Source organism: Leucoraja erinacea, chromosome 2 (genome assembly GCF_028641065.1).
Source record: "Leucoraja erinacea ecotype New England chromosome 2, Leri_hhj_1, whole genome shotgun sequence".
Lineage (NCBI taxonomy): Eukaryota > Metazoa > Chordata > Chondrichthyes > Rajiformes > Rajidae > Leucoraja > Leucoraja erinaceus.
In genome coordinates, this window is record NC_073378.1 from 82,350,587 (window position 1) to 82,411,534 (window position 60,948).

Sequence of the window (60,948 nt, forward strand, 5' to 3'; positions counted from 1 at the left end):
GAACTGACAAATGTCCTCTATTTTCAGATGTTCATCATACTTATGAAGTCTTGATTATATTTAAGCTTCCTTATAAAATGTAGGACTGAACTTTATTATAACAAAAGATTTTCCGCAATAACACTTGTCATCGTGCGGTCTGGCTGCATTTAGATTCTCAATCTACATGAGTATACCGATGTTCAGATTGGTCCTTGTAGTCTTGTCATACTTATGGCATGCTTAGTTTAGACAGAAGGACATTAAATTGTGGTACCAAATGAAATATTGAATTAAAACTGGTGGATGACATCATCTAAATTGTATTCACAAAGAAGAATGGTTTACTGAGGAATAAATTACACCCATGATGTGACTGAGTTTGTGCAATCCATTTGAAATGATCAATAATAGTTTTGCCTAAATACTTAGCCTATTAAAGTACATCAATCAATAGCCAGCTTCTTGATGGATATATGCTCCTTACAGTCTGCTCTTGTAAATCCATTTCTCCATCACATGTGAGGCATTCAGCAAAGAGTCGTGATATTTCTTAATTTTTGTAGGCAAGGAGAACCATAAGAAATAACCACCCCTGCAATAAATTAATCTGCTATCTCATTAAACATTTCTCTATGGTCCAGAGGAATGATGCCTTTGAATGTTGTCTTTAATTAAACTGGGATAGTCTGCCAGAGGCAGCTATAAAGTTGAATAGACAGGTGTTTACATTATTTTGATCTGCACCTTTGAAAGAATTTACAATATAATTTATTCCGAGTAAGGGATGAAAATGTAAAACTGCTCTGTATCTCTGCATCAATTCAGTGACTGTTACACTAACCCAGCCTTTAAAATGATTACACTGACCATTACAAACCACGTGCATCTGTAGTCACAGGTTATTTCACACACCAGTGATAAATAGATGCATGCATCATACAGTGAATTGAAGATCAAAGTTTTTTATATGAATGAATCATGTTCTAGCTACGAATTTCACTTCGCCTTGCAAACAGCTACAAAGAAAATGTGAGAATGGTCTAAAAATTGAAAGAAACATTAAAATAAAATTGAGAGGGTAATACTGCAGATCATCTGAGAGGAAAGAACCAGCAGACACATACTGGCTCCTCAGAGGTATCATTACTTAGATAAATAAATATATATTTGTTTTTGTTTGATTAAATTCTCTGCTGAAAGGCAGGATGACTGAAATGAGCATTTGATCCTTTTCGCTCGTGATGCCTTGAAGGTCTCCAATAGAGGTGCAGCAAAGAAGGTGTGCATTTTGATAACATAAACCTGCATTCATGAAAAATAATGGCCTTGCTGACTTGGTTCAGGAGGCTAAAGCATTAAGTTGGCTTATTCTTTAAATGCCAGAAATAACCACACCATGCGTTGCTTTAGCACAGGGATGGCCCAGTCATGTCGCTTATAGCAAGAGGCTCTTCCACATAATTGTGAATGGCAACTGTGCAGCAATCCCTGTTCTTGGCACATCTTCTAACTCTTGTACATTTGATAATGAAGAAGAGATTTTCAAATATTAAATTAATCCTAAATTATTACTGTAGTGCATTTGTTATAAATCACTTCAGGAGACCCTAAAGTCATTTCAGGTCCGTCATCCATTACTTTATTTTATGAATAGTACAAATCAAATGGCGAGTTGTGGCAGCATAATATAGAGTGGTCATTATATTTAATGCACATTTCTTAATTGTGGGAAAGCAGTAGGACTATTTTACTGTGAAAGACACAAGTACATTTCACTGCTGTATTAAAATGGTAACCGGAAAGAGTTGTTACCAGAACTGTGGCACTTTTGTGGATGGAATCAGTGACATTGAGGTGAAGTTACTGCCTTACAGCACCAGAGACCCTGGTTCGAACCTGACCATAGGTGCTGTCTGTACAGTGTTTGCAGTTCTCCCTGTGACTGCGTGGGTTTTCACAGGGTGCTCCGGTTTCCTCCCACACAACAAAGATGTACAGGTTTGTAGGTTAATTGGCTTCCATACATTGTAAATTGTCCCTAGTGTGTAGAATAGTGTTATATATGGAGCAATTGCTCATCGGCGCAGATGCGGTGGACCGAGGGGCCTGTTGCCACACTGGATCTCGAAGGTTTAAAGTCTAAACTAACTTTTGGGATTATTTTCAATACTGCAATGTCCTCACATTAAAGATCTAAATTGGGGCAACTTTGATAGTATTAGACAGAAGCTAGCGAGAGTTGATTGTTTGCCAGCAAGGGAGCATCTGGATGCCATTAAACAGGAAAGAGTTCAAAGAAGATTAATGAGGGTTGTTGAGAGGGTTTGAGGGCCTGACCTACAGTGAGAAGTTGTGCAGACTAGGACTTTATTCCTTGGCACGCAGGGGGTTAGAAACATAGAAACATAGAAAATAGGTGCAGGATTAGGCCATTCAGCCCTTCAAGCCTGCACCGCCATTCAATATGTTCGTGGCTGATCATCCAACTCAGTATCCTGTACCTGTCTTCTCTCCATATCCCCTGATCCCTTTAGCCACAAGGGCCACATCTAACTCCCTCTTAAACTTAGCCAATGAACTGGCCTCAACTACTTTCTGTGGCAGAGAATTCCACAGATTCACCACTTTCTGTGTGAACAAAAATGTTCTCATCTCGGTCATAAAAGACTTCCCCCTTACCCTTAAACTGTGACCCCTTGTTCTGGACTTCCTCAACATCGGGAATAATCTTCCTGCATCTAGCCTTTCCAACCCCTTAAAAATTTTGTAAGTTTCTATAAGATTCCCCCCTCAATCTTCTAAATTCTAGTGAATACAAGCCGAGTCTATCCAGTCTTTCTTTATATGAAAGTCCTGCCATCCCAGGAATCAGTCTGGTGAACCTTCTCTGTACTCCCTCTATGGCAAGAATGTCTTTCCTCAGATTAGGAGACCAAAACTGTATGCATTACTCCAGGTGTGGTCTCACCAAGGCCCTATACAACTGCAGTAGAACCTCCCTGCTCCTATACTCAAATCCTTTTGCTATGAATGCTAACATACCATTTGCTTTCTTCACTGCCTGCTGGACCTGCATGCCTACTTTCAATGACTGGTCTACCATGACACCCAGGTCTCGTTGCATCTCCCTTTTTCCTAATCGGCCACCATTCAGATAATAGTCTACTTTCCTGTTCTTGCCACCAGAGTGGATAACCTCACATTTATCCACATTATACTGCATCTGCCATGCATTTGCCCACACCCAATCTATCCAAGTCACCTTGCAGCCTCCTAACATCCTCCTCATAGCTAACACTTCCCCCCAGCTTCGTGTCATCCGCAAACTTGGAGATGTTGCATTCAATTCCCTCGTCCAAATTATTAATTAAAATTGTAAATAGCTGGGGTCCCAACACTGAGCCTTGCGGTAACCCCACTAGTCACTGCCTGCCATTCTGAAAAGGACCCATTTACTCCTACTCTTTGCTTCGTGTCTGCCTGCCAGTTCTCTATCCACATCAATGCCGTGTGTTATAAGTTTGCATACTAATCTCTTATGTGGGACCTTGTCGAAAGCCTTCTGAAAGTTCAGATATAACACATCCACTGGTTCTCCCCTATCCACTCTACTAGTTACATCCTCAAAAAATTATATAAGATTCGTCAGACATGATTTACCTTTCATAAATCCATGCTGACTTTGTCCAATGATTTCTCTACTTTCCAAATGTGCTGCTATCCCATCTTTAATAACTGACTCTAGCATTTTCCCCACTATCGATGTTAGACTAACTGATCTGTAATTCCCCATTTTTCTCTCTCCCTCCCTTTTTAAAAAGTGGGGTTACATTAGCTACCATCCAATCCTCAGGAACTACTCCAGAATCTAAAGAGTTTTGAAACATTATCACAACTGCATCCATTATTTCTGGGGCTACTTCCTTAAGAACTCTGGGATGCAGCCTATCTGGCCCTGGGGATTTATTGGCCTTTAATCCATTCAATTTACCTAACACGTCTTCCCGACTAACCTGCATTTCACTCAGTTCCTCCATCTCATTTGACCCTTGGTCCCCTGCTATTTCCGGCAGATTATTTATGTCTTCCTTAGTGAAGACAGAACCAAAGTAGTGATTCAATTGGTCTGCCATGTCCTTGTTCCCCATGATCAATTCACCCGTTTCTGACTGCAAGGGACCTACATTTGTTTTAACTAATCTTTTTCTCTTCACATATCTATAAAAGCTTTTGCAGCCAGTTTTTATGTTCCCTGCCAGTTTTCTTTCATACTCTATTTTCCCTTTCCTAATTAAGCCCTTTGTCCTCCTCTGCTGGACTCTGAATTTCTCCCAGTCCTCTGGTAGGCTGCTTTTTCTGGCTAATTTTTATGATTCATCTTTTGTTTTGATACTATCCCTGATTTCCCTTGTTATCCATGGATGCACTACCTTCCATGATTTATTATTTTGCCAAACTGGGATGAACAATTGTTGTAGTTCATCCATGCGGTCTTTCAATGCCTTCCATTGCATATCCACCATCAACCAATTAAGAATCAATTGCCAGTCTATCTTGGCCAATTCACGTCTCATAGCCTCAAAGTTACCTTTCTTTAAGTTCAGAACCCTTGTTTCTGAATTGACGATGTCACTCTCCATCCTAATGAAGAACTCAACCATATTATGGTCATTCTTGCCCAAGGGGCCATGCACAACAAGACTGCTAACTAACCCTTCCTCATTACTCAATACCTAGTCTAGAATAGCCTGCTCTCTCGTTGGTTCCACTACATGTTGGTTTAGAAAACTATCCTGCATACATTCCAAGAAATCCTCTTCCTCAACACCCCTGCCAATTTGATTCACCCAATCTATATGTAGATTGAAGTTGGTTGTGGAGATCTTATAGCAGTACAGACAATCATGAAGGGAAATAATATAATTAATGCATCATCTTTTCCCCAGAATAGGGGAATCAAGAACTAGAGGATATAGGTTAAAGGTAAGAAGGGAAAGATTTAAAATAAACATTTTCACATTGAGGATGGTGGGTATCTGAAATGATAAGAGGAAGTAGTTGAGGTAGGTACAATAACACCATTTAAAAGTTATTTGGATATGTACATGGATAGGAAGGGTTTAGCGAGATAAGGTGGGGGCTAATGGGACTATCGTAGATGGGGTTCTTGGTTGGCATGGACAAGTTGGGCCAAAGGGCTGTGTCCATGCTATATGAATCCTTGAGTATGACCCATGCACAATAAATGATCCGAGTTGCTACATCTGTTGCAATGTTAGGAAGCAGTATGAATGGAGAAGAGATGTTTATTTCTTTAGTCTCATTGTTATTCTTACTTCTATTAACTAACATAGAAGAAAGCAAGATATTGTAACATCACAATTCTACATCAGCTACAGAACACTCCAAATCACCATGGATTTTTTTTTCCAACTATGCATCTTTACACTATTGTTTTTTTTGCACATTATTTTTCTTTTGCACTGTCTTGTAGAGCTCAGGTATAATTACTGTGTGAATTATCTTTTTATATAGTGTCTAAGTTTTGTACCCATAATGCAAGCAAGATACCTACACCTCAACATACTTGAGCATATGACAAAAAAACACAACTTGACTTAGCTATAAAACGTGGAGGGGTGAATATTAACGGTAGTGACTGGGTTGAGCAAATTTTAATCTTTGGCAACTTATTGCAGTTCATTTGTAGCAGGAACCAGATGAACTTCTAAAATAATTGTAACAATATGTGTCACAGCAGGAAAAGATAATGAATAGGCATAAATGCCACTTAGATCATAATAGAAAAATACAGAAACCCCAAATCAATTTTTGCATTTATGTTGTAGTCTTAAGAATCAAATTTTCCCATATTTTCACAGATGATTTATCAAGGAGACATTGTATTTTGATGTGGGAAAAATTGTCAGTCATCGATCAGTGGAGCATGAAATTTGCCCGATGCCTCATTTACATTAAAATAATAGGTGCAGTGGTTTATTTCTTGGCTGTACCCAGAGACACGTGCACCATTTGATAAGGATGCCTGTGATAAAAACAGAAAAAATTGGATGGTCTCGGTATGTCTGGAAGCACATCCAGAGACACGTCTCGTAATATTGAGATTTATCACCTTGTGGATCATGAATCAAACTTGTATTCATTTTAGCTGAGGACAGAATGAGGGACGAATTTATTTCCAAAGATTACTGGTCAATAGTCAAATGTGTCACTTCGTTGGCTTGCAACCATGACAAGTAATTCTAATCCCTGCAGATAAAGATAATTGTCAAGCAAACAAGGCCAAGAAGCAAGTATTTATATGTGTGGCACCAGTTTTGGCCCGGAAGCCTGTGGCTAGTGTTAGAAATATAGAAAATATGTGCAGGAGTAGGCCATTCGGCCCTTCGAGCCAGCACCGCCAATCAATATGATCATGGCTGATCATCCAAAATCCGTACCCCATTCCAGCTTTCTCCCCATATCCCTTTATTCCGTTAGCCCTAGGAGTTATATCTAACTCTCTCTTGAAAAGATCGAGTGAATTGGCCTCCACTGCATCCTGTGGCAGAGAATTCCACAGATTCACAACTCTGGGTGAAAAAGTTGTTCCTCATTTCAGTCTTAAATGGCCTACCCCATTTATATCATACACTATGACCCCTGATTCTGGACTCCCCCAACATCGGGAACATTTTTCCAGCATCTAGCCTGTCCAATCCCTTAAGAATTTTATATGTTTCTATAAGATCTGTGCCTTATGGATCGGTGCTGGGTCCATTGCTGTTTGTGGTTTATATTGCATAAGAATGTAGAAGACATGACAAATTTGCTGATGACATTAAAAAGTGGGTGGTATTGTAGTTATGAAGATAGTTATCAAATATTACAGCAGGATCTTGATCAGTTGGGCATGTGAGCTGAGGAATGGTTCATGGAGTTTAATGCAGATAAATGTAAGATGTGCATTTCTGGAAGTCAAACCAGGGCAGGACCTTCACAGTGAATGGCAGGGTTCTGTTGTAGAGCAGAGGGATCTAGAAGTGCAGATTCATAGTTCCTTTAAAGTAGCATCATAGGTAGATAGAGGGGTGAAGAAGGTTTTCAATTATTGGCCTTTATCAATTAGAGTACTGAGTATAGATGTTGAGATGTTAAGTTACAGTTGCACAAGATTTTGGTGAGGCTGCATTTGAAGTATTGTATTCAGTTGTGGTCACCCTGCCATAGGAAGGATGTTGTTAAGCTAGAAAGAATGCAGAGAAGATTTACAAGAATGATGCCAGAACTTCAGAGCCTGAACAGCAGGGAGAGGTTGGACAGGTTAGGACTTTTTTCCTCAGAGTGCAGAAGGATGACAAGGATGAGAGGTATAAGATCGTGAAGGGAATTTTCAGGGTGAATGCACAGAGTCTTTAACCAGAGTAGGGAAACCAAGAACCAGAGGACATAACTTTAAGGGCCTGTCTCACTTAGGCGACTTTTTAGGCGAGTGCAAGAGACTCTGCGCTCACCTCATGATCGCCACATGTTCGCTGGTGGTCTCTGCTGAGTCTCCTTCATGGTCGCCAGGAGTTCCTGCATTCTGGGAACTAGTCACGGCCTCAGTATGGTCGCCGCAAATTTTTCAACATGTTGAACATTTTTCTGTGACCAAAAATTGGACGCAATGGGGAAAATCGATAATCCTGTAGTCGTAGGTGCAGTTGGGTCGTGTAGTGGGGTCGCCATGTAGTTATGGGTAGTTGATGTAGTCGTAGGTAGTTTTAGTTAATCGCCTTTGCTGACTGGTCATTTTCATTGGCTCATTGGGGAAAAATAAACGTAAGCACGAGTTTTCAGAACCAAGGAAAACCGACCGGTAATGTTAAATGCCCGCCAAACTTTGCAGCTGTGTATCTCTGGCTTATTAAAAGTTGTCTGTCTTCTTAAAAGTGTCTCCACTCCTTCTCCACTCCTTCTCCCCCCTTCTCCCCTCCCCCCCTCTTTTAAAGGACTCTGCTAGCCGTCTTAACCTTCCTGGTCATCGCGGTGTGTGTCTGTATCACTTTGGGTTTGCACCATGTGAATTTCAGACAATGCTCCCCCCGATTTCCCTGGCGCCATCTTTGCGATGTGTTTGTTTGCGTGTGTGTGTGTTCCACTCTGACAGTCGCCATTCCAGTTCCCGTTTTTTCAGGCGAGTGCTGGCGAATTGACAGTTGCCGGCAGTCCACTGAAAAATTGCCTAAGTGGGACAGGCCCTTTAAGGTGAGGAGGGATAGATTTAATATCGGAACTGAGGGGCAAATTTTTCACACAGGGTATATGGTGGGTATATGGAAAGAGTTACCAGAGGCAGGAGTTGATGCAGGTACTACAATAACATTTAAGACATTTGAATAGGTACATGTGGAGCAAATGTTTGGAGGAATATGGGCCAAACACGACAGGTGGGACTAGCGTAGATGGGGCATCTTGGTTGGTTTGGGTAGGTTGGACCTAGGATGGGCATGTTTCCATGCTGTATGACTATGACTAAATGTATATTGGAGAATTCCTAAACATATTTTTAAGCATACCTAGATAGCTAAATCTGGGCGATCTCAGAATTGTGCCATACTTGTGCAAATGTGACTAATTTACCTCCTGCAGCTTTGCAAGTTACTTTGGCAAGAAACCTGATATCTTAAATAATGACTTAGTAAAGCCTGGCAATAAGAAGGTGCCTCAGATGACCCTTCACCTAAATCCACACTGATTTGGGGTGATCACCCAGTGAGAACCTGTCCCAGTTCTCATTGGTTGGCTGAAGAAGGTTCTCGACCAGAAACTTTGCCAATTCCTTCTCTCCATAGATGCTGCCTCAATCGCTGAGTTTCTCCAGTATTTTTTGTCTACCTTCAAGTTCTCATTGACCTTCTCCTGGAGAGCACAATGAATGATGCTTGTAAAAGCCAATACTGTGCGGCCTGAATTTTGCTCACAGAAATGCTGAAATTAAATCTGCCATCAGACTAATCCATGCACTGGCTTAGCCCCCTGCCAAAGAGCTCTGAATGATTGTGATTCACAGTCAAAGATAATTAACAATTCATCAATCTTTATAAGAATAAAGATGATTATTTATTGTTAAAACAAATTCTGAAGAAGGCTTGGAAACATATAACAATTCTCACTATATAAAATGAATTCCAATCAATGTTCGTCTGCCAGGTCCCATCTAACACAAGTTCTGTGAGCTAATAACTCAGCCTCAATACTGGAAACTGCGAGAAACTGGAGTTCTGCCATTGGACTCCATGAGTGGTACACAATTCCATTGTTGGCTACCCTCAGGAAAATCTAGGCCATTGAAACCAAATGGAAATGACTGACATAAAAATGAAGCTAAGAAAAGGGAAAACAAGAACAAACGCTCAATGGTGAGAAAGAAAATTTAAAGCATTATGAATAAAAAAATCAAAGCTATATTAGAACAAAGTAACACGTGAGGATGAGTGAAAAAGTAAAAATGTATAACTGGCAATGGAAGGAATGTAGAGAATGTCCAAAGTGTTAGCAAAACAAAGCGAATGGATTTATAATAGAAGAAAGGTTTTGGCAACTGCGATACAATAAAAAGTTGTTAATGTAATACATGCAGTGTCACATATAATTGATTACACCATCAATAATTCTCAAAAAAATATATACTGGATATTATCCACTAATTGTAGTAGATATGGATGTAACATTGACGGTTTTCACTGTTTATTTAGAATTGTTTATTGTCATATACACCAGGGTGCAATTAAATTCCTTGTTTGCATGAAGCTCAGTGTACAAAAATGACAGATACAACAATAAATACACCAGATGCAAAGCAGCCAAAACATGCAAAAATTGTAGTGCAGTCTGAAGTAGTGCAAATAAAGTGCTAAAGTGCAATAACAGAATAGGTAGTGAGGTAGAGGTATGAGTAAGAGTACGTGGCAGCAGTTCTGTGAAGTGAAACAGATGATTATTGCTCCCAGTGTTAATAGATAAATCTTGCACAAATTAATAATCAAGTACGATGCCTAGAGAATTCATTTTTCAAATTCTTTCTCTCATGGGACGACAGATGGCGCAATGGGCTAAGTGTTCGGCTGGCAACCGGAAGGTAGCCGGTTCGAATCCCGTTTGGAGTGCATACTGTCGTTGTGTCCTTGGGCAAGACACTTCACCCACCTCTGCCTGCGTGTGAATGGTGAATGGTGGTCGGAGGGGCCGTAGGCGCAGATTAGCAGCTACGCTTCCGTCAGTCTGCCCCAGGGCAGCTGTGGCTACAGAAGTAGCTCACCACCACCGAGTGTGACTGAGGAGTGAATGAATAATGCGATGTAAAGCGCCTTGAGTATCTAGAAAGGTGCGATATAAATCCCATCCATTATTAATATTATTATTGTTGAGGTTCATCTTCAGGAATTTACATTAGGCACTCCGAACATAGAATGGCAGACTCCACAGAATTCCATGCCAGTTTCTTTAATCCTCTGATATGCAGGTGAATCTTTACTTTTAGATCTTCTATCTATAACTGGTATTAATCCTTGACCAAATCAATGGAAAAAAGGTGGATTTTAAACCTATTCCGTTTATTTTTTACAAAATACTGCATTCTCAATGGGTGAAGAATGATTTTGGAGATATTATTTATATAACAGATGGCAGATGATGAATAGTTATCTCACCGTGCATGTACCTTACAGAATTTATTGCATGTGCATCAGTGAGCAACCTGACAAGAGAGACTTTCCAATGAGCAACCAGATGTTAAATAAAAAATGAAACAGCTGGATCCTGGCACTAACTGTAACTATAAAAACTTGCTCTTCATATCTGACGTTGGGTTTTCTGCAGAAACATTCCTGCAAAAAACATTTACTGGACAGATCAGTGGCACATTCAGTGAAATTCCATAGAAACCCAATCATATCACACAGTGTGCCATTCTCTTGTGTCCTATATGAACTTCATTGCCTCCTTGAGGAAAATATACAGAAAATACAACAAGGGTCGTTTTCTTCGGAGGGTTTCCCTCAGAATGTATTTTTTTAGTTGTTAAAGCTTTTATCCATATTTAAGAGGATATTTTTGAAGGTATGGTTTGAAGACACTAATTAACATCAAATATATCAAAAGGCTGGAATCATAAAACAAAATGGCCCTGCAATGTCATGGAACATTATGTTGAAATCCTTACAAAATCGTCTCTTAGTTTTGTTTGAGAGTGAAGATCGCTTATTTCAAAAGGAATAAAATGCAATAAAATCGAAATGTATGAAAATTTATTCATGTACTTGAAATGATCTGTGGTATCTCAGAATGCATTTTGACTAGTTCTAATCATCTTTCCTTCTGCCCTGCTGGGCTAAGTGTTTATTTTAGCAGTACCAGTTCCACATCACCTGGTACTCATTTATCTTATTTATGCTTGTTCAGCCAATCTTTCCAGCATATACTTACAATGCAGGACCATATTATAAGGAGGGATACTTTTAATTCCTATTAATTATTATTAATGATATCATGTCATTCAAAATAATACGTGAAGTTTGATGGCTGCGTGTTGGATCTGTTCTGATCAAATTTCTAGTTTCTAGTTTTCAACATCACATACTCAAATTTGGCAGGATATTTGAGACCCATTACCTGAGATACCAATGTTGATACTATAAAGCTGTCCTATAGTTAACTAACTAGTTGGCTCTGATATAACTTTGGGATGATCTCAATACATTTTGTTATGAATGTGTTTCCTCTTTCTCTCATCTTCCTGTCAGTAATGTATCATTCACACTGTAATTTTGCTCCAGAAAATATACTGGTAAAGTGTTTCTCTTTGATTTATTGACTGTCATCTTAAATCGTATTTTGTAATGTGATTCCCAAAAGAAATTTTTACTTAATTGTATCTGTCATCAATTTTCTTTGTTGTTCATCTGGCACAATAAGAGAAATAAATGTTCAAAAATAGAAACCTTAGATTTTTCTTCCAGATGAGCCACAGCTTCAGCTTATACCCACCCTTCTCCCATGGCATTAACTGACTCACCAATTTGTTCATTTGTACATGGACGTTCAGCTAAAGGGAAGCCAAAGAGAACGTTGTCTGCTCTTATCTGTGCTTCAGCAGATAGGCTAACAATAATTTATCTTTTCAGTCATAAAAAATATCATTCACATACTGACAGTTCAGAAACCTGCATTTTGAACCTTGTTCATTCTGATCAGCAATAATGGTCGTGGGAGGTCATCAGAAGCATGCTGAGACTAGTACACCAGCCGTACCTATAATGGTAACCTGAAGCAATGGGACGGCTTCCTAGAATTGGTTCTTAGCTTATTAAAGAGGTAGACCTTCATTTAGCAAACATTAGTATCCTCTGCAAAATGAAGTCACTGAAGACCATCAAAACTAATGCAGCATAATTTTACAAAGCTCAATATTATTATATTAAATATATTATTATAATTATGAGCACTGAAATTATCGATGTTTGCATTCAAGGTATTCATATAACATTCATTCGTAGAGCCATAGAGTCATACAGCATAGAAATGGGCTCTTTGGCCCAACTTTTCCTTGCCAACAAAAATGCCCCATTTACAATAGTCCCACCTGCCCGTGTTTGGCCCATTTCTCTCTAAACCTTTTCTATTAATGTACCTGTCCAAATGTCTTTATATTTGTGTGATGACTGTTAAATAAATAACAGAGGCTAAAGTCTCCACAATTTCTAACCTGAAAATATTTGCTCAGAAGAAAACCCCCTCTCCTTTCTCCAGTGAAGTGAAGCTCCAGAAATATTGGCTGCATTACAAGGCATCCTATGAAAATAAATTTGAAATGATCAAAGCTTCAATCAAGATCCTTCTTCAGATGCTCCATATTAGGCTTCAGATCCTGTAGATTCACTTCCTACTTTCCCTCCTTGAGTCTCCCTCCTCTGCTGTAAATCCTAAACCTGGGCATCATCATAGCACCAGAACATTCAGCACACATCTGAGGTAAAATCCTTTAAAGATAAAACAGGAAATGTTGGAAATACTAAGTGGTTTTATGTTCTTTCTAGTTCTGTTAAATATGACGTAACAATAGCAATAATTTAAAAGGTTTTTTTTTTACATTATGCAAAACTGCGCCATTAAATTGTTAAAATTCCCATTAAAAATTGAAGTATATCATATCCACTATGTAAGTCAAGTATTCAAAAGGACGTTGCTCATTAAATTGTTTATTTCACTTGTGAAAGAGACCTATAATATTGAACTCATTACATTGCAAGTTATCTGTTCTAGACTGCTCTCTGCACGTATAAAGTGAGCTACACTTTTCTTGTATTCTCCATACACTGACTGGATACTTTGACAATGACCGCCCTGTGCAGGATCAAAGTTTTTAATTCCCCCTTCTTTTTAAAAAGGGAAAAGATCACTATTTAGCATGCCATCTCCATTTACTTTCCTCTGTTAATTGTTCTCCCCAGCATGGAAATAAATTGCTTTTAATTCTGGTGAATTTCTAAGTCATTTTCAACAACAGTTTTTCCAGGTTGTAGCTTTTTTTTTAATAATATGAGAAAGCCTAACATTCCACATCTCTGGATTAATGTTTTTAATGTCTAATACATGAATGAGCTGGGATGCTGTGATGATAAAATGGTGAAATTATTAGAACTACAGATAAAAATGAAAGAAATATAAGCAATAGAATCCCATTTTGTAGTGTGCCTGTAGAAATAGAGACTAATGGAACTGTCGTATTGCAAGACAAGATGAAGTACTGTCAGGAAATACAGCAGACATAATATTTGGTTACTTTTTGTTTCAGTAGTCTATTAGCTAAAATAAAATAGAAATCAAAAATCCAATATCAAGAATTTACAGCTTTTGACTACTCCACATAAAATGTCTGGTACAGACACATAAACTGTCCAGCGAATCCTACCCCTAACACAGATGAGGATGTTAATGTGAATGAGTTATACATGTACATATGAAATTATCAAGGTGATTAATATTCTAGTTATGGAAATTTGCATATATTTTCACAATCAAAGGATAGGCACCTGCTGCTGTCATTTTCCAGCCATTCTTGGGTACATGCACTGATGTGGAGCACACAAAAATTAACCCATGCTGTATATATATATGTGTGTGTGTATATGTGTGTGTATGTGTGTGTGTATATATATGTGTGTGTATGTGTGTGTGTATGTATGTGTGTGTATATATATGTGTATATATATATATATATATATATATGTGTGTATATATATATATATATGTGTTTGTGTGTGTGTGTGTGTGTATGTATATGTGTGTGTGTGTGTATATGTGTGTATATATATATATGTATATATATGTGTGTGTATATATATATATGTGTGTATGTATATATATATATGTATATATATATATATGTGTGTGTGTGTGTATGTATATATTTATGTGTGTATATATATATATGTGTGTGTGTGTGTGTGTGTGTGTGTGTATATATATATATATGTGTGTGTGTGTGAAGACACCGGTGGAGATGGGGGCACCAGAGAAGGCAGGGATGGGCGCTGGCACTGGTAGAGGAATCGTGGAGTGGCATTCGCGGAGCATGAGGGAAGTCCGGCAGGCTGGTCTAGGTAAGGTCGTGGAGGTTCATTAACCGGGAGGAGGTGTTGTCGGGTTCGCCGATAGATGCCGTTGTCAATACTGACCGGGTACGAGCGTGGCTCTGCGGTGAACCCCAGAATGACTACAAGGTGGTCGTAACCTCGGAATGACAGTAAACGGACAACCTGTCCCTTGTTGTGTGGTTGAAGCAGAGAACTGGTTTTATCGTAGTATTTTCTTTGTCTGTCGCGGCGACGTTGGAACTGGGAATGGACCACCGACGGTGCATGAACGTGTGGTTCTAGTAGTTGCTTGGCCATAGGCTGGGTGGAGCAGGTTTGTCGTGACATGAGCCGTTCATCCGAAGATCCCAGGAAAGGGTCACGGACAATGTTCCGTTGGTTGAGTAGGTCGAGATAGACATCAGAGCCGGCCCTGTGTGAGCGTTCCATTAGTTATTTTGCACTTCTTACCGCACGCTCGGCCAGGCCGCTCGACTGCGGGTACTCGGGGCTGCTGGTGATGTGGTGAAAGTCCCAGCATTTCGTAAAATCTCTGAAGAGCTGACTGGAGAATTAAGTTCCATTGTCTGAGAGTAGCTTGAGGGATGCTCCATGGACAGAGAAGTGGTGAGTGAGTTTTTGAATGACCATGGCTGAGGTCGGTCTACTGAGCAGGTCGATTTCAAACCATCCTGAGTAGGAATCGAATAGAACCAGGTATTGTTTGCCTTGCCACTCAAAGATGTTGGATGCTACTGTGGACCAGGGTAAGTCCGGTGTGGGGTGTGGGAGAAATGGTTGTTTCTGTTGGTGCGGGTCAGGCTATTGCAGATTGGGCAGGCAGCAACTTTCTCAAGAATGTAGTCAGCCATGTCAGGCCAGAAAAGCATACCTTTTGCATGTTGGAGGGCTATTTCTGCAGCAGGATGACCCGAGCATAAGGCACAATATCAAAGTACTTGCTGTGAAGAGACATCGGGATGACTGCATTGTGTTCTTTCATTATAATGCCATCTTGAATGACCAGCTCATCACGGACAGGGGAGACTGGGCAGACAGCCTGCGGCAGTCGGTGCTGTTTGTCTGGCCAGCCGTGGCGGATGACAGTGGCCAGCGATTGTAGCATTCCATCTGCAGCTGTTTGTTCCACTAGGATGTCTAAGCCCATGGATAGAAGGCAGGAGACCATCATAACCGTGTACCCCTCGTGCTCACCATCAGACAGGTGTTTTTCGCGGGTTGGGTGAGGTGCCCGTGAGAGGGTGTCAGCTAAGTGCATGTCCTTACCGCGTTTGTAGGTTAGTCTGATGTCATATCTCTGTAGTTCCATCATCATGCATTGTAAACATGCTGGTGCCGTGTGGATCGGTTTACTGAGGATACTGACCAGGAGCTGGTGATCGGTTTCAACTGTGATCGGGTTGCCAAAGACAAAGTCCTTGAATTTCTTGCAGGCAAAAGTTATTGCAAGTAGCTCGTTCTCGATTTGAGCATAGCGCTGTTCAGTGTCAGTCATGGTGCGGGAGGCATAGGCAACTGCTCTGGCCCGTCGTCTTGTAGGCAAGTTGCACCCAGTCCATACCGGGAGGCATCACAGGTGAGGGTGATGGGTAACTTGGCATTAATGTATGTGAGGATTGGAGCGCAAGACGTTAGTTGCTTGAGGGTTTCAAATGCCCTCTGCTGGTGCTGGTGCCAGGACCAGTGTGTATCCTTGTGGGTCAGTTGTCGCAGCGGGGCTGACAGCTCGCTGAAGCTTGGGATGAATTTTCCCAGGTAGTTTACCATGCCTAGAAATAGTTGTAGAGCTGTCACGTCTGTAGATGCTGGCATTTCGTTGATGGCAATGGTTTTAGACGGGTCTGACCTGAGTCCGTTGTTGGTGAACACGTGGCCCACGTAAGTCACTTCGTCATCCCGAAACCTGACAGGAGATTTACCTCTCTGGCATGATCCAGGACCTGCTTCAGGTTTAAGTCATGTTCTTCTGCGTTGCGCTCGGCGATCAGGATGTCGTCCACGATAATGTCGCATGGGTAGCCAGTAATAATAATAATAATAATAAATTTTATTTATGGGCGCCTTTCAAGAGTCTCAAGGACACCTTACAAAAATTTAGCAAGTAGAGGAAAAGCATGTAAGTGGAATTAAATAAATAGTAGAGACATGACTAGTACACAAATTTAAGACAGAATTCAATTCAAAACACAATATGAGGCAATTCAATCACAGATGAAAAGGGAGGGGAACGTGGGGTTAAGGATAGGCAGAGGTGAAGAGATGGGTCTTGAGGCGGGACTGGAAGATGGTGAGGGACACGGAATTGCGGATCAGTTGGGGAGGGAGTTCCAGAGCCTGGGAGCTGCCCTGGAGAAGGCTCTGTCCCCAAAACTGCGGAGGTTGGACTTGTGGATGGAGAGGAGACCAGCTGATGTGGATCTGAGGGACCGTGAGGGTTGGTAGGGGGAGAGGAGGTCAGTGAGATATGGGGGGGCCAGATGGTGGAGGGCTTTGTAGGTGAGGGCCAGGATTTTGTAGGTGATCCAGTGGGAGATGGGAAGCCAGTGAAGTTGTTTGAGGACTGGAGTGATGTGATACCAGGATTTGGTGTGTGTGATGAGTCGGGCGGCTGCATTCTGGACCAGTTGGAGTCGGTTGATGTAGGTGGAGCTGATGCCAAGGAGAAGGAGCCAGTAAAGAGTTGTTCCATAGTACGTTGGAAAACTTCACTGGCTGAATTGATGCCAAATGGCATTTGTAAGAATCGGTAGCGTCCGAAGGGCATCGCGAATGTGGTTAACATGGAGGATGCATGGTCTAGCGGTATTTGCCAGAATGAGTTCTTTGCATCTTGGAAAGAGTAGTGTGTGGTTTTTCCCAGACTGGCTGGTGGTGTGGTCGTTTGATGGCAGTGTTTAAATCTTTAGGGTTGATGCAAATCTTTCTTTTGTCTTTATTTTTCTTGACTGCTGCGACCATGGTGGAAACCCAGTAAGAGGGGTCGTTGACAAGGGCTATCACACCCAGTGTTTCCATTCTCTCAAGTTCAGCTTTGACATGTTCATTCATTGTGTGCGAGATTCAGTGAGGAGAACAAATGACAGGTATAACTTCCTTGTCGGTTAAAAATGCTGTATTCTGTGGGAAGCTTGCCCAGCCGGTTATCAAAAAGGTATTTTTATTGTTCGAGTAGGTGTTTGGTGGGACTTTGAGAGGTAGATAGCCGGTACACAGTTTTGCCGAAGCCTAGGTTCATATCGCGGCATGCATCAATGCCCAGAATGAGGGGCACTTCTCCTCTAACGATGAAAAAATCCAGATTGTAAACGTGAGACCCTAGATGGCATTGTAATGTGACCTTACCAACCAGTTGCAACTCCACCCCAGCAAATGGATGTAACTTGGAGTTTGCTTTCATGACAGTTTTGTTGTTGTGAATTCTTTGGAAGTCTGATAAAGACAGGACATTGCATCTTGCCCCGGTATCTATCTTTGCAGCAACTTTGGTATTGTTGATACTGAGCGTTGTCATGGGATCGCTGTTTGTAGACGGTGAGTTGGGTACAGAGGAATGTATTTTTTGGCTGTCGTCTTGCAGGTGCTGCGGCCGTGGTTCTGCTGGAACAGCTGTTTCAGTCAGTGCCTCGTAGGAAAGTGTGGGCTCAAGCGCATAAAGAGATTGTTGTGGCTGGGCCCTGTTGCCATGAGCGTGGCAGCACCGGATAAAGTGGCCTTTCTTTTTACAGTAGTGGCAAGTTTTGCCATAAGCGAGGGATTGCTCATGCAATTTCGGGTGTGAGCCACCGCAATTACCACAGTTATGGACCAGAGGGTCAGTTACCCTCCCTGTGGCTGTAGGCGGTTGTCGAGGGGTTGTTAATGTTTATCGCGGGGACCTATAGAAGGCATGGACATCGTAGGCAGAGTGTGGCTCCTGTCCCAGGACTTCGGTATGGGTGTCAGTTTATTCTGTAATCCAGCAGGCACGCTCAACCGTTCAGGATGCCATATAAGAGGCTTCCGCAGATGAGTACATCGCGGTCTTGGAAGTGGCATCTTGCCATGCACTTCAGAGCGCCAATGTAGGATTTGACCGTCTCGCCCTCTTGTTGGCTACGGGAAAAAAACTTGTGGTGCTCCATGATAACGTTAGTGCGAAGTTGGCACAGGTCTCAGTACTTTCGGAGAAGTCAGGTGAGGTCTCTGAAGAACTCTGCTGGGGTCACAACATGTGTTACCGCATTGGTATGTTCTGGGGCGAAGTAGAAATCCTGTGCCCGCAGGGCAGCCTCTGTGCCTACTACGTTGAGGGGGCAGCATCTATGAACATTCCGAATTCCACTTCGAAGATGCACCAATGTTCGGCAAGTTCACTGTCGAACACCAAAGGATCTGGTTTATGAAAAGATCCTGCCATGATAACAGAGCAATGGTTCGTTGTAAAAAATAAATTAGAATAAATTCAGGCTAAAGAGCTGGAGACGTGGCTCAAGATTATGACACCATGTTTGTGAATAATCCATAACACACATAGTAAAAGATCAATCTTTATTCCCTAAGCAAACAGTAACACTTAAACTGCCAGCCATTCTCATCCAGCTCGGCGTGGCTTGAGAGAGCCAGCTGACCTTGCTAGTGTAAAGCTGTGTAGTACCGTAATACTATGTAAAGGGTGGCATACACATATGAGTAGCGGAGATTAAAAAAAGGCATGGATTAATAAGGGTTAATCTACATGGAACTTATTGGAATCCCAGGGTATTTCAGTCATTGGTTGGATTAATGTCACAGACAGATCAGATAGGAACAGAAGAATTCCTAATGTATTGGTCACTAACATTTTTATTCAACTTCAGGTTCCTGGCTATGCATATCTCTGAAGATCTGTCCTGGACCCAGCACATTGATACAATCATAAAGAAAGCCCATCAACGCCTGTACCTCCTTAGAAGATTGAGGAAATTCAGCATATTGATGAATATTCTCTTGAACTTCTACAAGTAGACTAGTCACCGCCTGGTTTGACAATTAAAATGCACAGGAACAAAGATTACAAAAACTGGTGGACATTCCCCGATCCATCACAGGTACTGACATCTCCACCATCGAAGGGATCTATAGGAGATGCTGCCTTAAAAGGCTGCCAGCATCGTCAAGGACCACACCACCCTGGCTATGCTCTTATTTCACTCCTGCCATTGGGAAGAAGGTCTGACAATGTATTGTCCAAGTTAACGTCTTTACAACAACCACCAGGCTATTGAACACGACAAACACCAAGTAAACTTTAACTGTGGTTGCACTAGGGACTTCAAGCTTTTGCTTTCTTTTGTGCTATATTGTGTTTAATTTTAATTTAATGAACTCATTTTATGTTTGTTTATTACGTTATTTATTATTGTGTTTACAGACCTGTTGTGCTGCTGCAAGTAAGAATGTCATGGTTTATTTTGATACCTATGACAATTAAACACTCTTGACTTGACTCTTGACTTTTTATTTCAGCTTGTTAATTCACTGACTAGTTATGATGTGATTAAAGCTCGTATCTCCATATCATTGTCCAGGCTTCTGGATACTAGTCCAATAACATAACCACAAATATCTAAAACTTAGAAATCTGGCTGAGCTCAGGACTACATCCTGGTAGCAGACAGAACCCACCAAGCTGATCTCCTGCTCTTTCTTACACAGGGTGACACAGTGGTGCAGCGGTAAAGTTGCCGTCTTATTGTGCCAGAGAACCAGGTTCGATCCTGACTATGGGTGCTGCCTGTTGTCTGGGACCACATGGATTTTATCCAGGTGCTCTGGCTTATTCCCTCACTCCAAAGACATGCAGATTTGTAGGTTAATTGGCTTTGGTAAAAATTGTAAATTGTCCCGAGTGTGTATGATAGTGATAATGTACGGGATGATCGATGGTCGGTGCGGACTCGGTGGACCAAAGGGTCTGTTTCCACGCTATATATCTCTGAAGTCTAAGACTAAGACTATTTCCTGTGGGGTGCACCATGTTCAAGATTGTTGCAACCTTTAGTTACTGCCCAGGCACAGGTACTCTCTTGAATACGTTCCTAAATACGAATCAATGATAGAACTAATGTGGCTTTTTTTTTTTACACTCTACAGCTTAGAAATATTTGAGATCAATCCAGGGTTAGAAAGGGTCACATCAAACTTCAGAAACCTGCTGAGTATTGGACTGGTGGACAGACAGAATTGCATGGGTCACATAACCAGTCAGCAGCAACAAAAGCTGAGATATTATGACTTGAAACATGCTCAAGTACATTTGGCAAAAGGCAACAGGACCCTCTCTGCAAACATACAAGCCGGGCTTTGCAATATCATGAAAAACAGAGGTGGGTGCAGGTCATTCAGTCCCTCAGCTATTACAAGATCATGGGTAAACTTTCACCTCGATATATACTTGATTAATACGGGTGTCGGAGGTTATGGGGAGAAGGCAGGAGAATGGGGTTGGGTGGGAGAGATAGATCAGCCATGATTGAATGACGGAGTAGACTTGATGGGCCAAAATGGCCTAATTCTACTCCTATCACTTATGATCTTATAATCTTATGGCCTAAATTCCATATCCCTTGATTCCCTTCGTCTGACTGAATCTTTCACTGAGCAGCGGGAGATCATTGATTGGGAGACTACTGCCAGTAGTCTTCCATCATACCGGTGAGGAGAGGTACAAGAAAATAAGTCTAGCATTTAATAACTTACCGTCGGTCCTGTATGAGGAGAATTGATGTTACAGGATCCAGAGGAAGAACATGTGATCCCCCAAAAGTGATTTCATCCCCTCCTTCCTGATCGCAGGATAGCACACCTTTTCAATCACCTGCAGTTAATTCTGCCCCTTAATTCATGTGCACGGATGGTCTCTGGGTGGTACAACTCTCCTGACTTCATGTAGCGTGTCTCGGAACAATGGATGACTTTCACCTCACACTGCTGGTTGCTCTTCCAAATCTGTGTCAGTTAAAGTCAGGGCCCAAAGTCGAGTTTCACTCCAGAAGCATTTTGTTCTGTTTTCACTGCGCTTTTTTAGCCCAGTGATCAATTAGGAAGGGTATTTAAAAGGCCTGCATATCATCCAGACTTTTTAATTGCATTAAGATGAAACAAGAGACAGAGTGCTGGGGTGTTATACTGTCTGAGGTATGCACAGAGGCCTTCCACTTTCATTTAGTTGTCACGCAGTTATAAATAACAGAGGTGAACATTAGGAAACAGGGATATATTGAAGTTTATAAAAGATGTAATTTAACGTCAATCACAAGTAGAGTTAAATTATATTGACTGAGCAATTTGTAAACATATATACACTGGAAGAAACTGCACTGCTCTATAAAAATAAAGAGGCAAAGCACTCAGCTTAGCCATGACAGGAATTGTTGGTACATCATTGTTTGCACACGGGCAATGAAATATTCAATCATCAGGTGCTGACATGGAGGAATGGCAGTGGGTGCTGCAGTTTGCCAAAGAGAAATAAACCAAAGAGTAACATTAAACTGCACAATTCCCATGGTGTTTGGTTCTTAATGAACAGTCAAGTTTGGATTGGGGATCTGGCTTCTACCAGCCACACTTGAGTGAGCCTCAACATTATATATTTATTCAAGGAAAGAAAAATCACTTGGATCAAGGGCACTTGTCGCAGCCAAGACTCAATAGCGGGTCACAAATACTATTGGAGTTTTTGCATCCAGTGTAACTGTTGGTGTTCAGTATCATGTAATAGAAGCAGGGGAAATGTAATGCAAAGAATATGTAAAGAAACTGAAAAATATATATCAATCAACAGACCAGATGCTCCACTTTGATTAGCTCAGTCTGATTTTATTAACTGTCTTGATTAAGTGTTTACAGCAGTGGATCAAACGAACATAACAAGAATATTTTTTAATGAAGTAACTTTATAGTTAGGCTGCTGTTTAAAGCTGATGATTTTCCTTCACGGGGCAGAAGCATCACAGCACCCTTACATTGCAATTTTAATATTGGTCCTGTCCGAGTTTGAATGTAGGACAAAGACAGGGCAAAGTTTTAAAAACCTTTATATAATTTGAAACTAACTCTCGTTGCAATTTTAAAGTGATTTGCATTCATTCAAATTGATTATCAAGCTAGCCAATTTTTTAGGCAATAAAAAATGTCATATAGCTGCATATTTATATTTAGTTATTTAATCCCTGCCCTTCACAACATAATCTTCAGATGGGGAAGGGGGAGCTCAGGTGATGGATGAGCCATTAAGCAGTGAAGTCAGGGTTGGGGCTGCACTCAATGATGTGAAGGGTGGGAGATAGTCATGTCAAGGGTGGGAGGTAGTCATGTCAAGCACTACTATTGAGGGGGAGTGGGGTATGGCAGAAGGATCAGGAGAGTCAGTGTCAGGGAAGGGAGCTTGATGTTATGGGAACTGTCGGTCAGATCAGGTTTAGTTTAGTTTATTGTCACAGGTAACGTGAAAATGTTTTGTTGCGTGCGAACCAGTCAGCGGAAAGACAATACACGATTACAATCGAGCCATTCACGGTGTACAGACACATGATAAGGGAATTACGTTTAATGCAAGATAAAGCCGGTAAAGTCCACTCCATTCAGGACTGCTCTCTACTTGTGGCAGGATGCAGTTGTCTGATAACAGCTGGGTAGAATCTAGAGGTGTGCATTTTCACACCTATACATTTTGCCCGATGGGAGAGGGGAGGAGACCAGCAGGTAGGTTTTTGGCCTGAACAGATTAATGGTTTGAACAGGAAATAATGCAGGGTTATAAACTTCAGTAGTACAGGGGTCACTGAGGAAAATGGTTCAGGGGTAGGTAGGTGACTGGACTGAAAGTAAAAAATATTTAAAGGAGACTTAACGGAGAGGGGTTTCCCAGCCTCAGCTGAAACCTGCACATAATGTCCCCTTTAAGTAGAGCAATAATAGACCTCACAGTCATGATGGAATGTTGTTTCCACAGGCAAGGTCGCAAATTGAGCAGGTACTGCAGCTACATAGTAAATGAAGATCTGGATGTGAGACCCAGACAGGTATGTTGCTTCGCTGGATGCAGTAGAGCCCATTTAGAATTGTACAATCCATCTGTTGTACCCCCAGTTTTCATTCATGGTTTAAATGTTATTTAAACTGGACTGTAGCTCATAAAAGAATGGAGCTGAACAAATCAGTTTCTGGACAGTAGATTACTCGTAGACCTGCCTTTTTTTTTGATATTTTCAGTTCTTACATAAAAATTTGCATTTGAAGCATATGTAGAAAGAGAAAGAGAGTTAATGTTTCAGATTATAGGAACGCAAACTATTTCTTTTCCACAGATGAGGCCTGAGAATTTCCAGCACTTTCTGACTTTAGTTGAGATTTCCAATATCCGCATCCTTTCAGATTTTTGATTTTCAGACTTGCTGCATTATTCCAAAAGAAACAAACAATCTGTTCTTGAGCTATCAACTCTGGTATTTAAAAATGAAGGACCACTATTAAAGGAGCCAATGTCACAGCCAAAGGAAACCACAAAAGTTTCTCAGTCAAAATATTGACTGTTGGGAAATATGCAATTGGCTGTAAATGCAGGTTGTAATGCCAACTTTCAGATAAGGGTCTAAATGCGTCTTGGAAACGCCAGCTGTTCTCCACGGAATTATGGATAGGTCCCTGTGTCAGTGCAACAAACTCATGGACCTGCATTTCCAGGTGGAAATGTGCAATTCACAAGTTCTAAACCTATTGCCTGCTCTTGGCTTGACTTTGTCTGCCAGCATTTTGACACTGAGAAAATCCTCAGCACTGAATGGATGACTGCGAAGGACAAATAATTTGAGTCTGAAGAAGGGTGTCGACCCAAAACGTCACCCATTCCTGCTCTCCAGAAATGCTGCCTGTCCCACTGAGCTACTCCAGCATGTGTCTATCAAAGGACATTAGATCATTTAAATATTTTAAGTTTGTTTAATGGTTTTAATTGTTTTATTAAATATTTTCACTTTTGTTTTTTTCTCTAATATTTTGTATTAATTTTATTTTGGGGTTGATTTTAAATATTTATGAATCTTTCAGAGATATTTAGTGTCAACCATAATCCTCTACTGTTTGGACTGGGGACTTAGTTAGCTGACTATCAGAATTCTACCTGTGTATGGGCAAAGGGCCAAGTGGTTTGCAGAAAACTGTGTAAAGTATTTATCTGTGGGTGGACACAGTAGAGGTAGGTGGAGTGTGTAGATAGATGCCTGGAAAGGATCACAGATGACCATATCTATGAATTGAAAGGAGGAAATATCCATTACCAGGGACTTCAGTCCTGTACAAATTCACTCATCAGCCACTACAATTTCTCGGCTTGAAAACACAGTTTACAACTTGGTTCATTCTTTCCCTCTATTTGCAGATAGGAGGCTGCTCCAGGCATTACAGACCTCACCACTTCTCAGGGGTTTGACAGAGCAATTCACACACTAGAGAAAGGGCAACTTGACTGCCACTCCACCTGAAGAAAAGTAAAGATCTTGTCAGATTTAAAATGTGTTGTGTGTGAGCGAGATTTAATCTATAATTGCTCGTCAAAAGAAGTGAAGTGTATTAGAGTGTGAAGTGATGAGTAAATGGCTTTTCAGACTTAGGCACCTCAGAATCTCTCAAGTAAGCAGAAGCTTATTAACAGACCATCGCTCCCAAACTGCTCAGTAACAATTCATTACCTTCAGCTTCTGTGTGATGGAAAGGCTCTGACTTATGCCTCATGGAGAAAGACAAGTAGATAAAATGTTCAAAGCACTTTCCCTGTAAAGTAATTTTTCCTCAACTTTTCTCCTTCTAGTGCACTGAACATCAAATATTTCCCTGTGGCTGAAAGGTCTGAACAGATAGTTGGCAAGTTCTCAGTGAATGTCAGCAGATTCCATGACAGAAAGCCTCAATAAAGCAAAGCTGGCTAGATATGGGTTGTTTAATATTAGCTGTACGTAGAGCTCAAATATTTTGCTATTGCACACAGCTGTAACACGACAACTGGGAGCTAAAAAGACATATTTGATATGATTAGATTGACAAGCCCCATTTCAGGAACATTGATCACCTAACCCAGCTTTACGTTTCACTGTTGGCAGTGCTGTTACACTGTAAGAAAATGCAGTGGCCAATGTATTTCACAAGTTCACAAATTCATAAGTTATAGGAGTAGAATTGGGCCATTTGGCCCATCGAGTCTCCGCCGCCATTCAATCATGGCTGATCTCAGCCACTTAATCCTATTTTACTGCCTTCTCCCCATAACTCTTGACACCCGTTCTAATCAAGAATTTCTCTATCTCTGACAAAAAATATCCACCGACTTGTCATCCACAGCCTTCTTTGACAAAGAATTCCACAGATACACCACCCTCTGACTAAAGAAATGAATGTTAACAAAATGGTTCTTTAAGTTCTTAAATCTCTCCTCTCTCACCTTAAACTTATATTCTCCAATTTTAAACTCTCCACACAAGGAAAAAAGCCCTTGGCTACCTTTTCTATTTATGTCTCTTATAACTTTATAAACCTCAATAGGTTCATCCTTCAGCTTCCTACATTTCAGTGAGAATACAGCTAGACTCAGGAACCACTACAGGGAGCTTCTATATAACTAGAGTTAGTGACCAATATTCAGAGATTCTGATAAACTAGGAACTAGAAATGAGAGCTTCTACAAGACTCAATAATCACAGAATGTTTATATCAACAGAAATCTTGCAAAAGCTAATTTAAACTGGAAGACAAGTTACATGTGTGACCTGTATTAACTCCAGTTAGATAAGAAACATTTTGCCAATCTCTTTGACAAATATGTAGCAGGGCCACTTAGCAAGACTTTTTGTGTTGGTTTCCTTCAAGTCAGCGATTACATATGGATGATTAATCATAAAGTGTAAAGGTTACTTCAGGGTTCAGAAGCAACCAACACGGTCGTGAATGGCTATTTTATAACTCTGATCTCTACACTGAACTTTGAACTGCAGTGGCAGTGACAAGAAGCCTTGCAGTGGCTTTTCAAACAAAGCTTAAAGAACCATTTTGTTAACATTCAGTGATGGCCATACAGTATATTGACAGGCCTAAAGTAAAGAAACAATCATAAAACTAATGAATCGCCCAGTACCTGATCTGCCAAAGTTAAGGCTGTGAATCTAACATAAAACACAAATACCCAGTTTGCACAATAACTTTAAAAATCATGTTATTTCCTTTCCCCCCCCCCCACTATTTAAATAACCTGTTAAGCAGAAGGAGAAAGAAATGGAGCATAAGATGTTAATTATATAAACATAATCCTGGTAAATCCATTTTTTTCTGAGATTCTATTTGCTATTGGTGACTTCCCAATTGTTATTCATCTTCTGACAAGACTAATAGCATTGCAGCGTGTAAATCCATTTGGTTCAGTCTGCAAAAACCCCTTTGAAGGTTTAATTTTGTAATCTTAGAAAGAACAGACAGAGAGACCACTTCTAGATGTTCCTTTCCCACATGCAGGCATTTTAAGGCAGGTCAGGAGTCAGGCCAGGAACCACAATATCACTCACCATTTCTGATCTGCCCAAATGCATCTGACCATTATATTTGCGAAAGCTAAGGAGTGACAAGCGTAACTTGGAGTGAATATTTGTTAGAGTCATTTGCATTGTCATATATGTGTCGGTGTAATTCCAACATTGTTTGCATTGAGATTATTCTGGACCTCAAATCTACATTTTAACAATAATAATAATACACTTTATTGTCATTGTAAATACATGCAAAGTAATTTCAGGCACACTGCCCGAGCGGAGCTCCAACGTATCAGAAAAATAATAACGAATAACAAAAAGTGGCAAGAAAATGTCGTCAAGTCAGATTATTTTAACAGATTATTATTATTATTATTATTATTATTTAGCAGATTATTTTATCAATTTAATTTTACGGAACTGGATAGAATTGCAGTTCGGTAAGATTAAATTTATAAAACAAATGATTTCACCAGCTCCAAGAAAGAATAACAAATTAGCCGGCATCATTTACTTGATTATAGTATTTTTAAAGCAGAAAACCATTCCCACATACTGTAGTTCCTTGCGTGCATTCAAACAAAAATGGTAAAAATTCAAACAACTGTAAATGTGGATTGCTATTTTTCAGCTTGGTTGTTGATTTGGGTGGAAATTTATGCAAAATGATTGAATGCCCACTTTTTTGTGCCTCTTGTACTGTCCATTAAATTGACAAGTGCCTCATGTGACGATATGCATGACATAAAGAAACTGGAGTGCCACATCTACCAATGTATATTTACTTCCAGCACTCCTTGGGTTTTAACCATGCATTTAATATAATATGATAACCCAACATTTAGCCATGGATTTAACCTCCCGTGTCTATTAAAGGGTTTATTTTATTAATTACGTTACTTACATTATTATTCGTAGGTTTATTAGTCACTAAATTTTAGGGATTATTGGTTGTTTTTGCAGAACACATTACAATATCTGAAATCTAAAGGAATGACAAAGTTGGGAATGACAAAGCTATCCTGCCCCCTAAAGTAACCTATTGCTTCCAGAAATAGGAAATTTAATGGCTTTTCCTTTGGTGTTGAGCAAAGTAGGCAACACAACCTCAAATGAAGCGATCTATATCAGGTTATTGGTCAATGGATATCGGGCCCAACTACACATTTTCAACTATTCTGGATGGTTCTCAGCGGATTGAATTATCCGGAAATGTATGCCCACTCCATAGTGCTAAATGTGCAATGCAGCACCATCGTGTATCTGTACACTGTGGACGACTTGATTGTAATATGTATTGTCATTCCGCTGACCGGTTAGCATGCAACAAAAGCTTTTCCCGGTACCTCGGTACACGTGACAATAAACTAAACTAAAATAAGCTAAACTGACACCCTTCATTTAAAATGCATATCATTGACTTCAGTGCAGAGGTAGAGTTCACCACAATGATATCACCTTTCAGTGTTTTTTTTCTGGATGAACCTTTTTGCTTTGTTATGTTACTGTGCTGTTGGGCACATTTCAGTCTTTGCCCTCAACTAGGGATACAATTCAAACAGCAGGAGGTCAAAGTAAACAAAAATAAGTGGATGAAAACTGGACTCATCTTTGCATGTGTTCAAGGTTCAAATCCTACATATGACAGTCTCTGCATATTAGATTACGCTAAGAATAATCTCTGTTACACTTACTGTTACTTGGTGCTGGTATCTTCTTGCACAATTTTCCTTAACATCAATAGAGGGTTTTTGTAGGTTTTTTTCTGATTGTGTTTCACCCTAATGTCTTTTTTTCCTTACACAATCTTTCTTCTTTTTAATGCCTTGCAAAATTTTACGTGTAATTTTGTAAAATGTAAGTATAATTTAAGTTTTAGTATGTTGGCCTGACTTCATGTGCCTGCAATGCTGCTGAAAGCAAGATTTTCATTGAACCTCACCGTACTTATGCATAAGACAATAGATTGGTATTCTGATGACAGGATCTTTGAGCTGAAACTAATGAGATACTGCAGAGTTATCTTCATTACTCACACCATGGAAGGCGTAAATGACTTTAGATCAACTACCCTACAATCAGTTTAATCAGTTTGGCCCCAAATCAGAAATGTTGCCGCAAGAAAATCGATGTTAAATTTCTGAAAGACCCTGCAAAGAAAGTCCTGTATTGTTGGAACAACAGCTCAACCAGTCTGGCAAACCCTCGATGCCAGGAGCCGCAGAGCATCTATGGACAGAGAAGCCAAAATGAAGCACCGCAATGCAAATGTTGGTTTCTCTGCCAGAAATCTCAAGACTGGTTAGGTGAGAATTATTGGGGAGTTCAGGAACTAATTTGTCACAAATCCAAAGCATTCTTGCATTAAAAACATAGCAATGCCTCAAAGGAAAAGATACATCTCTGAAAGCACCAGAAGGCCAAAGAGCAACAGAAAACAGTTTTGTGGTTCAGGAATTTCAAGAGACTGTTCTGCTCTTAATCAGAAACAAGTTTAGCTGACTGCAGTTTTAATATTTGTTGTCTTTAATTATTTGATAATTAGATACAAGTGCACCTTGAGTATGGTTTACTGTAGAATTGTCCCTCCTATTACTCCGTCTTTCTTTCATCAAGTTCTACATTCAACAGGTCAGTGGTTGCTCCCTGCAGTCAGTCTGAGTTTCCGGTTGCCTGCCACTTTAATTCACCATCCCACTCTGACTTCTGTCTGTGGCCGCCTGCATAAATATAACAAGACCCAAAATAAGCTCAAAGAACAAGACCTATTTTGTTTTTTTAGGCACTTTGCAACCTGCAGGAGTCACTATTAATTCCCAATTTTCAGAGAAAGAGCATTTTTTTTCTAATGTATCGGGGCATGCCATTTGTGCTTGTTTTTCTTCTCCCCCTTTTTTATTTTCTTTCATTTGTATATTCTGACCTTTAGTTTAGTTTAGTTTAGAAATACAGAGCAGAAACTTCCCCATTAACCCATCAAGTCCATGCCAATCAGTGTTAGCCGCACATGAACACCACCCTTCACACACTAGGGACAATTGTACATTTCTACCAAGTCAATTAGCCTACAAATCTGAGTGTGGCAGGAAACCAGAGATCCCAGAGAAAACCCACGCAGGTCTTGGGGGGAAACGTACAAACTCCATACAGACAAGCACCCTTAGCCAGGTGTCTCTGGCTCTGCAAGGCAACAACTCTACTGCCGTACCATTGTGGGCCTGGTCCACATGTCCCAGTTGGCCAGACAAAGCAGTATCAACCAGACTCCACAACATGAGCAACACATTACACAGAAAAGGGAGATAAGTCTTAAAAAGTGGCATGACACAAACATCCCCTATCCTTGTACTCCAGAGACTGACCTGCTCAGTTACGCCAGCGCTTTGTGTCCTTTTGTGTAAATCAGCATATGCAGTGCCTTTTCTACAAAGGAGATTACTGTCCATTTCATTACTGCCGTATTTCATCCTATTATTAGCATTCCCTTTGTCCAACCTTGGCCTTTCACCACCTTCTCTGTTACTTGCTTTCATTCTTTCTCTTTTCTGATTAAGAGCTTTGATCTGAAACACTAACCTGTTTGTTATTTTACAGATGGTGCCAAACTAGCCGAGTTCTTCTAGCATTTGTGTACTTGTTTGATATCCTGGCATCTGCAGTTTTATTTTCCAGTGGTGATTTGTTTTCCAGTAGTGATTATTTAGTGACAGAACTGCTTGTTTGCTTCCTTCCGGCACGTTTCAAGTCCTGATCTGTTATTCAAGTATGGTTCACATCGATATTGTCATAGACTCCTGCACAACATGCGAATATGCAATTGGATTAAACTTAATTAGAGACACTTCCTTGGTCCACTGCAAAAATTAGTTAAATAGCTATTTTCTAATCAAAATAAATGCTTAGCAATATTAATCTAACATTGCAAACCATGAATAATTACATATTATCATAAATCTAAGCTATAAACGGTATTTAAAAATCTGGAGGCATTCCACTTGCTGATAAGTCTTAGAATTTCAAATAGTTCTCATTCTGATCGGCATCTCAGTGAAAACAGTAGCATACCGGGTATCGAAAATGCAGTCTGGCCATGGTTAGTGCAAGGGCTGCTCCTCTCTGGGTGCAGTATCCTTCTGTAATGTGCCAACTGACCTCACATTAAAATGCAAGGTCACCACATTAATGTAACTATTCCCCAATTCCTGTGCACAGCCCATTTTTGCCTGTAGAAGAGGGGAGGTGGCATTGCCAAAGATTTAGTCTAGTTTAGATACAGTAAAGAAACAGGCCTTTCGGCCCACTTTCCTATCAACTCCGTATACATTAGGGGCAACTTTACAGAGATCAATTAACCTACAAACCCCCACGTCTTTGGGATAATGGAGGAAACCCATACAATCACAGGGAGAATGTACAAACTCCACATAGACAGCACCCGAGGTCAAGATGGAACCTGGGTCTCATGTAGTCTGAGGCAGCAGCTCTATTGGCTGTATGGAAGATACCTAGATAAGGTAGTCCTTTTTGCTTGTGTTTGACCCATATCCCTCCAAACCTTTTCTATCCATCTATCTGCCCAAATCGTTTTTTAATGTTTTAATTGTACCTGCTTCTACAATGTCATCTGGCAGTTCGTTCCATGTACCCACCACCCTTTGTGAGAATAGGCTGCCCTCAGATCTCTTTTAAATCTTTCCCCTCTCACTTTGTCTATGCTCTCTAGCTTTAGACACTCCTGCCCTGGGACACAAACTGTGACCATCCGCTTTAAGCCTCTCATGATTATATATACCTCTCCATGGTCACTCCTCAGCCTCCTACACTCTAAGGAAAAAAGTCCCAGAATGTTGAAGGAATCAAAGGTTGATTGGTTAAAACATTAAAGCTCTTTGCAATGATTTTTTTTCAGGTTAGAGGCACTGTATAAAGTATAAGTTGCTTAAGTTGTTGGTGCTGAGTGACCATTAGGGCCATGGGCAACAGGTGTAAGGGAAATCATGCTTGACTAATCTTCTGGAATTTTTTGAGGATGTGACAAGTAAAATGGATGAAGGGGTGCCAGTGGATATAGTGTTTCTAGACTTTTCGAAAACCTTTGATAAGGTCCCGCACGGGCGACTGGTGACTAAAATTAGAGCACATGGTATTGGGGGTAGGGTGTTGACATGGATAGAAAATTGGTTGGCAGACAGGAAGCAAAGAGTAGGAGTGAACGGGTCCTTTTCAGAATGGCAGGCAATGGCGAGTGGAGTGCCGCAAGGCTCGGTGTTGGGGCCGCAACTGTTTACCCTATATATTAATGATTTGGAAGAGGGAATGAGGAGCAACACTAGCAAGTTTGCAGATGACACAAAGCTGGGTGGCAGTGTGAACTGTGAAGAGGATGTTAGGAGGTTGCAGGATGACCTGGACAGGTTGAGTGAGTGGGCAGTTGCCTGGCAGATGCAATATAATATAGATAAATGTGAGGTTATCCACTGGCGGCAAAAACAAGGGGGCAGATTATTATCGCAATGGGGGGGTTAGGTTAGGTAAGGGGGGGGGGGTTGCAGCAAGACCTGGGTGTCCTTGTACATCAGTCATTGAAAGTTGGCGTGCAGGTACAGCAGGCAGTGAAGAAAGCTGATGGATTGTTGGCCTTCATAACAAGAGGATTTCAGTATAGGAATAAAGAAGTTCTTCTGCAGTTGTATAGGGGGCTCTGGTAAGACAACATCTGGAGTATTGTGTACAGTTTTGGTCTCCTAATTTGAGGAAGGACATCCTTGGGATTGAGGCAGTGCAGCGTAGGTTCATGAGATTGATCCCTGGGATGGCGGGACTGTCATATGAGGAAAGATTGAAAAGACTAGGCTTGTATTCACTGGAGTTTAGAAGAATGAGGTGGCATATTATAGAAACATATAAAATTGTTAAAGGACTGGACAAGCTAGATGCAGGAAAAATGTTCCCAATGTTGGGCGAGTCCAGAACCAGGGGCCACAGTCTTAGAATAAAGGGGAGGCCATTTAAGACCGAGGTGAGAAAAAAACTTTTTCACCCAGAGAGTTGTGAATTTGTGGAATTCCCTGCCACAGAGCGCAGTGGAGGTCAAATCACTGGATGGATTTAAGAGAGAGTTAGATAGAGCTCTAGGGGCTAGTGGAGTCAAGGGATATGGGGAGAATGCAGGCACAGGTTATTGATTGGGGACGATCAGCCATGATCACAATGAATGGTTCGAAGGGCTGAAAGGCCTCCATCTGCTCCTATTTTCTATGTTTCTATGTACATTTATTTGCATATTTCAATTCAGCACTAGTAGCCCTGATAGGCAATGGGTTTTGGGAAGTCCATGGAATATGACCCACCTGGAAAAAAAGTAGAATTGTTTACACTGGAAAGAGAGATTCGGGTTAATTAAAAAAAAAAAAAAAAAAAAGTTTGCTATTGTCTTTTATATTCCTGCACGAAAAGAAACTAAACAACTTTCACCAGAAAATCAGCTGCCATTTGTCTCCTTCCGTATTACCAAGCTGAATCTCTCCCAGATTCAGTCATTTCCTCACTTAACCATTTAAAGTATTGCTCTGGGCTAATTCTTTCAAAAGCCCCAGGCCCCTAGTGACAGGGAATGAAAAATGATTGGAAAATGGAAATTACATTTTGGCAATACAAAATGATGTGGGGTGGTGAAAAGGCAGAATATTCTCCAATAACATCTGGAGAAGATTAGCAATTGGACTATTAACAGGAATATTGCAAATAATGAGGATGAAGGAAAAAGTTGCATTTACGTTGCAAATTGAATGGCCTTTCCTTGATGAAACCAGAGGAGGAAAGGAATTTCAGAATGGTTGTAAACCGGGTTTCAGAAATATCATCCATCTATTTATTAAAACAGTTTTCCAGTTGAAAGCAATAAAAACAGAAAAAAATGGGAGTACTACATGGATCAGACAATATCTATGAAGAGATAAATAGTCAAAATTCTAGGATGATGACCTTTCATTGTAATTGGGAAAACTCAAATGAATGAAGATAGATGAATGAAGAGAAAATAAAAGGAAATAAAAAGACTAAAGCGGGAACTATTTAATTTAAAAAAGCATCTGAGGTTCCTTGTGTCTGTAAGAACTGTAAGATGCAACATTTTGGAAGCAAAACATTGCAATGGCCGGAAATTTGATGTTAAAAACTGAGAATGTTGGAACATCTAGTGTGACAAGGATAGATGCAATGTTTCAGGTTTATGTCTTTTCATCAGAACTGGTCAGTTGTAATAAAACTGGAAAGGCTGTTTTTTTCAAATAGTTCTATTCATTGTTAAATCCCAATCTCTTTTGTTTTTTTTTTAACGTTGGCTCATCCGTGGTATTTATTCTTTATATTTCCAAATTGGACCAGGGACTTGTCAAAATTACTGCAGTGTCATTTTCCAATTGTATTTTCCACATTCAATGCAATCACCAATGTATAAAACACCTGCACTGTTTCACTCTTAATAGATTGAGAAGCGCCTTGCATAGAGAGTGCAGAACCATATGTGAAATGAAGGCTTTTGACTGACTTCCGCTTGTTGATTTACCATTACTACACTTTGACAGACAAGCTGCACTGACAAAGACTGGACCACCTCTGTACTTTATGCTGTGATCTGGGGAACTGATGGGGTGACAATCATGGCAGAGTTCAATCTGGACACTCAATAGGAAGGGGACCCCTATCCAACATTGCTTGGACTGTTGTGAACCCCACCGCGGGGCACGGACTTAATATCAGAGCTGATCCCTTGCCTTGGATCACTCCCACTGCAGCCTGTGGACTTACCATCAAGCTCGCAGTCAGGAGAGGCTGAGTTGGGAGCTCCAACATCGCAGAAGGTTTGACCAGCCCCGACGCAAGGTTCGCCCGGCGCAGGGGAGCTGACATCCCCCCCGATGCGGGAGCTGATCGCCTCGACGCGGAGGGCTCGAACGCTGCCAGCTATAGGCGTCAAGATAGTTCCGTCAATGGGGGCTCGAGACCCATGACGAGGATGAACTAAGGGAAGGGACTTGAACTTTATTTCGCCTTTCATCACAGTGAGGAATGTGTAGAAGTCACTGTGGTGGATGGTCATGTTAAAATGTGTTTGAGTGATCTGTTGCTTTCAATTGTATGACTGACCTGGCCAATGAAATCCCTCATATGTTGCAAAACATACTTGGCGAATAAAGTGCGATTCTGATCCTGATTATTCAGGTGTCTTACCACAATCTGCTCATGGTCTCCTCAGTTACCCCTTAATAACAACTATCCTCAATATATGTCAACTTTGTCCTTCTTTTCACAACTTCTCCCTCTTTCCTCATCTACATGATAGGGTACCATCTTTGAAAAGGCAAATCCACTTTAAATAGGGGGGAAAAAAAAAAATTTCAAAAAATACAAGATTGTCCCAATGTTGCTATCTTTGTTGGTAATACTCAATTTGGTGTTCGGCCAAAACATTCTGCCCACTAAGAACACCACAAATGTGTAGCATTCAATATCCAAGGAAGCCAAGTTAATTAATTTTTAGGTTGGAAGGAACTACAGATGGTGGTTTAAAGCGCAGATAGACACAAAATGCTGGAGTAACTCAGCGGGGCAGGCAGCATCTGTGGAGAGAAGGAGTGGGTGATATTTTGGGTCGAGACCCTTCTTCAGATATCTGCCAAGGCTGACATTACTGCATATCTGATTGCTGCAAAGAAAGTAATTTAGCATCAAACAGATTGAATCTGGAATTGCATCAAGGCCAGACTGGATGGGGACGGTAGATTTCCTTGGACATCAATGAGCTACATGGTGTCAGATCTACGCCTTGATCAAAAAAGACACATGTTGCCGGGGTGTAAAGGAATGGCGGAATAAAACTGTTTGTATTCAGTGTTCTTGTAGTGTGTTTATTATATTCGGATGCAGGCGAGGATCTGACAGATGTGTTTTGTAAACATTATTCCAGTGGTTTTATGGTTACTGTTATTGATACTAGATTGATACTCTGCATGCTAGTTCAATAACTTAATCGCCATTTCGTGCAACCCCAACAGGCAACAAAATTGCTCCTGCCGTGAGATCTTCAAGCAATGTGGATGTTAAAATATTAATTCAGCAAGATTTTTTCCACTTTCATTATTCACAATGTTAGACCCAATCAGGCATTCCATGGCATAAGCGGCCGGGATTGTAAATGAGATGCTGAATAGAACACTCACTCTCTCCTTTTCACCTAAAGAGGAAGAATTCAAACAATGTGCTTTAAAATTACATATAATGGGAAGGGAGGAGTTTGGCATGCAATGAAAACACCAGAATAGATATCTGAAGAAATGTCTTGACCCGAAATGTCACCCATTCCTTCTCAATATGAAGGGTCTCGACCCGAAATGTCACCCATTCCTTCTCTCCAGACATGCTGCCTTACCCGCTGAGTTACTCCAGCATTTTGTGTCTATAAACAGAATAGAGTCGGGTTGAGTATTTCTGAGCCAATCTCTCTGATGTCAACTGGGTGATTCTGTGTACATCCCACAGAAAAGCATGCTTCTTAAGGACATCCAGTGTTTAGTTACATGTGGATTGCTCTTGTGAGATTCCCCATCTGGGAAGCTATTGAGCCTTTGTCTTTGAAGAGAGGCAGATGATCTAATGCTCAGAGTCAGAGCAACCACACAAAAGCAGTTGTATTTCTTGTGTGCATCTTCATAAACCTTATTAATGATCGCACAATTGAGATTTGCTGTTACTTCAACTGGAGCACGAGGCCTGATGAGTGATGTCTGATGCAAGATACACCTGCTAGATGGCTTTTGACATTCAGATGAAGTAACTGATAAACCTCTCACCTTTAACAGGAAAAAAAAATCATTAGAACTTGTTCATTCATTGGAGACTTACAAAGAATCGTAAACAGGGAACAGAAACTGAACATTAAAGTGCAGATTGGACCTAGCCGATTACAAGGCCAGCAGCAGGAATGAATATTGCGGAGAAGCTATCTGGTGTACGTCCTCAGTGTAACAATTGACAGTTATGAGCAGCAGCAGCAGGAGGTGAGAGCTGTCTGGGAATCAGGGAGGGGATAAAAAGCATACAATTGCAGAACAATTTACCCCAGGCAGTGCACTAGGTGCAACAGGGTCAGCTACCGGACATAGCCGAGGAAATGTGCATGGTAAGAGCTAGTCTCAGCGTATAGCTGTGATTGAACTATGCCAGCTAATGCACGGATTTCGACAGATATAGCAATCATCCGCTATCCATTACCACTGAAGGTCACTAATGCTTCAACTTTTATTGCACAGAGTGCTTCACCACAAGGACATCAAAGGCGTCTAATGCCGTTCCTGATCCATTTCTTTAAGGAGGCGACTGAAGGCGTATTTCACAACACACTTACCCAACCTGTACTTCGGCAGCAATCTGTAAAAGCAGCAAAACTGTTACATTTCTTTGTTAAATTGCCAAGTCACAGAACATAATTGAACTACGAGTAGACACATTATCAACCCTATGGAACACTTAACCAGGAGGGGGGTGATGCCATATCTGCACAATCAAATATGGGGTTTAAGCACAAACTTTGGACTAGGAAAGCAAGTATCAATAAGTTTTGTACCATATTGCATGTTAATCACTTACCAAGTGTATCCTGCATCCATGTGGTTCGGATGCTTTGAACGTCTACCTGCAAGTTGTATCGGGCTCAGTTGATGTAAGTCTACATCAGACCTGAATAAGATGAGCATGTCATGCTTATTCTTCCTAGGGACACAGAGGTGGGAGGGATGCCTGGTGATGGTGGGAAGGACTGGTGGTAGGGAAGATCAAATTTGGAACCAGAGGGGCTCAAGGATATCAGAAGACGTCCCAGATAGTAAGAGAGTCAGGACATTGATGTATTGGCAGTAGGGAATGTCGGATGAGTGACTTGTGGAAGAGTGGTTGCAAGGGAAAGGAATCAAACTATCAAATCAATCAGGAATTAAAGGTCGTAACAATGCGAGACAAAGTGAGATGGTAGATGAGGTGGTTAGGCCTGGTCCTCCTTAACAGATACAGAGAAAGCTTCATCTCTCAACTTGAGGCTTCTTTCCGTTTAGAGATATAATAAGGAAACAGGCCCGTTTCACACTAAACAGGAATCAACCATTCACACTAGTCCTATGTTATCCCTCTTTCGCATCCACTCCCTCCACGTTAGGACCAATTAACCTACAAAGCCACATGTCTTTGGGATTTAGGAGGAAATTAGTGGAATTCTCTGCCTCAGAGGGTGGTGGAGGCAGGTTCTCTGGATGCTTTCAAGAGAGAGCTAGATAGGGCTCTTAAAGATAGCGGAGTCAGGGGATATGGGGAGAAGGCAGGAACGGGGTACTGATTGGGGATGATCAGCCATGACCACATTGACTGGCGGTGCTGGCTCGAAGGGCCAAATGGCCTACTCCTGCACCTATTGTCTATTGAAACTGGAGCACTTGGAGGGAACTCAAAGGGAAAACATGCTAACTTCACCCAGACAGCACTTGGTCAGGATTGAACCTTGATCTCTTGCACCATGCCATTGCAGCAGCTCTGCCATTGGCAATTAGTGTCCCTCATAAGCTTTGGAAGGACATCTAAGTATTCAAAGCACAACCTTTGTGTCAGTATGTGTGCCCATCTTATGGGACAGAGACCTAGAAACAATTCCAGAATACACCCATGTATAATGGAGCCGATTCCATTCAGTGATCACCAAACAGATTACTAACAATTAGAATATGCAACAAACATCTTTACGCTTTAAAATTATGAGTTACAGGTTTGATTTATTGATTTAGTTTAGGTTAGAGATAAAGCATGGAAACAGGCCCTTCAGCCCATCGAGTCTGCACCGACCATCGATCACCCGCTCACACTAGTTCCATTTTATCCTACATTCTCATCCACTCCCTACATGCTAGGGACATTTCACAGAGGCCAATTAAACTACACATCCACCCATCTTTGGGATGTGGAAGGCAATTGGAGCACTCAGAGTCAACCCACACTAAAACGTGCAAATTCCACACAGGCAGCACCCAAGGTCAAGACCAAACCCTGGTCTTTGGCGTTCTGAATCAGCGGCTCTACCAGCTGTGCCACTGTTCCACCAACATTGATTGTTAGTTGGTTCAGAGAAACATCATCCAGCTGCAGTGCACCAACCAGATTACCCTTGACATGTGCACTAGTGTTTGACAACGCAAAAGTCAGAAGTGAACTGGAGGGCAGATATTGCGAGCAATTTTGGGCACCATATCTGTGGAAAGGTGTCCTGGCTCGGGAGAAGATCCAGAGGAGATTTACAAGAATGACCCCAGGAATGAGTAGGTTAACCTATGATGTCCGTTTGTCGGCATTGAGCCTGTACTCGCTGGAGTTTAGAAGAATAAGGGGGGGGATCTATTTGATGCACACAGAATAGTGAAAGGCTTGCATAGAGTGGATGTGGAAGGATGTTTCCATTAGTGCAAGAGTCTAGGACTAGACATCGTAGCCTCAGAATTAAAGGACGTTCTTTTAGAAAGAAGATGAGGAGAAATTTCTTTAGTCAGAGGGTGGTGAATATGTGGAATTCTTTGCCACAGAAGGCTGTTGAGGCGTCAGTGGATATTTTTAAGGCAGAGATAGATAGATGCTTAATTAGTCAGAGGTTATGGAGAATGGGGTTGGGAGAGATAGATCAGTCATAATTGAATGGCGGAGTAGACCAGATGTACCGAATGGCCCAATTCTTCCCCTATTCCTATAACCTGTGCACCTGACCTGCAGAATGACCTCCCACTCGATCCTGTGAGACTCAACACCAGTAGGGACATGGTATGAATGTTAAGTACTCAATTTCTGGGCCTTCACTTCCATACTAACTGTGGCCTTTGCAAAGATGGTAAGTACAGGTAAATATTTCATTTGTCTTTTCTTTTACCAAATAGGAATAGAAACATAGAACTAGGTGCAGGAGTAGGCCAATCGGCCCTTTGAGCCTGCACCGCCATTCAATATCATCATGGCTGATCATCCAACTCAGTATCCTGTACCTGCTTTCTCTCCATACCCCCCTGATCCCTTTAGCCACAAGGCCCACATCTAACTTCTTCTTAAATATAGCCAATGAACTGGCCTCAACTACTTTCTGTGGCAGAGAATTCCACAGATTCACCACTCTCTGTGAAAAAAAAAGTTATTTTCTCGGTCCTAAAAGACTTTCCCCTTATCCTTAACTGTGACCCTTTGTTCTGGACTTCCCCAACACCAGGAACAATCTTCCAGGTCTCGTTGCATCTCCCCTTTTCCTAATCGGCCACCATTCAGATAATAGTTTACTTTCCTGTTTTTGCCACCAAAGTGGATAACCTCACATTTATCCACGTTATACTGCATCTGCCAAGCATTTGCCCACTCACCCAGCCTATCCAAGTCACCTTGCAGCATCCAGTTGCAACAATAAGCGACTTATTCTACTTGTTAAAAAGATTGCAAGGCATGGATTAAATGAATACACAACATGAAGAACAACTCAGCTGTCCAGGACATCAGTAAGCATAGCAGTATAAGAGAAATTATATTAAATAACAGATGTTTGCTACTGACACCAAAGGGCAGTAACATTTGAGTAAGGAATCTGCAGGAATGCATTTCAAGAAGAGATTTATCAGAAGGGTTATTTCCCACACTTACAATAAAGCATCCTCAACTGTTTATCTTAAATGATATTCAAATACAAAATGCACCTGCAGGATTTGATCATGTGTGGAGCAGTTTTTGCTCAGTGCTTCATGAGCATACTGAGGAATTAATAATTGCTCCGGGAGTTTTCCAAATTTCCCAACATCAACAAAAGACCAAGCAACACAGCAAGAACAGATAATTATAGGTGAAATTCCATTTTAAAAAAAACAGGCGCTGTCCATATTCAGGCGCTCAGGTGGCATGTGTGGAGAGAAAGAAAAAATAGTCAATGTTTCATGTCAGAAGTCTTTCATTGAACAATTCTAGTCGTTTATTCTACTCCACGGGGAGATTTGCTGAGTTCACAATGGACTTTTGCAGAAATTACGAGCAAAAATATCTTTACAAACTAGATTATTGACATTTGTTTTCAAGATCTAGTTTGCCAAAAGCTGCTTATGAATTAGCTTATGCATCTTTATTCTCCCACACTGCATCCCCACCATACAATAAAATAATAGAATGTCCTCCATGCTCTGCTGTAATTTCCCAGTGGCAGCTGCATCAAAGGGGCTAATTTATGTAGTACCACTGAAAGGTCGCAATCAACGTGATGTCCTATTAACCTGTCCCCGGTTGACCAAGAGTAGAGAGCGCACCAGGATTGAGCTGCCTGGTGGTTTTAATGATTTCAGCAATCAATGAACACTAACTGTGCGGAAACCCGTCTCATCACACCATTGGAGATCAGTTTTTTATGCAGAATTTGCAATATTTAAATTCAAAGTGATCTTCAGCAATTTTGAGAAACAAGACCAAAAGTGTTGGCAGAGGAAGTAGAGGTGAAACAGAGGTTCACCAAAAGGAGCTTGGAGATCTTTCAGTGCATACGTGCAAGGCAGTAAATGCCAGAGTTCTTGAGGAAGTGAATTAGAAGTTTAATATGCCAACATATGGTCTAGGTCACTGATAGATTCCTCAAATATCCTATCCGACCAATTGCAGCACCACCCTTGTACACAACTCCACACACCTCAACCACATCACTCAGCCAGCAATAAATGCAATCCATCAGAATATGCCTTGGCATTGAGAGCACTTCCTATACCGCCACATACACATTGCCATCTATTCAACCATCACAGGTAGATCACCTACACATATCGCACTTTACCCATTGACACATTTTCTGTTCTCTTAAAGGACAACTGTACAGATTGGCAGCAAGAACTGTAACGGGTATAGCTTGGACCCAATAGCAGCACAGAATCAGGCAGGTATAATTGGTCATGAACCTTATTACGATACTGTAACACAGAGTAGTAACACAGGAATGGGTACACCGTACTCACACAGAGGCTCAGGATTGAGCGAGGGTTCCGAAGAGGGGCAGGCAGGAGTCGTAGTCGGGGTAGCGGAAGGTCCGATAACCAGGAGATCCAACACATGATGCAAACAAACCAGCGAGGGACAGACGAAGGAGAGTTGAAGTCAGGCAGGTAGTCGAGGAGCCGTTGCAGGGATACACCAAACAGCCCAGGAGAGAGGCAGACAGAAACCAGGAGGTCGGGGACAGAACGCGGAGGTGATATCTGGGAAGACGACAGGACGGAATGGTCAGTGGCAGGCAGGTTCGAATCCGTGTAGGCAGTCGGGAAATCGCTGGAGAGTCTTGCATGAATGCTGAGAACAATCTGGCACTGTGTGAACGGTGAGGAGAGTCTATATACCGGGTTAATAGGTGATCAGAGGCAACTGAGTGCAACAGGTGAGGAGAGTTAGGCTGATGAGAGGGGAGTGGCAGGCAGGTGAGGAGAAGGAGGGACCGGTGGAAGAGTACTGGGAGGTGAAGTGGATGAGAATGAGGAGAGGGCAGACTGACAAGAACAGCTCATTGATAATGGAAAGACATGACTGCATCACATTACCACTCCAAATTCATACCAAGAAGACAATGCTGGTCAACGTTGACATACAGAGTCCATGGCTTAACATGATGTGGACACTTTAGCTGCTGGAATCCTGAAGCTACGTGTCTTTCACATCTTCCACTGAACCCTCATCATATGGTGTCTTACAGAGCAGACGGACTAACAGAATGTATCTTCGTTTAACCCCTTCCCTCATCATATTGCTACCATTAAGGTTTTTCATTATCAGCTAGCCTAGGACAGCCAGGCAAAGATAATGATGCACCATCACTCCAAGTGAGTTTCCCAGCCAGCTGCAAAGACACCTGCTCTGTGTACAGTGGTAATGTGTTCAGAGGCAAAGTCTGCACTAAATGAGCCACTGGGAATGTGGTTGGGTCAGGAATTAGAAAAACGCTGGTGCCAGCTCTCCATCAGACGCCATTGGATATGGGAAGGACGCACTCAAGGACATTGAAGATGCAGCCAAAGGCAAAAGGTGGATGGAGGCACATCATTATTATATATTTTTTTAAATCAGTAACCTACACAGTTCCAGGAGCCCATCTTTTCCTGGGTACAAATGGTTGGCAATTCCATTAATAAAAGTTTGCATGAATTGGGTTTAGAATGCTGATTTTGTATTATTTTGGAACTCTGGTGATAGGCAATTGAGTGAAAACAGATTTGAACTATTGTGCAGGAAGGAACTGCAGATGTTAATTTACACTGAAGATAGACACAGATTAGGCAGCATCTCCGGAGAAAAGGAATAGGTGACGTTTCGGATCAAGACCCTTTTTCAGACTGATCTGAAGAAGGGTGTCGACACGAAAGATCACCTATTCCTTTTCTCCATAGATGCTGCCTGACCTGCTGAGTTACTCCAGAATTTTGTGTCTAGATTTGAACTTTTGGGGGATTAGGAATTGCAGGCTGGGTTTATTCCTAATGCGGCTTATTGAAATTGAATTGAATCGAATTGAATTTCCTTTATTGTCATTCAGACCTTACGGTCTGAACGAAATTTCGTGCCTGCAGTCATACATACAATGATACAATAATAAACAACAATAAACACAAATTAACATCCACCACAGTGAGTCCTCCAAACACCTCCTCACTGTGGTGGAGGCAAAAATCTTAGGGCTGCAGTCTCTTCCCTCTTCTCCCTCTGCGCTGAGGCGATTCCCCACCGGGCGATGGTACAAACAGTCCCGCAGCTCACCGAACGGGCCGGTTCAAACACTGCGGCCCGGGGTGGTCGAAGCCGCCGCACCTCCAGTCCAGCACACGCAGCCGCCGGCCCGCGGCTGAACCCAAGACTCTGGACACCGCCGTCAGAACGTCGTCCCAGCCACCGGAGCACCGTCCCAGCCCCCGGACCGGATCGCCCTCACGTGAGTACCGTTCCACCCTCGGGCTGGGCCACTCCAGCGGGAGTGCCGTTCCTCCCTCGGGCTGGGCCACTCCGAAGGGAGTGCCGTTCCTCCCTCGGGCTGGGCCACTCCGAAGGGAGTGCCGTTCCTCCCTCGGGCTGGGCCACTCCAGCGGGAGTGCCGTTCCTCCCTCGGGCTGGGCCACTCCAGCGGGAGTGCCGTTCCTCCCTCGGGCTGGGCCACTCCGAAGGGAGTGCCGTTCCTCCCTCGGGCTGGGCCACTCCAGCGGGAGTGCCATTCCTCCCTCGGGCTGGGCCACTCCAGCCCCTCACCATGCCGCTCTCACGGGAGCACCGTTCCATCCCGGGCTGGGCCGGGGGCGAGCCCAGGACGAGTCCTGTCAGCTGCCTCCAGAGTCCCGAGGTCGCCGGCTCCGCTAGGCCTCAGCGTAGACGGAGGCAAAGAAGGGGGATACGACAAAAAGGTCGTATTCCCCCGAAGGGAGTGACAGCAGCCCCCGTTTCACCCCCCACCCCCCTCCCCACATAAACACAGCCTAAAAACCAAAAACATAACTAGACAAAACGAAAAAAAACAACACAAAAAAGTAAAAGACAAACGGACTGCAGGCGAGCCGCAGCTGTTCCCAGCGCCGCCACTTCCGGTGTGAAACTCTGAACCCTCATCAGGGTTCAGAAAATGTCTGTCTAGGTTGGTTTCTTCAATTCTTTCTCCTCATCAGGCACCTCATACCTTGTGGCTGCTCAGTATATTGTCAGTGGAAAGAGGAAAGCCCCTCCCAATTCCACTGAGCGGTTGGGAATCAGCACTAACTCAGTGGGCTGGACCGACTCCTTCCACACTAGATGTCTGTACGTATCTTGATACTGAGGTGGTCTACACAACCATAAACCCTGATGCACTCACTACTGAGGGCAGCTCTGGAGCAGACCAGAGCAGTGAGATCATCATTGAAGTGTGTCAGAGGTTTGTCCCACCAGAGTAGATATGGAAGTATGACATTCATTATCCAGAGTTGAAAGATTGCAGGATATAAGCGGGAGCATGTTGAGATGTAGAAGGAATACACTGGGAGACTGAGGGATGTAGAGGGGATTTTAAGAAACTGGGGGATAAAGAAAGGACACCCTGACGAATGGAGTTATGCAGCCAACCACCTGGGAGAAGGGTTTCGGCCCGAGTTATGCAGCCACCTGCTGAGTTTCTCCAGCTTTTTTGTGTAACCTGGGAGAACAGGTGGGTATAAAGAGGACATCCCGGGGAGCAGAGAGAAACAGAAAAAAACAAGAAGGCACAAAGTACTGGAGTAACTCAGCAGGTCAGGCAGCATCGCTGGAGATCATGGATAGGTGACATTTCAGGTTGGGACCCTCCTTCATATTTCAGTGATCAGAACTGCATGCGATACTCCAAATGTGGCCTAAACACAGTCCTATAGAGCTGCTTCATGGCTTCCTGATTCTTATATTCAATGCCCTTAGCAATGAAGGCAAGCACACCATACATCTTCTTTACCATCCTCTGGTAAATGTATTTTGTTTTAATTTAGAAAGGAATTGCTGAGAAGAATCAATTTACTCAAATGTCAATAAAGTTTAATTTTTGTGGTGTTTTTTTTTTGATGAGGTGAAATCATGCAGAATGCAGAGAGACTGAAGGGGAGCATCCATAATATGTATGGAGTGTGGCAAGGTTAACCGTGCAAACATATTGACACTTTTGTAGCACAAGAAAAATTAAACATTTGAAAACACCAATGTTGTAATTAACAAGGTAAGTGACAGCTCTTGCTAAGAGCTGGGTTCATAGTGTCCCATTGTTGCACTACTAGACATTGTCATGCACGGCAGCTCGGCTGCACACGATTAACTGCAGAATGTATTGTCATTTGGTGACTTGGTGATGCCAACAGATGTCAACTGACTGGTCTAAATTGATCTGAAGAATTTTGACTGCTCTTCTGGGGCCAGATGACAACTACACAAATAAATGAGGCCTATTAATGTCACAAATTGAATAGACTGTATTGGTTTTATATGTAAATGTCCACTAACATGCACACACACAGGTCACATAGCGAAAAGTCTAACAGATCTGACTGAATACTATTCTGAACTTGGTAACTTTCTACATAATCCTGTTACCATGTTACGGTCCTGAAGCAAGGGCAGAGAGCGAATGTGAATAAATAGATATAAAATGTAAAATATGAGCATTTCAATTTTCAAAGCCTGCCCATATCAAATCATCCTATCAAATTTTAAAGGACTCAATTAGTCAAATAGCATCAGAAATAAAAAATCTACTTTTACAGGTATAATATTGCCTGATAAAATTGTATCAACAAGCAATTGCCTGAGCTATGAGAGTCACAAAACACTCATTAAAATTAATGGACTCTGATTTGTATAATATTCAGAATTAGTGCTTTGGCATATCACCATTGACAGGATACCTACTGGAATTTGAAATGTGCAGAATGAAGTGTCAATAATGAGCTGCAATTGATCCCTATAAGTCACTAGGATGTGATACTGAAGGTGGTGGGAAAAAGGTGGGGAGGAACACACGGAAGATGTAAGGTTTCGGAAGTCGAAAGATAATACTACAAAGCCTTGGAATATGAAAACCCATACCTCCCGCCTATAATCCATGCAACTCAGCTCACCAGCAGCACTTTGCAATTTATTTAATAACCTGAAGCAATATTTAAAAAAACTCACTTGAAATGTCTTTAAAGGAACACTTAATATGTGCAAGTAAACACATATCCAGCCTCACTTATGTCTTTTAAGACACTTATCCTGCAGTATAAATGCCATCCCGGAAATACCAGGTTATGGGGAAGGCAAGAGAATGGGGTTAGGAGGGAAAGATAGATCAGCCATGATTGAATGGCGGAGTAGACTTGATGGGTCGAATGGCCTAATTCTACTCCTATCACTTATGAATACCACGGGCACTATGCCACACGGAGGGTTAGACCAACACAATCCTCACAGCCACTCAAACTGTCAAAACTTTATGAATCTCATATTTCATCAATACATAATTACCTTATTCTGCTGAGAGCTAACGACTGTGAAGGAAAATAAATATTGAATCTCTAGTCAAACCCAAATATGTTATTTTTGAACTTATTGTAAAGGAGGAAAACCTGTCTGGTCACATAATGGGCAATTGTTCATAAAACACCTGAGGTCTCAGCAGAAGGACCCCTGTATCAAGAATCTTAAGCCACAGGAAGGATAATGACTTTCCATTTCACAATCACAAGCAATGATACGGCAGCGACCTGGTGCAGATCGGACAGAAACATAGAGAAAAGTCGAGATATGGGCTCAGGCCTTGTTTTGGGCACCACTGTAAGCTCTTGCTGAAGATATGGCAGGTGTCTTCTGAAAGTATTGCAGTTTTTTGGAGCCTTGAATTCCTCAATAATGCCTCCTTGACTATCCAACGCGTGAATGATTGTACTACCCAAGTTGGACTTTCCCCGAGTTCTTTCATCAGAGATTTATTTATAACCCAGTTTTATGAATAAACTATGTTTAGGTTTAGTTTATTATTGGTATGGAATAATTTGTTCTAACCCTGACATTATGCAGAAATATGAATTTCTGAAGCAGAACATGAATAGTGTTTAAGCAGCTTTAAGCATGAAGTAATCCTCCTGAATAAATACTCAGACTTCTCTTGTACATGTTGAAGGATTATATTCTAATGTACTTTGATTTAGATGTCTGTACCTTTATGTTTAATCTACCATCATCTAGCTCATTCCTCTGTTGGGTTTGGATCACTTTAGCCTGAGTATCAGCATACATTTCATCTTGAGTTAATGATGCCACTAAAATAACAGAGAAATAGATTTATGCTTGACATTCCAAAACTCAGAAATAGCCCAAAATTCAGCCAATCGCTATACCAGATGACAGCCCTGACAAACAATTCCTTCTAAGTCTTTGGAACACTTTCTGTCACTTCATTTGAGCTATTTCCAACTTCATATTCTCTCACTTTTAAAACATTATTCTTCCCAGCCACAATGTTGCCTTCAACCTTTTCAACACGGATCATTCGTGCTCCTTCTTTGCAGCCCCAAGACGTTTTTTTGCCCCTTCCAACTCTTTGCTTACTTATTTCTGGCTGGTTCAGTCTTTTACCATCCATTTGTTCAAATTTGCACACCTTAATTCCTGTACAGCTGTTCGTTTTCTTTTCCCTTCAATCTGTCCAAGATTTTTACTATTATCTGATTACAGCAGGCAAGATCTAATTCATTCAGGGCGGTATGATGGCGCAGTGGTAGAATTGCTGCCTTACATCACCTGAGACTCAATTCAATCTTGACCATGGGTGCTGTCTGTATGGAGTTTGCATGTTCTCCCCATGGCCATGTGGGTTTGCTCCGGGAGCTCCGTGTGGGTTTCCTCCAACACACCAAAGATGTGCAGGTTTGTAGGTTAATTATAGACAATAGACAATAGACAATAGACATTTGACGCAGGAGTAGGCCATTTTGCCCTTCAAGCCGAATTGGCTTGGTAAAAATTGTAAATAGTGCCTAGTGTGTGCAGTATAGTGTTAGTGTGCAGGGATCGCTGGTCGGCGTGGACTCGACTGGCCGAAGGACCTGTTTCTCAAAACTAAACTAATTAAATTAAATTAATTCATTTAACCTAGGCAAAAGGAATCATACAAACTACTTGCATTGAAAAATAATTGCTGAAACTTTGCACCGTCTTCTTACAGAAGAAAATCCACATTCCTGGCCATGAACAAGAAAATAATTGTTTATGCACTTTTTGTTCTGTTTCTTTCTCAGCTTTGTTGCCAGGCACTGCCAGGAATGCAGCTTGTAAAGTACGTGGATGGAATTTGCTAAAGAGCTTTCCCCAAAGGAGATGAAGTTTGGACTATTTTAACTGAAAACGATTTTCAGCTCAGTGTAGGAAAAGCTATTTTGCTTTTTTAGCCTTCAGTTGGAGAGTAACGTCATATTTCTAAAAATATTTTTCACCAAGAATTCATGTGTGTGTGTTGCCAGTGTTAAGAATAAAGCTAATATCAGGTTCAGTTAATGATTACACCATCCTGGTTAAATTAAGTGTCCCAAGATTTCAAGAGCCTTCCTTTTTATTGATACTCATAGTTCCTATTCCACCTACAGCCATAGAAACATAGAAAATAGGTGCAGGGGGAGGCCATTTGGCCTGTCGAGCCAGCACCACCATTCATTGTGATCATGGCTGATCGTCCCCAATCAATAACCTGTGCCTGCCTTCTCCCCATATCTCTTAATTCCACTAGCCCCTAGAGCTCTATCTAACTCTCTCTTAAATCCATCCAGTGATTTCGCCTCCACTGCCCTCAGTGGCAGGGAATTCCACAAATCTCTGGGTGAAAAAGTTTTTTCTCACCTCAGTCTTAAATGGCCTCCCCTTTATTCTAAGACTGTATACCACTGGTTCTGGACTTGCCCAACATTGGGAACATTTTTCCTGCATCTAGCTTGTCCAGTCCTTTTATAATTTTATATGTTTCTATAAGATTCCCCCTCATCCTTCTAAACTCCAGTGAATACAAGCCTAGTCTTTTCAATCTTTCCTCATATGACAGTCCCGCCATCCCAGGGATCAATCTCGTGAACCTAAGCTGCACTGCCTCATTCACAAGGATGTCCTTCCTCAAATTAGGAGACCGAAACTGTACACAATACTCCAGATGTGGTCTTACTAGAGCCCTATACAACTGCGGAAGAACCTCTTTACTCCTATACTGAAATCCTCTTATTATGAAGGCCAACATTCCATTAGCTTTCTTCACTGCCTGCTGTACCTGCACGGCAACTTTCAGTGACCGGTGTACAAGGACACCCAGGTCTCGCTGTACCTCCCCCTTACCTAACCTAACCCCATTGAGATAATAATCTGCCCCCTTGTTTTTGCCACCAAAGTAGATAAACTCACATTTATCCATATTATACTGCATCTGCCACGCATCAGCCCACTCACTCAACCTGTCCAGGCCACCCTGCAACCTCCTAACATCCTCTTCACAGTTCATACTGCCACCCAGCTTTGTGTCATCCAGAAACTTGCTAGTGTTGTTCCTAATTCCCTCTTCCAAATCATTAATATATATGGTAAACAGTTGCGGCCCCAACACCGAGCCTTGCGGCATTCCACTCGCCACTGCCTGCCATTCTGAAAAGGGCCTGTTCATTCCTACTCTTTGCTTCCTATCTTCCCATGGATTCTCTTGACATTTGCCAAATACATGCAAATGTCTATTCTTTCTCAAATATTGCAGTGGCTGGGAAGTAAACTATATTCTGTGTTACTTTAATGGGAAAAATGTTCTTCTTTTGCGCTACATAATCCACATAATCACCTGGCTGAAGTGTGTGGAAAAGATTATAAGGCTGGTTTATAATGAAAGCTGTCTAACGCTCCCATAGTTTAAATTATTGGACAACTTCTGTTACGGGCATTCGATTTTCTTCTGTGTTCTAACAAGGCAATTAGTGAAGCCCAGACACAAAAGAGAAAAATCACTTCTTTTGCTGCCAGACAATCATTAAACCCAATGATCCTGATGTTCCTTTCTGATGAGCATCTAATGACCAGCAACAGTCCCAAAAGTACTAACTTAGTGCCTTTGTCCTTAACTTTGCTTGCTGTTCTCCATTTGAAAGGACAGACTTTCTATTCATATTTCAATTGCACCAAAACATGCGGCATTTACAATTACTTTATTTTTCCGTCAAACATCTACCCTGCTACTCAGCAAATGTATAACAGATTTATTAAAAGACATATCTCTATGCGGCTCAATCATAATATGTTTCACTTTGTTAGTTGGGGTATGAACTATGAGGGTAAGACAGAAATATACAGTGCACATCGCAGTTTGAGTACTGCATTAATTTCCCCATTCCCAAATAACAGTTTTGATCACATTGGAAACAATGCAGAGGAAATTTAGGAGGAAGTAGTCAGGACTAGAAATTTGTAGTTGTGAGGACAGGTTGGAAAAGCCAGAGTTGTCTTTAGAATGGAGGAGGCTTTTACTTAGGTGCACAAAATTGAACGAGTCTCAACCATCAGAACTACAAATGGTTACTTACTATCATTCTGATTGATCTACATGTAAAATAAGTTATCCTATATTTTAATGAAATAAATGTGCAGCATTTTAGTAATAAAATGACATTAATGGAGGAAGTTAGGGAATACTCTGCCAAGCTAGGCATCATCAGTAGAAAATCAGAGTTAACATGATAGATTCAAAGTGCTGGAGTAACTAACTGGTTAGGCAGCATCTCTGGAGAAAAAGGACTGGTGACGTTTCGGGTTGGAACCCTTCTTCAGATTGACATCACCACGCTGGACATGCGCTAAAGGTGAGGGTCATAGAAAATAGGTGCAGGAATAGGCCATTCGGCCCTTCGAGCCAGCACCACCATGTCCTGCCCCATGTTTCCAATTGCTAATGATGCCATTCCGAATTTTTGGAACAAAGTTATGGAAGGAATTAGATGAGATGTCCACGTCTGAAGCAACAAAAGAGAGAAGGGAGATGCTCATAGAGATGGAGAAAGATAGTTACTCTCGAAAAGGAGCTAGAGAGCCAGAAACCACAGAAAAAGTATCTGTACTCGGATCTGTTGAAACTGGTTGTTTTAAAAATGGGAGTAGATCCCAATAGCATCCGACCCCCCCCCCCCCCCCCCTCCCCCACTTCCCTTCCACCTACATTCCTTCTAGCTTCACAATTCACAACTGCAACCCATTTGTCTTGCACCTTCTGTCCTTTCATCTCTGGCTTTTGTCCAACCATCTATCAAAAACCCTGTCAAAAACCCTGTCTTGCCAGGCGGGAGATTTTATTCATTCCCAGGGTTTGTCCTGTCTCTCTCCCAGCTTTCTCCCTCCCCCCCCCCCCCCCCCCCCCCCCCCCCCCCCACCCCCCCCACCACAGTCTATCTGAAGAGTACAGACCTGACACAGTACCTATCCATGTTCTCCAGAGATGCTGCCTGACCTGCAAAGTTACTACAGCGCTTTTCTCTGTAGATCATGTTGGGTTGTTCATGATGACTTAAAAGGAAAATCCCAAGGATTACCCAGCAACTGAGCAGATGTATTCATCATCCCTCAAAGTCTAGAATTTTAATTTGCTTGCCCAAGTCAAAAGACAAAAAAGACTTCGGTCTGAATGACAATAAAAGGCTATCTATCTATCTATCTATCTAAATGTGCAGAAGCCAGAAATTTCTAGATTCTGCTCACTTTCCATCTTATGTTCAAATTGCCCTGTAATTGTACAAAGCCAATCGTGCACATTCTAGTCTAGTGTGTTTAGTTGGATTTCAATATCATTTGACACAGAGACATCAGTATCACTTTCTCTGTTTGTGATATGCTGTGATTGCTTTGGAAAACTGTTATTACATTCAAGGGCTTTTCTTCCATTAAGATATGTTTCATTGTTTTGTCTTCCTAGCCAGGGACACTATTATAATTTGTCTGTTCCTGGTTTCTCAAGGGAAACATAGCTCTCTTATTTTTTTGCATAAAGATTACAAACTAATAACCCAAAAACTGAAAGACAGAAAACAGCAGCCCAATAGCTGTCTATCCCTTTGATGATAAATGAGCCATTATTCATTTAATTTAAACACTGTCTATTGTCTCAATGAGGTACTTAACAATGGCATAAAGTTCCACAATCAAAGCACAAGAAAAATGTACAGTTAAGACCTTAAGTGTGCAGTATTGAATGGACTTTGGACTTTCAATCAACTTGGATGTAAAATGCAAACAAGACGGAAATTGTTACTGCTTCAAGCAATGTTATGAGCTGTCTCTGATAACCGTACCCAAGAAAATATGTGGTTTATATAAGCATAAAAAATGAACTGAGTTTCTTCTCCATTTGTTTTTTCAGAGGAAACCACATCTGAAAGTAAACCTGAAAGGCAGTTATCGGTAGTTGGATATTAGCAGTTTCTTACCTACAACCCTTTGGCAGGTACTAAATGTTTCCTTAATTTAGGGCTTGACATAGAAATGAAGCTTGTTCTTTGTAATGACAAGATGTCAGACAAACCTTCTGAGATAGATTGATGGACTGACACAAACTCATTCAACCTTAATGTAGAAACCAACCATCTTTCTGTTAGTAGGGAGACAAAGTGATGTCAGATTTATAGCTTACTAGACCAAGGGAATAGATGCATCCATTGGGTCCCGTCCCCTCAACACGCGATTGGGGGGGGGGGGGGGGGGCAGAGTGGGAGGGAGGGGTGGAGAGGGTGGGGGGAGCAGCGAGGGAGGGGGGGAAGAGAGGGAGGGCCCCCCGCCCACCCTCTCTCTCCTCCCCCCCTCCACCCTCTCTCTCCCCCCCCCCTTCCCCCCCCCTCCCCCCCCCCTCCCCTCCAACCCCTTTCTCCAACCCCTCTCTCCTCCCCCCCCCCCCCCCTCCCTCTCTTTCTCTGCCCTGGAGAGGGGATAGAGAGGGAGGGGGAGGGGGTAGAGGCAGCACCTACCCAGGTCGTAGTACAGAAGCCTCCCCAACAGGCGCCGGGCCCGAGCTAGGCTGCGGCCTGTATGGACCAGAGCGAGGCCCGGAGCGATCTGAGGATGGTCAAAAGCGGCGGAGGGCCGGCCAATCATGGCCTCATAATCATGGCTAACATGGTATGTTAGCTTTCATAGCAAAAGGATTTGAGTATCGGAGCAGGGAGGTTCTACTGCAGTTGTACAGGGTCTTGGTGAGACCACACCTGGAGTATTGCGTGCAGTTTTGGTCTCCAAATCTGAGGAAGGACATTATTGCCATAGAGGAAGTTCAGAGAAGGTTCACCAGACTGATTCCTGGGATGTCAGGACTGTCTTATGAAGAAAGACTGGATAGACTTGGTTTATACTCTCTAGAATTTAGGAGATTGAGAGGGGATCTTATAGAAACTTACAAAATTCTTAAGGGGTTGGACAGGCTAGATGCAGGAAGATTGCTCCCGATGTTGGAGAAGTCCAGGACAAGGGGTCACAGCTTAAGGATAAGGGGGAATCCTTTAAAACCGAGATGAGAAGAACTTTTTTCACACAGAGAGTGGTGAATCTCTGGAACTCTCTGCCACAGAGGGTAGTCGAGGCCAGTTCATTGGCTATATTTAAGAGGGAGTTAGATGTGGCCCTTGTGGCTAAGGGGATCAGAGGGTATGGAGAGAAGGCAGGTACGGGATACTGAGTTGGATGATCAGCCATGATCATATTGAATGGCGGTGCAGGCTCGAAGGGCCGAATGGCCTACTCCTGCACCTAATTTCTATGTTTCAACGTTTCTATAACTCGCAGCTCATGGAAAACAGCGGGGCTGCGCGTTGAAAACTCTGCGCAGCTTGCCGTGATGAGCAGAGGCATTGTGACGTCATCCAACTCGCTTCAGCACGTTAGATTTTAAAAAGCCAGATTGGTGAACAATTTTAGTAAAAAACTCAGGAAATAATGAATCAAATTTTCAGATGAGGGGATTTTTGAAATCATGAGGCAAATCTCTACCGGAATATTTCACCGTTACCGTGTCGGGTCTTCAAGGAGATGTGAATCAAAGAAAAGGTTCAAGCAAGCAAACACACAAGTAAACATCCAAGATCAGTGTTTTATGTCCAAGATCAGAGATTTCTCACTTGCCCATGTAACTGAGAATCAAATACAAACCTACAGTAATTGTGCTTATACAGTATAGCATCAAAATATTGCAAAACACTTAACATACACTGAACCACTTTAAAGTAGAATTATGCTTATTTTGAAAATTGTACAATTTTGGATCTTGAGTCATTAAATAACATGGGCAAGCACAACATGAAACAAAATTATCTTTTTAAAGTTGTGGTTTTTTTTTAACATCTGTATTTTTTCTGACTGGTGCCACACCAAGAGAGAAAGGGAATGAATCCCCCGTGAAGACACTCCTTGGAGGAATCTGATTTTTGTAAGGGACTATTTAAAGGAGACAAAAAACATATTCATTTTTAAATACATTAGCAGAAACATAGAAAATAGGTGCAGGAGTAGGCCATTCAGCCCTTCAAGTCATTCAATATGATCATGGCTGATCGTCCAAAATCAGTACCCCGTTCCTGCTTTCTCCCCATATCCCTTGATTTTGTTAGCCCTAAGAGCTATATCTAACTATCTCTTGATAACATCCAGTGAATTGGCCTCCGCTGCCTTCTGTGGCAGAGAATTCCATTAATTGTTTTTGTTAAAAATCAGATTTCAAAATAAAAGCAAGTAGTTGATTTTTTTAAGGTTAGAAATGATTCTATTTTTCTCCACCAGTTCCATCTCTAGCCTTCGCTGAACATTCGTCTTCTTAGTCTTTCCTATCCCTGGTTCCTCTTTTGTCAGCTGTGTGTGACGCACGGCTGTAGCCCTTTTGTGCTGTGTTAATATTTTTAGATGTGACATTGAACCATCTGCAGCCTGTAACTGTTATGCGCAGGTATGCCATTCTGCACCATCAAAATGTGCTTCATTGATAGTCCAGTGGGGGAATAAAACACTCAAACCAACCTGATGAAACAAGCTTGCATACGTTTGTCAGGTTCCACGTGAGAGCAAGCAGTGATCTGTATACAAATCAGCCATTTGGCTTCACTTCTCGGAAAAGGCGTTGAATTACTACTGGGTCATAGAACGTCCTCAAAGTGCTGGTTGCAGGACAGACCTAAATGGAAAAACACTTGGAGCTCACAGTACAGCAATGAGTGGCCTGAGTGGAGATTCTGCTTAACTTTAGCCATGGCAATTTGCAGGCAGCTGGAGTTCTTGCAGGGCAGGGCTGTCTGATAGAAGTGGGAGGAGGAGGAGGAGGTGGTGGAATACTTTAGGTGAGAAGCATATCCACAAAGGAAGAAGGGCCCCAACCCAAAACCGTTTATCCATTCCCTCCACAGATTCTGCCTGACGTGCTGAGTTACTCCAGCACTTTGTACTTTGCTGAAGATTCCAGCATCTGCAGTTTGTTGTGTCTCCACGAAGGACTTTCAGCGTGCACTAATCCTACTTTCAAAAGTGATGAAGGAGAAATGGTTGACGGGGCTTGATTTCTCCAGGGAGATGTGGAGGGGGCGCAGCCACATACTGGAGCCACATGTCTAGCTGTGGAGCAAGGCCACTGTCTCCTTGGCAGTGGCAGTGGCAGTGAAACACACCAATGCTGTTAATTGCCATGCCCAGGATACCGCTAGAGACATTAGCAATATTTCTCAATTTGAAGCATTAGGGAAGTAATGCAGCTGTGTTTTCACTTAGATGAAAGAGTTTTATGTCTTCTCTGGATGAGAAGAGCAGATAAAGTGAGTTCAGAGACCTGTGAGACTGTGAGTTTCTCAATGGAGCCATGAATTCCACTGTATGATTACAAGTGTACTCCATCAATATCCTGACATATACAGGAAATATCACTCACTCATAGTCCAGCAGGTCTGTGACAACAGCCCGCAATTAATGAATGGAAGGCATTTCAGGGGCCAACAGTCTTCCTTGCAATTTGACAATGTGGTGTACACATTATATTCCGTCAACTTCAAGTCAAAATGCAGCCCTGGGACAAGAATTTTCAGTTGAATACGTGGATCCTTATACCAGTAGAAGCTGCACTACACAGAAATGTAGACATATGCAGACTTGCACTGCTAAACACAATTCTACAGCATTACATTGCTGCCCAGCTCGGCCTGTGGACATCGGGAGCCGTGGACTCCGGTAGGAAGTGGCCGATTCGGAAACTACAAGCCGCTGATAGTGATATCCATTCAGACATCGGAGTCCCGATCATCCCGGCGAGATGGCCTGAACATCGGGCCGCCATAGGGGCCTGCGGAGGCTCAAAGGCCCCGACCACGGGTGAACAAAGAGGAAGATGACTGAACTTTATTGCCTTCCCTCACAGTGGGAAACGTTGATTCCACTGTGTGGGGATGTTCATGTTAAATTCTATCTCACTGTACCAACTGGTGCATGTGACAATAAATGTAACTTAAACTTGAACTTACATTCACTCCCTGCAGATGTGATTGGATCCGCGTGCAATTGTGACTGGCTCAGCCTACAAGGGCTGATCATGATCTCCTCCATTGAAAATGCTTGATCCTCAAGGTCACAATTCCCTTCACCTTGACTGAAGCTCTGATGCCCCCACCTCCACTGTGCCCTTCTTAACATCCTCTCCTCATGATAAGTGACCAGGCAATTATCTGAGTTCTTCCATTGCTTTAAAACCTCTAAAAAGTTCTAAGTGCAATCACAACTCACATTTTAATGACCAGCATTGTGTTAAATAATTCACTGGAATGCCTTCAGTTGGCCACAGAAAAATCTATAATGGGCTCCGGGCTGCAGTCGTAACTCGCAGGACTGCTCAACTCACAGGAGCCACTCATCATTGGAGGTGTGCTGGGCATAAAAGCAAGCACCATATCACGCTTTCCTTGCATTTTCCCCTATCTTCACGGCAGCCATTCTGCCATTACATTGTGGCTGCCAGAGGAAGGCCCTTTAAACTCTCCTACTTCCCTCCCAGCAGTAATTGCAACAATGACATTGGCAGTGGCAAGCATCATACAGGCCATGTTTTAGCAATGAATCAGTGTATTACCTGATATAATGCTATTTTAAATGACCTTTCCCCTATTTGGCAATTACTTTAGGAGATCTAAATGGATATGAACACTAGAACAAACGTTTAGCACAGCACAAATAGGTGAATTGTAATTTTTAGGCGCATCTTATATTAAGAGTTAGAGAGCAGTTGCATGTGGAAATTTCAGAATTCAAAGCCTTTGAAAGTGACCACTGATGATAATGTGAGTAAAACTAGTTTAGTTTATTGTCATTTGTACTGAGGTTTAGTATGCTAGGATACCAAAACGATAAAAGTAGGGTCCCAAAGAGATCAGAATTGATGAAATGGGTGTTTTCATTGAATTGATTAATAGATGCAGCATGGAAACAGTTCCTTCGTCCCACCGAGTCCATGCTGACCATCGAACACCCGTTTGCACTAGTTCAACATAATCCAATTTTTGCATCCACTCCCTACACTCTATAGTCAATTTACAGAGGCTAACTAACCTCCAAACTCACATGCCTCCTCCTGAAAGTACCAGGCAGAAGGAGGTTATATTCATATGGTAAAGATGGTGATGCACTTCTCACCCTTTTGTGGAACACTATGAACATAAAGAAGTGTAAAGAAATTAAAATAGTTGCTCTTCCTATATTCAGAACTAATCCAGGTTAACAACCAAAGACCTGATGGCTGAATAGCAATTCATGCAAATAAAGTCTGAGTTTATGATGAATTCCGAGTTCCAGAAAATTAAAAATGGGAGAAAAACTGGGAGAGCGTTGGAATAAAATCATAAGTGTTGGAAGTATTCAACGGGTCAGGCAGACCAGGGAAAAGCAGAGGTCAATATTTCAGTTGGTGGGCCTCTCATCAGAACGTTTTTGTTGTTTTTCTCTCGACGGATGCTACCTGACCTGCTGAGAATTTCTGGAATTTTTTTTTTTTTCTCAGATTTCCAAAATCGACAACATTTTGTTTTAGGAGTGTATTGGTATGAACGATTCTGGACAAAATACTTCATAGCAGGGCTGGCTGGTAATGAATCAGGAACAAAAATGCTGGCTGTTTTCCTTCTTAACTTTGGGTAGTGAGACCAATTTTAGCACTTTAACTGCCTCCCTAGCTTCTGATTCATAAATACTGAACATAAATGTAGATTGCGTTAAAGCAGTGATCTAGAACTGCAGTGCGAATAGTTTTCACCAATTCTACAAAAGCCAGGAGGAATCATTCCTTCAGAGGAATGTTGAAAATGGACATATGATCTTTGTGTCTGTTTAACAAAATCAATCTTCCAACACACGACACACAAAGCTTTTTAAAAAATGAATTGAAGATGCCTTTTTTGGATGTTTTGGAAGCTGCATAAGAAAACACTGTTCAAAAGATGTTGCCTGCAGTCAATTTCCTTCAGTCTGAAGTAAGGACAGACTGCATCAAAGCATTCAAGTGCAATCAGAAGACATCTGGGATAATGTATCATACAATTCATGAATCAATTGCATTGTGGTTCAGAGATCAAAGGTCAATCATTATTTAAACTGGTCGATGTGCCATTATACTGACTATTATGTTTATTATACTGACTATTCTTCTGGATATGTTATTATCCAAACTTGCTGGTGAAGAAAAGTAAGATATTACTGATGCTGGAAAACTGGTATAAAATTGAAAATGGTATCAACTGGCATCTGTGTAAAAATATTTATTTTGTATTGCAGGTTTGAACTCATCACGCAGTACTAGTCATGATATGGAAAATGTACCATGCCATGGAAAATAATTTGGTTTATTCCAACTACTTTGCACATTTCAATAACCCAAGGGATGCCACATAACTTTAACAGAAAAAAAGTTTTCCACTCTAGGTTATTATTATTAAAATTATGAACATGTTTCTTTATGCCACATTTATGATCTAACGGCAACAAAAGCAAGCAGAGGAAATCAAAGTCAGAGCTATTAAAATAATTTGGTGCAGTATGTTGCCATTTGACTTCAAAATAGCAATAATAGCATATTATATTAAAGTCTGCCTGCCTCAGTGACTTGCTATTTACCAAAGTTATTTTTCTATCTTCCTTGTTTTGACATTGATGCTAATCAGCTTAAAATAAGTAGGTTAAATCTGGCTTTGGAATAATATGGAGGGAAAATATACACCCATGCGTTTTCAGGCAGTACCTCAGTAGATTGTTTTCTTCTTCCACCTTATTTTATTTTAAATGAAACAAGGGAACCTGTTGTTTTTTCAATCTCTTTCCTCTTTTCTATAAACTCAATATGCTGTTCTTGCATCGTCTAATCTTCGTAGATACTTTATTGGTGGTAAAGTGCTATGAACAACACCCTGAAGCAGTGAAAAGTACCATTTAAATGCAAGGTCTAAAATTTTGATCATCAACATTTATGTCCTTTTATTTTATTACCTAAAATAAAATCATCCCTAGTTTATAGCACTAAATAGGTGTAGAACATCAAAATATTTTATCCAATCTTCAAAATTCTTTCCAATAAAGATGAAATAAATTTCAGAGGCAAGATATTTGCACTCACATTACTATATAGCTCTTTGAACTCTGCTAAACATTGAGGGACTACAAATATAATTCTTTGACCACGATTTTTGTTTTAATTAATTCTATGAACTACTGCATCATTTTTATTTATTGCTATTTAATTCGTTGCAGTTTGTAATAGAAATAACCCTTTGTATTGGATATAAATTGTTACTGGTTTTCCACTGGGGAAAACTTTGAGAATTATCGCTTTAAGCATTTCACTCATATGCAGACAAGAGAACTGAATTGTAAACTTATCAGGTTTTTTGATCAGAATTAGATTTGATCCAAGTGATCATTGTGACCCAATGGTAAGAAGGAATTTATAACCAGGTAGGATTGTGCCCAATGCCTGGATATATGTAGATGAAAAACTGATGCAAATTGTATCTCTTTGTAACCACATTGCACAATGTATAGGAGGATTCAGGACCTAATTTAGCCTACTCTTGATTCTGCGACACCTTGCTTGTCATTCTGGTTAAAGAGGACAAAACCAACAAAGTTCAAGTGAAACAGGCAAGGACAAAAGTTGCCGCAACCACAATTTAATTCTATATATAAATCCATGGATT

General features: G+C 41.5%; 2 long non-coding RNA genes across 2 annotated transcripts; one reads left to right on the forward strand and one right to left on the reverse strand.

Annotated features, from left to right (window-relative positions):
- The first annotated feature begins 21,061 nt into the window (after window positions 1-21,061).
- LOC129711666 (uncharacterized) lies at window positions 21,062-60,264 on the forward strand. Its single transcript, XR_008725890.1, has 3 exons — window positions 21,062-23,665; window positions 53,118-53,201; window positions 59,534-60,264. It is a non-coding gene; the product is annotated as an uncharacterized LOC129711666 (long non-coding RNA).
- Window positions 29,658-44,173, reverse strand: LOC129711661 (uncharacterized). The gene is made up of 2 exons (XR_008725889.1): window positions 42,205-44,173; window positions 29,658-30,948 (listed from the first exon to the last, which is right to left on the reverse strand). It is a non-coding gene; the product is annotated as an uncharacterized LOC129711661 (long non-coding RNA).
- Window positions 60,265-60,948: the final 684 nt, after the last annotated feature.